The sequence below is a fragment of the Chiloscyllium punctatum genome, chromosome 33 (assembly GCF_047496795.1).
Source record: "Chiloscyllium punctatum isolate Juve2018m chromosome 33, sChiPun1.3, whole genome shotgun sequence".
Classification (NCBI taxonomy): Eukaryota; Metazoa; Chordata; class Chondrichthyes; order Orectolobiformes; family Hemiscylliidae; genus Chiloscyllium; species Chiloscyllium punctatum.
Window position 1 is genome coordinate 17218906 of NC_092771.1, and position 72089 is coordinate 17290994.

Sequence of the window (72089 nt, forward strand, 5' to 3'; positions counted from 1 at the left end):
CCCTGAGGATGTTGGAGAAAGGCACTCCCCTTGAAATCCCATAATGTTCCATCATTTGAGTTGATAGTGTTTCCATGTTTGAAGTTTTTGTGTTTAAAGGTGTGTACAGAGGGACAGTCTTGTCAAAATGTGGTACCCATTTACAAAATATGCAAAAACAAACCAAATGACAACAGTAAATTAGTCTTGCATTGATACAGGGTGAAATTATTATCTTTTAGGGTGGCATGGGGGCTCAGTAGTTAGCACTGCTGCCTCACAACACCAGGGACCCAATTCTACCCTCAGGCAGCTGTTTGCGTGGAGTTTGCACTTTCTGCCCATGCCTGTGTGGGTTTCCTCCAGGAACTCCAGTTTTCTCCCATAGTCCAAAGATATGCAGGTTAAGTGGATTGGCCAGGCTCAATTACCCATAGTGTCCAGGGATGTGTATGATAGGTGGGTTAGCCATGGGAAATGCAGGGTTATAGGGGATGAGTGGGATGCTCTTTGGAGAGTTGGTGTTGGGCTGAATGGTCTGTTTCCCTGCTGTAGGGATCCTATCATCAGATTAAATGCTAAAAGACGATTTATACAATAATCTGGTTGACAGTTGCCAACACTGATTCAACAGAAGGTCATTTACCCTGTCCTTTTTTGGGAAGATAAAGAAGACTATTTGTCCCATCTAGATGATCCTAAACTCCCTACACTGCATTCTAATTGCTTCTTAAATGATTTCAGGTGAAAACTGCCATTTCTTTGTGTAAAGAACTTCCCCTAAGCAGGTTTGAATTCATGACACGGTCCTTCTCCGCAATATTGAATTAATTTGTGGAATTATGTGCACAAAATACCACTAGATCATTGCCTCCTCTTATTGATCAAAGTAGGTTCAGGTGTGGAAACTTAAAATCCTGTGCTGAGTTTAGTTATGACACCATAGGATCGTACGAAATAGGAACACGAGTAGGCCATTTGGCCCCTCAAACATGGTCCACTATTGAATAAGATCATAGCCAATTCAACATCCCTCATGCCTACTTTCCTGTCCATTCCCCATAACCCTTGATTCCCTGACTAATCAAGAATCTATCGATCTCAGCCTTAAATATACTCCATGCACCCCTCCACCACCACCACCCCCCAACCCCCGCCCCACCACCACCCAGCTCTCTGTGGCAAGGAATTCCAAAGACCCTCAATCCTCTGACAGAAAAATTCCTCCTCATCTCAGTTTTAAATTGGCCTGCCTTTATTCTGAGATTTTGCCCTCTGGTCATGGACTCCTATGAGGGGAAACATCCTCTCAGCATCTACCCTGTCAAGCCTCTTAAAAATTGTGAGTGTTTTCAATGAGATCTCCTCTGACCCTTCTCAACTCTAGTGACATTTGTGCATAAGCACATCTCTTTGCCGTCTATTCCCCCACATCCGCAACCATGTAATCTCCACGGAGAGACAGAAACTAGGCAGAGAAAAGATGCAGGCTGAATGCGGGAAAGCCCGTTTAACCTTTGCACATAAGACAAGGTCGAGAGAGATCATGAACAGGCCGGGTGGGGTGTGGGTCTCACCTCCCCTGCAGCCTCACATTTGTACCAGTGGTAATGTAACATTGGATCCTGCCATGTCACCCTTACCTGCCCTTGAGCCTGTTTCTGTGCTGTATGAGTCCATGACTCTATGACTCTCTAAGCAAGTGAGAAGAAACTTCTTCAATAAGTGATTAGTGAGGTTTTGGATTACAAGGCCAGGACGTGTGGTTGAGGCAGACATAGTCAAGTCATTTAACAGAGCTGGGGTGGAAGTAAGAGTAATGGGGAAAAGGCACATTGTGGCATTAACAAAGGAACTCTTACAATTATGATTAATTTATAATATGTACATAAATTAGCCTTCATTATCAGTATTTGGCAACGGCATTTTTAATCAACTCATTTAGACATGTCTGGAGCCGATGTGCTTTGAACCTTGCCCATTGGTCCAGAGGTAATGACCCTACCACTGCACCACACAAGCAATTCAGTATCCCTTATAAACTGTGGACTTTTAGTGGGAATATGTGGGTTGCTATACTTTTGTTTGAAAGAAAGAGAACTCCATTTTAATTTGCTGGTTGTGTAGGCTTTCCTGATTCAATATTGTAACCAGCTATAATAACTTAATTTGAGAATCAAATTGACTTTTGTTTGATAAGGAGCTTTAATATTGTGCTTGTGAATTTTTTATTCTGTGACTTGAATGTTTTTCTAAAGATCGCACACATAATCGTGCTTTGATGTTGATTAAATGTCATCATTTTTAATCTGGTTTCAATAAACATTACTTGATGTGCTGGCTATCTGCATTTTAATCTGATATTAGCACAATCGACTTGTTGAGGGCTGGGGCCATAATTTAGATGCCGTGTTCCAGCGCTGAGCTGGAGACAAACAAACCTGCAGATGCTGGAAAACAAGGTCGACAAGCAGGAGGCTGGAAGAACACAGCAAGCCAGGCAGCATCAGGAGGTGGAGAAGTCAACGTTTCAGGTGTAACCCTTCTTCAAGACTTGGGGTGGGTGTGGGGAGAGCTGCAGATAAAGGGGGAGAGGGAAGTGGCATGGTGATGTAGCAATAGATGAGCACAGGTAGAGGTACGATCTGGTTGGTCAAGGGGAGGAATGGATCTGATTGGTAGCCAGAAGAAAAGGTTGATCAGAGGAATGGAAGGGAGGGGCTGAGAATGGAATCGGGGGATGGGGACGGAAGCTATTTGAAATTAGAGGACTCAATGTTGAATCCTCCGGGCTGTAGCCTGCCTTAAACACTTCCACCAACTCCAATTTCACCCCACCACCAAGAACATCTTCCCCTCCCCACTCCTCTCTGCCTTCCACAAGGACTGACCTTTGCGCCAATCCTTGGTTTGCACTGTCTTCCCCATTAGCTCCCCCCGCCATCAATCTCACCCTGAAACCCCCAGGTATCTTCCCCAGTCACCGGAAAAGATGCAAATTCTGCCGGCACACCAACCCCCTCACCTTCAACCAGGGGCCTAAACAGTCCTTCCAGATGAGACAGAAGTTTATCTGCCTCTCCTCCAACCTAGTTTACTGCATCAGGGCCACCAGATATGGTCTTCTCTACATCGGGGTGATCAAGTGTAAACTCAGGACATGTTTCGTCGAGCATCTCAGTCAGGCCCGTAGGGACTGACCAGACCATCCAGTTACCGCCCATTTCAATTCCCCTTCCCACTCCCTTTCTGACATGACCATCCTTGACCTCCTCAGTTCCCACAGTGGATCAGACCGCAAATTGGAGGAACAAATTCTCATCTTCCACCTGGGCAGCCTACAGCTCAGATGACTCAAGATTGAGTTCTCCAATTTCAAATAACCTCCCTCTCCATCCTTTGACTCCCTTCCCAGCCCCTCACCCTCCCTTCCACTCCTCCCATTGACCGACTGGTCGCACCCTCTACCTGTCTTCACCTATCCCCACCTTGCTACCTTGCTCCCCCATCCCCTTTATCTGCAGCTCCCTTTACACCCACCCCCAGGTCCTGAAGAAGGGTTTCATAGAGTCATAGAGTCATAGAGATGTACAGCATGGAAACAGACCCTTCAGTCCAACCTGTCCATGCCGACCAGCTATCCCAACCCAATCTAGTCTCACCTGCCAGCACCCGGCCTATATCCCTCCAAACCCTTCCTATTCATATACACACCCAAATGCCTCTTAAATGTTGCAGTTGTACCAGCCTCCACCACATCCTCTGGCAGCTCATTCCATACACGTACTACCCTCTGCGTGAAAGAGTTGCCCCTTAGGTCTCTTTTATATCTTTCCCCTCTCACCCTAAACCTATGCCCTCTAGTTCTGGACTCCTCAACCTCAGGGAAAAGACTTTGCCTATTTATGCTATCCATGCCCCTCATAAATTTATAAACCTCTATAAGGTCACCACTCAGCCTCTGACATTCCAGGGAAAACAGCCCCAGCCTGTTCAGCCTCTACCTGTAGCTCAGATCCTCCAACCATGGCAACATCCTTGTAAATCTTTCCAATAGGAAGGAGACCAGAATTGCATGCAATATTCCAACAGTGGCCTAACCAATGTCCTGTAGAGTCGCAACATGACCTCCCAACTCCTGTACTCAATACTCTGACCAATAAAAGAAATCATACCAAACATCTTCTTCACTATCCTATCTGCCTGCAATTCCACTTTCAAGGAGCTATGAACCTGCACTCCAAGGTCTCTTCGTTCATCAATACACCCTTGGACCTTACCATTAAGTGTATACATCCTACTAAGATCTGCTTTCCCAAAATGCAGTACCTCGCATTTATCTGAATTAAACTCCATCTGCCACTTCTCAGCCCATTGGCCCATCTGGTCCAGATCCTGTTGTAATCTGAGGTAACCCTCTTTACTGTCCACTACACCACCAATTTTGGTGTCATTTGCAAACTTACTAACTGTACCTCTTATGCTCGCATCCAAATCATTTATGTAAATGACAAAAAGTAGAGGACCCAGCACCGATCCTTGTGGCACTCCACTGGTCACAGGCCTCCACTCTGAAAAACAATCCTCCACCACCACCCTCTGTCTTCTGTCTTCTACCTGAAATGTTGACTTCTCCACCTCCTGAAGCTGCCTGGCTTGCTGTGTCCTTCCAGCCTCCCACTTGTTAACCTTGTGTTCCACTACTGAGGCAGAATAATCTGCAATACTTTTCACCTGTAGCCCTGATGCTCAGATAGAAATTGATAATGCACATTGCAACCTTGGACTAAGGGTGTTATTCACAAGACTGACATTTATTTGCTTGATCCTTGTTGAAGGTTGTCATTATTGTGCCAATGGTGGTTTCACAATGGATTTTCTTCAACCTGTTGAGGCATGTTATGACATACCTCTGGAGCAGGTGGGACTTGAGCCCAGATCTCCACACCCAGAGGTAGGGACATTACCACAAGCATCCTTTCACAATAGAGTTAGGAAGGGAATTCCAGGATATAAACACAGTGCTGCATCTGTGGCAAAATAATATGCTAAATAAATGGAAAGGTTAGAAGTCGTGACATTCCTGTTACTTCATTGGTTTTGGCTTTCTTTAGTAAAAGGCAGTTCGGTGATTTTGAGAATTTTTAATCAACTCACTCAGGCATGTTATTACATACCTCTGAGGCAGATGGGACTTGTACCTGGGTTGAAGGAAAGGGTCACAACCATTGCCCAACAAGAGGCCTCAAAGCTTAGTGCTTCAGATTTTTTTCTAATCAACCCATTCAGTGATGTTATTATACATTTCTGGAGCAGGTTGGACTGAATCCAGGCCTATCCCAGTCTCACTAGAATGGAAAATATTATTGTCTTACAAGCACCGAGTTGGCAGGTCATTTTGTGGCTCTACAGGACGTTGGTTAGGCCACTTTTGGAATATTGCATGCAGTTCTAGTCTCCTTCCTATCAGAAGGATGTTGTGAAACTTGAAAGGGTTCAGAAAAAATTTACAAGGATGTTGCCAAGGTTGGAGGATTTGAGCTATAGGGAGAGGCTGAATAGGCTGGGGCTGTTTTCACTGGTACATCGGAGGCTGAGGGGTGACCATGTAAAGGTTTATAAAATCATCAGGGGCATGGATAGGATAAATAGACAAGGTCTTTTCCTTGAGATAGGGGAGTCCAGAACTAGAGGGCATAGGTTCAGGATGAGAGGGGAAAGATATAAAAGGGACCTAAGGGGCAATGTTTTCACGCAGAGGATGGTGGGTGCATGGAATGAGCTGCCAGAGGAAGTGGTGGAGGCTGGTACAATTGCAACATTTAAAAGGCATCTGGATGGGTACATGAATGGGAAGAGTTTAGAGGGATATGGGCCAAGTGCTGGCAAATGGAACTAGATTAGATTAGGATATCTGTCTGGTATGGAGTAGTTGGACTGAAGGGTCTATTTCCGTGCTGTACATCTCTATGAGTCTATGACTCTCAGAGCCCCTGATAAGTGCTTTTGAAGTAATACTGGTGAGATGCTACAGTTGGATTTTACAAATTGATCCAATCCCAGCAACTTGATCTTAACCCGAATTAAGCGAACTCTCAAGCAACCTTCTCAATCAGTTGCATGTTATTTTCGCAGACAGGCCTGTAGAGAGGCAGTGGTAGTGTCCCTACCTCTGAGACAACTCCTACTGGCCCTAGATGTCTTTCAACACATGTCTCATCAGATTGATTAAAAACTATCTGTATCTTGGAAGCAGTGGTTGCATACCTGAATGGTCTAAGGTGCTGGGTTGAGCTTCCAGTCTCTAAGAAATTGTATGTTTAAATCCCACCACCACTAAATGTTCAAATCTTGAGGGCTTGCTTCATGCAACTGTGGGCCAGGTGGCTTGGATTCAAGTCTCAACTGCTCCAGGAGTGTGACGTAAACTATCTAAACAGGTTTAAATTGATCTTCTCTTCAAAGTGGATCTCAAAGCCCTCCGATGTGAGTATATGTTGTTCCCTGACACCAATCTCACAGAACACTGATAGTACGGAAGCCATTGGGACCATCAAGTCCACACCAACCAAATCACCAGACTCACCTCGTCATGAAACCCATGCCTTACCCACCTATCCTACACACAAAAGGCAATTGAGCTTGGCCAATCTATCTAACCTGCACATTTTTGAACTGTTGGGAGGAAACCAGAGCACCCAGAGAAAACTCGCACAGACATTGGGGGAAATGTGCAAACTCCACACAGGGAGTCACCCTAGGGATGGAATCAAACCCAGGTCCCTGGTGCTGTGATATAGCAGTGCTAACCACTGAACCACTGTGCTGCCTTGTTGCTGCCATAAGTGATATTCAGTGTGGATGAAGGATATATGTTTGGATCCACTTCAGCTTGTTTTCATGGTCTACATATCTGACAGTCTGACCTAAACTTATAGTCCAAGGTGAACAGACCACATTTTTGTTGGACTGAATGGACTGAGAAATGGGAAAAAGACACTGCTTTAAACCAAGGAAACTGTGTAAGAAATTCAGCACTCAGAAAGTGAGAGGAAGAGGTAAACTAAACACAGTATACATGGCTGTTAAAACACTGCAGTTCAGTGAAGAATATCCATAATGACCAAATTCTGAAGCATATACATTCCCTCAACTACCCCATAGTTTTGAAGTCACAAAGACAGTAATAAGATTTATCTAAATTCAAATCCCACTCTGGGATTAAGCATAGAAAATCCACTAGATTACTGAGGGACAATTATAAGGGTCACCTTTCAAATGTGCCAATAGACAATGGTCCCCATCTGCCTGTTCCAGCCAATGTAAGATAACTCAAGGTGTTATTCCAAGGAAGGCCATGAGAGCTAACCCTGGAGACCTGGTGAAACATATCAACTTCGCAATAATCAACTATCTGGTCATTATTACATTTCTGCTTGGGAGGGCTTGCTTGTGGACAGAACCCTCTGTTCTTCCTTGCAATTGAAATCAGGGAAAGTATCTCAAATAAAGGAGAGAGGTTAAGGCTGGAATGACATAGAACATGGAACATTACAGCATAGTACAGGTCCTTTGACCCTCAATGTCGCGTTGAAATGTGAAACCAATCTGAAGCCCATCTAACCTACACTATTCCATTATCATCCATATGTTTATCCAATGATCATTTAAATGCCCTTAAAGTTGGCGAGTCTACTACTGTTGCAAGTAGGGCATTCCATGCCCCTACTACTCTCTGAGTGAAGAATAAGGAAGATTAAGATGAAACACGAGGAAAGGATGGAAGACTGTGCTAAAACAAATAGTAAAATATTCTTCAAATATATTAGTAGTAAAAGATTAGTGAAGGATAGAGTGGGGCCTGTAAGAAAGCATAAAAGTAAACTGCTAACAAAAATAGAAGTTGCTAGAAAGGTTCAGCAGTTTTTGCAACATCTGTGAAGAGGAATCAGAGTTAACATTTCAGATCCAGTGACCTTTCTTCAGAGAAACGACCTGAAGTAAGAGAATGGCAGAAGTACTAATGAACACTTTGCTTCTGTCTTTAGCAAACTAGAAAATGGTGGCAATAGTCCAATTGAAAATGTGGGTGTTGAGCAACTGGGCAGTACAGTGACAGATAAAGAAGACGTTTGAAAAAGGTTGGAAACAGAGAAGGTGCTAGGCCAGGATTGGTTTGTATCCTCGATTGCTGAGTGAGATAAGGGAGCAAATTGCAGAACCATTGTCAGAAATTTTCCAGGCCTCCCTGAACACTGGATTAATCCCAGGGGACTGGAGTATCACAAATGTAATGACAAAAAGTGTAAAGGATACCTGAGGAACATACAGATCTGTCAGCTTGATGTCAATAGTAGGAAAACTGAGGGAGGCTATTATGAGGAAGAAGATAGATGTAAACTTAGAGAAAAATAAGCTAACACTGAACAGTCAATATGACTTTGTCAAAGATAGATCGAGTGTGACAAATTTAATCGAGTTCTTTGACGAGATGATATAGGTGGTAGATGAGGGTAGTGTTGTGGACATTGTATATTTAGAAAAGGATAGAATAGAAATTTATTGTCACGTGTACTTTTACATGAAAAATACAGTGAAAAGTTTTATAATTCATCCCACCATGACACCTACAAAAATGATGGACGTCATACCTAATAGTAAAAAGATACAGGCAGTTCTTCTATGACACATCTTTTGCTATCCTGAATTGGCTGTAACGCGATTCGGTGAATAGAGAACACTGTTTCTAAAACGTGAATGTTTAACTTATGTACTGGCTATAATGTGATTATATCGCCAACACTTTAAGTGTTACTTGTATTGCGCAATTTTTTTATAATGTGGGGTTGCATAGGAATGCAACTATAGCGTTCTGGAAGAACTGCCTGTAAGAAATTTAAGACAAAGTTCATCACAGTTCAGCCGCGGATTGGGGAAAGCTGACTAAGGAATGATGGACTACTTTGAAGATGCAGTCAAGCTGAGATCGCCACAAGGGGAGCCTACCACAAAGGGAGCCGGATGTAATACTAGACCGGAAGCCTCCGCCAAAGAAGTTCATCATGCTGAGCTATGACCATCACTCCTGAACAAGCCGGGCCACTGGGATACCTGGAAGCCGAAGATGAAGAGGTCCCTCACATGGGGATGGTACCTCTGTGCCAGACCAAGACCATCACCTTTCCTCCTTCAAGCACCCAGACCTAGCCACAGACCTGGAGCCCCGGCCTAACCTGTGTGCCCAGGCTGAGGGAGTCAGTCCGGGACCTGCTCCTCGTTCGTCAGGGGACCCTGAGCTGGGGTACAGCCATATTCGGCTCATCTTGGAGTTGCTGCCACTGCCTCCAGAACCTTCATCCTATTCTCCAGGCTAAAAAGAAAAGAAAATGAAGAAAAGGAAAGAACAAAAGTAAACTGAAGAAAAAAAAGAGAAAGGAAGCCAATGTGAATGGACAATCCCCAGGCTCACCTCCCCGCCCCCCAATCCCTGTTCTGCCGCCATCTTGGTGTTTTTGGACTTTCAGAAAATGTTTGATATATTGCCTCATGGCAGGTTGGTTACAAAATGAGAAATGATTTGGATTGGTGGGTCCATCACCGTATGGTTCAGAAGTTGACTAAAAGACAGGAAACAGAGGGAAAGGATAGATGGACACTTCTCAGACTGGACACGAGTTGAAAGTGGTGGTCCCCAGGGTCAGTGTTAGGAACCTTGCTTTTTCTGATTTATATGGAGTCATAGAGTCAGAGAGATGTACAACACGGAAAGAGACCCTTCAGTCCAACCCGTCCATGCCAACCAGATTTCTCAACCTAATCTAGTCCCACTTGCCAGCATCTGGCCCATATCCCTCCAAACCCTTCCTATTCATATATCCATCCAGATGCCTTTTAAATATTGTAATTGTACCAGCCTCCACCACATCCTCTGGCAGCTCATTCCATAAATGCATCACCCTCTGTGTGAAAAAGTTGCCTCTTAGGTACCTTTTAAATCTTTCCCCTCTCACCCTAAACCTATGCCCTCTAATTCTGGACTCCCAACCCCAGGGAAAAGACTTTGCCTATTTATCCAATCCATGCCCCTCATAATTTTGTAAACCTCTGTAAGGTCACCCCTCAGCGTCTGACGTTCCAGGGAAAACAGTCCCAGCCTGTTCAGCCTCTCCCTATAGCTCAAATCTTCCAACCCTGGCATCATCCTTGTAAATCTTTTCTGACCCTTTCAAGTTTGACAACATCCTTCCAATAGGAAAGAGGCAGGAATCGCACGCAATATTCCAAAAGTGGCCTAACCAACATCCTGTACAGCCACAACATGACCTCCCAACTCCTGTACTCAATGCTCTGACCACAAAATTAAAGCATACCAAATGCCTTTTTCACTATCCTATCAATCTACGACTCTACTTTCAAGGAGTTATGAACCTACACTCCAAGGTCTCTTTGTTCAGCAACACTCCCTAGGACCTTACCATTAAGTGTATGCATCCTGCTAAGATTTGCTTTCCCAAAACACAGCACCTCGCATCCATCTGCCACTTCTCAGCCATTGGCTCATCATATCAAATTCCCATTGTAATCTGAGGTAACCTTCTTCGCTGCCCATTACATCTCCAATTTTGGTGTCATCTGCAAACTTACCAAATATACCTCCTATGTTCACATCCAAATCATTTATATAAATATCAAAGAGTAATGAACCCAGCACCAATCCTTGTGGCACTCCACTGGTCAGAGGTCTACAGTCTGAAAAACAACCCCCTACCACCACCCTCTGTCTTCTACATTCGAGCCAGTTCTGTATCCAAATGGCTAGTTCTCCCTGTATTCCATGAGATCTAACCTTGCTAACCAGTCTCCAACAGAGAATCTTGTTGAATGCCTTACTGAAGCCCATATAGATCACGTCCACCACTCTGCCCTCATCAATCCTCTTTGTTACTTCTTCAAAAAGCTCAATCAAGTTCGTGAGACATGATTTCCCACGCACAAAGCCATGTTGACTATCCCTAATCAGTTGTTGCCTTTCCAAATACATGTACATCCTGTCCCTCAGGATTCCCTCCAACAACTTGCCCACCACCGAGGTCAGGCTCACTGGTCTATAGTTCCCTGGCTTGACCTTACCACCTTTCTTAAATAGTAGTACCACGTTAGGCAACCTCCAGTCTGCCAGCACCTCACCTGTGACTATCGATGACACAAATATGTCAGCAAGGAGTCCAGCAATCACTTCCCAAAGAGTATTAGGGTACACCTGATCAGGTATTGGGGAGTTATCTACCTTTATGCGTTTCAAGACATCGAGCACTTCCTCCTCTGTCATATGGACATTTTTCAAGATGTCACCATCTATTTCCCTACATTCTATACCTTCCATGTCGTTCTCCACAGCAAACACTGAGGCAAAATATTTGTTTCGTATCTCCCCCATCTCCTGCCGCTACACACAAAGGCTGCCTTCTGATCTTTGAGGGATCCTATTCTCTCCCTAGTTGTCATTTCAAACAAGTATGCTGTTTTGGAAAATGCAGGGGATGATGGATTGTCAGGGGAATATTGCACGAACAGCCAAGTTTCTGGTATGAGGTTCGAATGTAATGTTCTGGTTACAGGATCTAATGTAATGAGGGGTACGTTCGGGTTCCAAGCGATCGATTGCGTTAGAGGACTCTGTAGTCTGAGGCACAGCAGCGAAAAATCAGCACGGTGTGTTGCCTCCCTGGTGCCAGGATCAAGGATATCTCAGAGAGGGTACAAAATGTTCTCAAAGAGGAGATGAACCAGCATGAGGTCATTGTACACATTGGAAGGGAAAAGGATGAGATTCTGAAGCTAGAATATAGAAAGTTAAGCAGGAATTTAAAAAGGACATCCTTAAGGGTAATAATATCTGGATTACTCCCAGCACTACAAGCTAGTGAGGGCAGGAATAGGAGGATAGAGCAGATGAATGCGTGGCTGAGAAACTGGTGTATGAGAGAAGTATTCATATTTTTGGATCATTGGAATCTCTTTTGGGGTATAAGTGACCTGTACAAGAAGAATGGATTGCACCTGAATTGGAAGGGGACTAATATTCTGGCAGGGAGATTTGCTAGAGCTGCTCGGAAGGATTTAAACTAGTAAGGTGGGTGGGTGGCGGAAAGGGGAGTGGGACCCAGGGAGATAGTGAGGATAGAGATTAATCTGAGACTAGTGGAGTTGAGAAAAGAAGCGAGTCAAACAGTCATGGCAGGCAGGGAAGGGGATTAATATACTGGTAGGGAGATTTGCTTGAGCTGCTCGGGATGATTTAAATTAATAAGGTGGAGAGGTAGGAACCAGGGAGGTAGTGAGGAAAGAGATCACTCAGACACTAGTACAGTTGGGAAAAGGAGTGAATCAGTCAGGGCAGGCAGGAACAAAGCAGAGTACGAGGTAGGACTGATAAATTAAACTGCATTTATTTAAATGCAAGAGGATTAACAGGGAAGGCAGATGAACTCAGGGCACGGTTAGGAACATGGGACTGGGATACCATACCAGTTTCAGAAATGTGGCTCTGGGATGGACAAGGCTGGCAGCCTAATGTTCCAGGATACAAGTACTCCAGGAAGGATAGAAAGGGAGGCAAGAGATTTGCCAACACTTGACGTATATCCCTGTAAACCCTTCCTATTCATATACCCATCCAGCTGTCTTTTACATGCTGTCATTGTACCAGCCTGTACTACTTCCTCTGGCAGCTCTTTCTGTACACACACCACCCTCTGCATGAAAAAGTTGCCCCTTATGTCCCTTTTAAATCTTTCCTCTCTCACCTTAAACCTATGTCCTCTAGTCCTGGACTCCCTCATTCCAGGGAAAAGATCTTGTCTATTTACCCTATCCATGAGGTCATCCTCATCTATAAGGTCATCCCTCAGGCTCCGACGCTCCAGAGAAAACAGCCCCAGCCTGTTCAACCTCTCCTTATAGCTCAAACCTTCCAAACGATTTGGAGATGGGTGATGTGGTTAAAATCTTTAAACTTGCAGATGATACTAAGCTAGAGAGAACAGCGAATTGTGAGATGATGCTAATCAACCTGAGAGGGACATTGAGAAGTTGGCCGAATGGGCATACACCTGGCAGGTGAATTTCAATGTGGAGAAATGTGAGGTAATGCAGTTTGGCAGAAGAAACATACAGAGATAACAGAGGCTCGTTGGCACAACTTTGAGCCCAGGAGCAGAGGGAGCTCGGGGTTCACGTGCTTGACCTCTGACGGTGACCAGGCAAGTTGAAACAGTTGTTAAGAAGGCTTATAGAATCCTGGGAGAGAGTTGAGGTGAAACTCTTTTACTCAGAGAGTTGTTAGGGTTTGGAATGCACTGCCTGGGACAGTAGTGGAGAGAGATTCCACACAAGGGCATAAAAGAGAGCTGGTAATGTATTTGGAAATAATAAACTTAGAGAGCTATGGCAATGAAATTGGACAATGGGACTAGCTGAGTAGCTCTTTTAGAGGCTGGTTTAAATATGATGGGATGAATTGCTTTCAGTTCCTATAAAATTATATGATTCCAATCCAAGAGTGATTCCACTTAAGTACTACATTGGCTACAAAGCACCATCCAACATCTGATGACCATGGAAAGCGCTCTATAAATGCAGATCTTTCTTGTTCTTTTTTCTTTCCAGTAATTCTTAGAGGAGAAAACTGAAATTTTATGGAGTTGCTCAGGAAGCAAATGGGATGTAATTAAGCAACAGCATTGTGCTGTTTAAATTCCAATTAATTGTTCAAATTATCAAAATAATTATCCTCTGTAAAGTGCACTTCATTAAAGAGGACACAATTTCTTTTTGAAGCATTGCAAAATTGGAATGGGTAGTTTGAATTTAAATGAGGAAGTGTCTAAATTGATATGTTTTTAAAAATTGCACACACGCACTCGGACTGGTGAAAACAGCAGCTGGTTCAACAGTGAGCTCATAACACCCACAAATTACAAACCTTATTCTTGAAGCCTGGCACCTAACATTAATTCAGCAAACGAAGCAGTAAATTTAAGATGATTTAAATTAGAGATTTTCATCCGAAGGATGGCGAACAGAGTGACAGCTTCCACAGTGAGAGCATTTGACACCATGAAATGACTCCTGCACCAAGTATAAACAAACGTTTTTGTTGCTGGAGGTTCCTTTCTCAACTTGCACTCTTGAATTTTAGAAGCTGGAGACTCAAGGGCAGAAAGTCGTATACATTGCTATAGCACCATACATTAGCTCAGGATTTTAGCCCCAGTTGAAACATGTAAGATTCTGAGGGATCTTGACTGGGCCGATGTGGAAAGGATGTCCCCTCTTCTTAGAACCCTGACTTAGATAAGGGACGTGCCTCTAAGACATTTTTTTGGAGAGGGGTGTTGGGGATGGGCGTGTAGAGTGGGGAACACTTCAGTGTGTGATGATGATGTGGCTTTAAGAGGTGTTTTCTGTCCTGGTTTCATTTCGAGAGAGATTGGGGGACAGGAGTAGCACAGACTATGAGAAGATAAACAACTTGTGAGGCCTTGGGTTTTTTTTAAAGTTGGAACAATAGAAGCAGTCTGACTGGGTGTAGTCAAGCTCTCACAGATTCAGGATTTTGTGTTTCGGCTTTTGACAGAAGCTGTCAGAGCTTTGAAGAAATAGAGGCTATTTTTCTCCTTTGTTCAGTTATAGCTTAAAACTGGGGTTTCTTTCGATTGCTGGGTTACCTGTGACACAAATATATTGCCTAGCATTTTGTTGAAGGATGTGTTAATGGGATGTCACTACATTGGAACAGTTAATTAGTAATAGTTACTGTATCTATTATTCGGTTAAGTTTTCCAATAAAGTCAAGTTATTGCAAGTTTTTCTTTCTTTTGTTGTATTTTAATTTTAGTGTTTAAATAAATTGTGTTTTACTTAATATTGAGTGGTTTGACCAGTCACATTGCATCTGGATCGCAGTAATTTACATTTGCCATTAAAATAAGAAAAGTTAGGGCCCAGGCTACCTTCTTAATATATTATGAGTGGGTGTGATCTAGTGCAGAACAGATGAAAACCCCAAAGCAACAGTCTCCGTCTGGGATAGGGTGGAACAGATGTGTTCAGGAATCAGAACAAACCCCAGCACATGATTAATACAGCGGGAAGGATAATGCAACCTGGTAATTTTTTTAATGTTACACTGAATAGCAGAATGGGCTCAAAAGGGCCGAATGGCCCATTCCTGCTCCTAGTTTCAGTGTTTTCTGCATTTGAGATCAGTCACTGGGGTGGGACCCAAAGAGATATTGAGAAAAGAGATAAGTCTGAGGCTGGTACAATTGAGACAAGTCAAATAGTCAAGGTAGGCAAATGTAAGGGAGAGAAAAGGGTAAGACTGATGAATTCAATGCACTTATTTCAATGCAAGAGGCCTGACAAGTAAGGCAGGTAATGCTTGGTTGAGAATATGGGAATGGGATATCATAGCTATTAACAAAGCTCAGGAATGGACAGGATTGACAACTTAATATTTCAGGATATAGATGCCATAGGAAGGATAGAAACAGGGGCAAGAGAGGAGGGGGAGTGGCATTTTTCATTTGGCATTAAAATTATGATTGAATATATAAGTTGGGAGGTCATGTTGTAGTGTATCGGTTAGGCCCCTTTTGGAACACTGTGTTCAATTCTGGTCTCCCTGCTAAAGGAAAGATGTTGTGAAACTTGGAAGGGTTCAGGAAAAATTTGCAAGGATGTTGCCATGGTTGAAAGGTTTTAGGTACAGGGACACATCAAAAAGGCTGGAGTATTTTCCCTGGAATGTGGGAGGCTGAGCTATAACAAAGAGGTTTATAAATTCAAGAGGGGTATGGATTGGGTGAATAATCAAGGTCTTTTCCCCAGGGTAGGGGAGTCCAAAATTAGAGGGCATGGGTTTAAGGTGAGAGAGGGAAGAGTTGCCCCCAGGGACAAATTTTTCACGCAGTGCATGGTGCATGTATGGAGTGAGCTGCCAGATGAAGTGGTGGAGGCTGGTACAATTGTAACATTTAAAAGGCATCTGGATGGATACGGGAACAGGAAGGGATATGGGCTAAGTGCTGGCAAATGGGATAAGATTAATTTAGGCTATCTGGTTGGCATGGACCAAAGAGTCTGTTTATGTGCTGTACATCTTTATGACTCTAATATCATGGCTGTTGTAAAAGTACAATGTAATTTTGTTCTTTGGTGACATGCACTGATGTTCTCACATTAATTATATCACACTGAATTGACTGGGAAGCAGTAGAAATTGTCAACATGAAGGGGCCCATCGAATAGATTGTGCCCACTCTGTCTTATGGAAGGCATCGCGACTTAATTGCAATGGCAAGCAAATCAGGACCCTTGAGAATTGACTGAAGGAGAACGACGAGTGAACGATAGAGCTGTCACCGAGTGCAGTTTGCACTGTACATTCAGTTGACATGATTATTTCACATGGGAAGCAACAATGAGCTTACACATATCAGATGAACATGCAGAATTTCAACTACAACGAGCACTTGGCATCAGGTTCACAAAGGTTTCCAAACAGCAATCTCACCTCGGAAAAGCAGTGTGCTTCCTCACAACTGCCAATACAGGCAAGGAAACCCCACCGAATGATAGATTCTTAAGACAGTATAACCTTGGAAACCGTGAATGAGTTTGACAGTTTCTGCCTGTTTTGTTTTTATGTTGTTATGATCCCAGCTGATGTTATTACTGGACAAGTTGGACCCCAGATGGAAATCTGACTTGTTAGGTTATATTTTGTAATCTTTTACTCAACCTGGTGATCTTTCACTGAACTATGAGCACACAATGCTGTAGATTTGGTTTCAATATTAAAAGAGATCATAATACACAGCAGATGAAGTCAAAATAACTATTTACATTTAACACAATCTGAAATATTCCAAAATACATGGCGAAATATAAACCAATTTATTTCCAACACCACTTTACTGTACTCAAATACCAGAGAGAGAGAGTGAGAAATAGAGATAGAAAGAGAGAGAGAGAGAGAGAGAAGAGATGGAGACAGAGAGAGAGAAAAAAAGAGAAAGAGACCGAGGGAGAAATAGAGAGTCATAGAGGTGCACAGCATGGAAACAGGTCCTTTGGTCCAACTTGTCCATGCCGACCAAGTATCCTAACTTAATCTAGTCCCATTTGCCAGCATTTGGCCCATATCCCACTAAACTCTTCCTATTCATATACCCATCCAGATGCCTTTTAAATGCTGTAATTCTACCAGCCTCCACCACTTCCTCTGACAGCCCATTCCTTACACGCACCACCTGCTGCGTGAAAATGTTGCCCTTAGATCCCTTTTAAATCTTTCCCCTCTCACCCTAAACCTATTCCCTCTAGTTCTAGACTCCCCCACCATGCCTATATATCCTATCCACGCCCTGATGATTTTGTAAACCGCTATAAGGTCACCCCTCAGCCTCCGACACTCCGACAGCCCCAGGCTATTCAGCCTCTCCCTGTAGTTCAAGTCCTCCAACCTTGGCAACATCCTTGTAAATCTTTTCTGAACCTTTTCAAGTTTCACAACATCTTTCCACTAGGAAGGAGACCAGAATTGCATGCAATATTCCAACAGTGGCCTAATCAATGTCCTGTACATCCGCAACATGACCACCCAACTCCTGTACTCAATACTCTGACCAATAAAGGAAAGCATACCAAACGCCTTCTTGACTATCCTATCAACCTGTGACTCCACTTTCAAGGAGCTATGAACCTGCACTCCAAGGTCTCTTTGTTCAGCAACACTCCCTAAGACCTTACCATTCAGTGTATAAGTCCTGCTAAGATTGGCTTTTCTGAAATGCAGCACCTCACAATTATCTAAATTAAACTCCATCTGCTACTCCTCAGCCCATTAGCACATTTTATCAAGATCCTGTTGTACTCTGAGGTACCTTTCTTTGCTGTTCACTACATCTGCAAACTTAGTAATTATACCTCCTATGTTCCCACCCAAATCATTTATATAAATAACAAAAAGCAGTGGACCTAGCACCAATCTTTGTGGCACTCCATTTGTCACAGGTCTCCAGTCTGAAAAGCAACCTTCTACCACCACCCTCTGTCTTCTACCTTTGAGCCAGTTCTGTATCCAAATAGCTAGTTCTCTCTGTATTCCATGAGACTGAACTTTGTTAATCAGTCTCCCGTGAGGAACCTTGTCGAACGCCTTACTGAAGTCCATATAGATCACATCTACCACTCTGCCCTCATCAATCCTCTTTGTTACTTCTTCGAAAAGCTCAATCAAGTTCGTGAGACATGATTTCCCATGCACAAAGCCGCATTGACTATCCTTAATCAGTCGTTGCCTTTCCAAATACATATACATCCTGTCCCTCAGGATTCCCTCCAACAATTTGCCCACCACTGACATCAGGCTCACCCGTTTATGGTTCCCTGGCTTTTCCTTACTACCTTTCTTAAACTGTGGCACACGTTAGCCAACCTCCAGTCTTCCAGCAGCTCACCTGTGACTATCAATGATTCAAATATCTCAGCAAGAGGCCCAGCAATAATTTCCCTCGCTTCCTACAGAGTTCTAGGGTACACCTGATCAGGTCCTGGGGATTTATCCATCTTTATGCATTTCTAGGCATCCAGTACTTCCTCCTCTGTAATGTGGGCATTTTTCAAGATGTCACCATCTATTTCCCTACAGTGTATATCTTCCATGTCCTTCTCCACAGTAAATACTGATGCAAAATACTCATTTAGTATCTCCCTCATCTCCTGCAGCTCCACACAAAGGTTGCCTTGCTGATCTATGAGGGACCCTATTCTCTCTCGAGTTGCTCTTTTGTTCTGAATGTATTTATAAAACCTCTTTGGGTTCTCCTTAACCCTATTTGCCAAAGCTATCTCATGTCCCCTTTTTGCACTCCTGATTATCCTCTTAAGTATACTCCTACTGCCTTTATACTGTTTGAAGGATTCATTTGATCTACCCTGTCTATACTTGACATATGCTTCCTTCCCTTTCTTAACCAAACCCTCAATTTCTTTAGTCATCCAGCATTCCCTATACCTACCAGCCTTTCCTTTCACCCTTACAGGAATATATTTTCTCGGGCCCCACATTATCACATTTTTGAAGGTTTCCCATTTTACAGCCATCACTTTACCTGCAAACATCCACCCCCAGTCAGCTTTGAACTTTCTTGTCTAACACTTTCAAAATTAGCCTTCCTCCAAATCAGAACTTCAACTGTTAGATCTGGTCTATCCTTTCCCATCACTATTTTAAAACTAATAGAATTATGGCCAGCTTTCTATATTCTCCCTTCAGAATCTCATCCTTTTTCCTTTCTATGTCGTTGGTACCAATGTGTACAATGATCTCCTGTCGATCCCTCTCCCCTTTGAGAACATTCTGCACGCTCTCTGAGACATCCTTGATCCTGGCACCAGGAGGCAACACACCATTCTGATTTTTCACTGTTGGCTGCAGAAACGTCTGTCTGTGCCTCTGACGAGAGAATCCCCTATCACAATCAATCGCTTGGAACCTGACATTCCCCTCATTACATCAAGCCTGTCTCGATATCAGAAACTTGGCTGTTCCTGCTACATTCCCCTGAGAGTCCAACACTCCCTACATTTTTCCAAACAGCATACTTGTTTGAAATGGGGATAGCCACAGAAGGCTCCTGTAGAACCCACCTACTCCACCTACTTTTCCTGGAGTTAACCCACCGACCTAACTGTATCTGGGGCTTTTCTCCCTTCTTGTAACTGCCATCCATCACACCCCCTTGCTCTTGTAAATTCCTCATTGCCGCTAACTGCTGCACCAACTGATCCATGTGACATAATAGGATTCACAACCAAAGACACTTCCTGCAGACATAATCGTCAGTAACATGTAAACCCTCTATAAGCTCCCACATCCAACAGGAAGAGCAGATCACTCTACCAAAGGCCATCTTTGCTCCTTCACAATCTATAGACCCAGAAAATAGCACCGTCTTGTTACTCTAAATAACGGTGCTCCAGGCTAACTTAGTACTTATGGTTTATATTTTTTTAAATTTAATCAAGAGACAGATCTCAATAAAACATATAATCAAGAAAGAACCCACTCTACTCACTACTGGAGACGTACAGCAAGAGTACACATTAAAAACTATATCTGTTCCTATGTTGTGAGCTCTCCCACACAAGTTCTTCCAAGGTCAGCTGTGAATTTCGCTGTTTGTTAATTTTCCCTAGATGCACTCCAATGTCCAGATATATATAAACACAAACAGCAAAGGCAGTAACTGTGTAGATTCACTGCTGTATCAGTTAGCAGTGCAGGCTTCTTTCTCTCTCTCTCTCCCTCACTGATTATATGCTCGCTGCCTTTTCTCTGTCTTTCTCCTTTGAAAAGTACCGTTGTTTTGATCTTTTTGCCCCAAAGTTCCAGAAAATGCAACAGCAGATAAAACAGTAATGGCTGTTCCTGGAATTTGAGGAAATCATCTCCAACACCAAAAAGACCTCAGAAAAGCAGCAGCTCTTAACAGCCACAATTTTTTCCCTTTCTCCATCTTGTGAGTCTGCATAGTTACTGCCTTTGCTGTTTGAGTGCATCTAGGAAAAATTAACAAACAGCAAAATTCACAGCTGACTGTGGAGGAACCTGTTTGAGACAGCTCACAGCACAGGAACAGATAATTGCATAGATCTTATCATGTAACATTGCTGTAAGCCTACAGTAATGAATAGAGTGGGCTCTTTCTTGATTAAATGTTTTATTGAGATCTGTCTCTTGATTAAATTTTAAAAAATATAAAACATAAGTACTTAGTTAGCCTGGAACACTGTTTAAAAAAAAGGATTCTGGGTAATCCAAGATGGAGGACGGGAAAAATTTCTGGCTGTAAGAGCTGCTTCTGTTTTTGAGGTATTTTAGGTGTTGGAGGTGATTTCCTCAAATTCCAGGAGCAGCAATTACTGTTTTATATGCTGTTGCATTGTTTTGGAACTTTGGAAAAAAAAAGCAGCAGTTTAAACGGGAGAAGAGCAGACAAAGGAAGCACATGTTGAGGACAGTGCAGGAGAGAGAGAGAGAAAGAGAGAGAGAGAACCTGCACAGTTACCGCCTTTGCTGTTTGACTTCATGTATCGCTGGACATCGGAGTGCATCTGGGAAAATTAACAAACAGTGAAATTCACAACAAATCTTGGAGGAACTGTTGGGCGAAGTTCACAGCACAGAATCAGATAAGTTAATTGTATTTTTTAAGTCTGTCCAAGAGAAAGGCTTCAGTAGTGAGTATAGTGGATTTTTTCTTGATTATATGTTTTTGGAGATAAGTCTCTTGGTTAAACTTAAAATATAAGCCATAGCTATTAATTTAACCTGGGGCAGTGTTTGTAGAGGAATAAGATGGTGTTATTTTCTGGGTCTGTAGATTGTGAAAGAGGAAAAATGGCCTTTGCAGTGATATGTACTTCTTGTCAGGTGTGGGAGTTTAAAGAGAGTTTAAGGGTTACTGCGGATTTTATCTGCCATAAATGCTGTTGGATGCGAATCTTATCAGATCGAGTGGATCGGTTGGAGAGACATATAGAAGCGATGAGGAATTTGCAACAGCAACAGTATGTGATGGATGGCAGTTATAGGAAGGGGGGGGAAAGTCTCAGATGCAGTCACTTAGATGGGTTAACTCCAGGAAGGGTAAGAGAGGTAGGCAGCTAGTGCAGGAGTCTTTTGTGGATATACCCATTTCAAACAGGTACGCTGTTTTGGAAAATGTAGGGGGTGATGGATTCTCAGGAGAACGTAGCACGAACAGCCAAGTTTCTGGTATTGAGACTGGCTCTAATGCAACAAGGGGTACGTCGGCTTCCAAGAGATCAATTGTGTTAGGGGATACTGTAGTCAGAGGTACAGACAGACGTTTCTGTGGCCAGCAGAGAAAAAGCAGAATGGTGTGTTGTTTCCCTGGTGCCAGGATCAAGGATGTCTCAGAGAGGGTGCAGAATGTTCTCACAGGGGAGAGGGACCAGCAGGAGGTCATTGTCCACATTGGAACCAACGATTTAGGAAGGGGAAAGGTTGAGATTCTGAAGGGAGATTACAGACAGTTAGGTAGAAATTTAAAAAGGGTAGTAATATCTGGATTACTTTCAGTGCTACGAGCTAGTGAGGGAAGAAATAGGAGGATAGAGCAGATGAATGCATGGCTGAGGAGCTGGTGTATGGGAGGAAGATTCACATTTTTCGAACATTTGAATCTCTTTTGGGGTAGAAGCAACCTGTACAAGAAGGATGGATTGCGCATAAATTGGAAGGGGACGAATATACTGGCAGGGAAATTTGCTAGAACTGCTTGGGAGGATTTAAACTAGTAAGGTGGGGGGGTGGGACCCAGGGAGATAGTGAGGAAAGAGATCGATCTGAGACGGGTACAGCTGAGAACAGAAGTGAGTCAAATAGTCAGGGCAGGCAGGGACAAGGTAAGACTAATAAATTAAACTGCATTTATTTCAACGCAAGGAGCCTAACAGGGAAGGCAGATGATCTCAGGGCATGGTTAGGAACATGGGACTGGGATAACATTGCAATTACGGAAACATGGTTCAGGGATGGGCAGGACTGGCAGCTTAATGTTCCAGGATGCAAATGCTACAGGAAGGACAGAAAGGGAGGCTAGAGAGGAGGGGGGAGTGGCATTTTTGATTAGGGACAGCATTACAGCTGTGCTGAGGGAGGATATTCCTGGAAATACATCCATGGAAGTTTTTTGGGTGGAATTGAGAAATAAGAAAGGGATGATCACCTTATTGGGATTGTATTACAGACCCCCCTCCAATAGTCAGAGGGAAATTGAGAAACAAACTTGTAAGGAGATCTCAGCTATCTGTAAGAATAATGGAGTAGTTATGGTAGGGGATTTTAACTTTCCAAACATCAACTGGGACTGTCATATTGTTAAAGGTTTAGATGGAGAGGAATTTCTTAAGTGTGAACAAGACAATTTTCTGATTTAGTATGTGGATGTACCTACTAGAGAAGGTGCAAAACTTGACCTACTTTTGGGAAATAAGGCAGGGCAGGTGACTGAGGTGTCAATGGGGGAGCACTTTGGGGTCAGTGACCACAATTCTATTTGTTTTAAAATAGTGATGAAAAAGGATAGACCAGATCTAAAAGTTGAAGTTCTAAATTGGAGAAAGGCCAATTTTGAAGGTATTAGGCAAGAACTTTTGAAAGCTTATTAGAGGCAGATGTTTACAGGTAAAGGGACGGCGAGAAAATGGGAAGCCTTCAGAAATGAGATAACAAGAGTCTAGAGAAAGTATATTCCTGTCAGGGTGAAAGAGAAGGCTGGTAGGTATAGGGAATGCTAGATGACTAGAGAAATTGAGGGTTTGGTTAAGAAAAAGAAGGAAGCATATATCAGGTATAGACAGGATAGATCAAATGAGTCCTTTGAAGAGTATAAAGAAAGTAGGAGTATACTTAAGAGGGAAATCAGGAGGGCAAAACGGGGACATGAGATAGCTTTGGCAAATAGAATTAAGGAGAATCCAAAGAGTTTTTGCAAATATATTAAGGACAAAAGGGTAACTAGGGAGAGAATAGGGCCCCTCAAAGATCAGCAAGGCGGCCTTTGTGTGGAGCCACAGAAAATGGGGGAGATACTAAATGAATATTTTGCATCAGTATTTACTGTGGAAAAGGATATGGAAGATATAGACAATAGGGAAATTGATGGTGACATCTTGCAAAATGTCCAGATTACAGAGGACAAAGTGCTGGATGTCTTGAAACAGTTAAAGGTGGATAAATCCCCAGGACCTGATCAGGTGTACCCGAGAATTCTGTGGGAAGCTCGAGAAGTGATTGCTGGGCCTCTTGCTGAGATATTTGTATCATCGATAGTCAGAGATGAGGTGCTGGAAGACTGGAGGTTGGCAAACGTGGTGCCCCTGTTTAAGAAGGACGGGAAAGACAAATCAGGGAACTATAGACTGGTGAGCCTGACCTCGGTGGTGGGCAAGTTGCTAGAGGGAATCCTGAGGGACAGGATGTACATGTATTTGGAAAGGCAAGGACTGATTCGGGATAGTCAACATGGCTTTGTGCATGGGAAATCATGTCTCACAAACTTGATTGATTTTTTTGAAGAAATAACAAAGAAGATTGATGAGGGCAGAGTAGTAGATGTGATCTTTATGGACTTCAGTAAGGCGTTCAACAAGGTTCCCCATGGGAGACTGATTAGCAAGGTTAGATTTCATGGAATACAGGGAGAACTAGCCATTTGGATACAGAACTGGCTCAAAGGTAGAAGACAGAGGGTGGTGGTGGAGCGTTGTATTTCAGACTGGAGGCCTGTGACCAGTGGAGTGCCACAAGGATCGGTGCTGGGCCCTCTACTTTTTGTCATTTACATAAATGATTTGGATGCGAGCATAAGAGGTACAGTTAGTAAGTTTGCAGATGACACCAAAATTGGAGGTGTAGTGGACAGTGAAGAGGGTGACCTCAGATTACAACGGGATCTTGACCAGATGGGCCAATGGGCTGAGAAGTGGCAGATGGAGTTTAATTCAGATAACTGCGAGGTGCTGCATTTTGGGAAAGCAAATCTTAGCAGGACTTATACACTTAATGGTAAGGTCCTAGGGAGTGCTGCTGAACAAAGAGACCTTGGAGTGCAGGTTCATAGCTCCTTGAAAGTGGAGTCACAGGTAGATAGGATAGTGAAGAAGGCATTTGGTATGCTTTCCTTTATTGGTCAGAGTATTGAGTACAGGAGTTGGGTGGTCATGTTGTGGATGTACAGGACATTGGTTAGGCCATTGTTGGAATATTGCATGCAATTCTGGTCTCCTTCCTATCGGAAAGATGTTGTGAAACTTGAAAGGGTTCAGAAAAGATTTACAAGGATGTTGCCAGGGTTGGAGGATCTCAGCTACAGGAGAGGGTGAACTGGCTGGGGCTGTTTTCCCTGGAGCGTCGGAGGCTGAGGGGTGACCTTATAGAGGTTTACACAATTATGAGGGGCATGGATAGGATAAATGGACAAAGTCTTTTCCCTGGGGTTGGGGAGTCTAGAACTAGAGGGCATAGGTTTAGGGTGAGAGGGGAAAGATATAAAAGTGACCTAAGGGGCAACTTTTTCACGCAGAGGATGGTACGTGTATGGAATGAGCTGCCAGAGGATGTGGTGGACGCAGGTACAATTGCAACATTTAAGAGGCATTTGGATGGGTATATGAATAGGAAGGGTTTGGAGGGATATGGGCCGGGTGCTGGCAGATGGGACTAGATTGGGTTGGGATATCTGGTCGGCATGCACAGATTGGACCGAAGGGTCTGTTTCTATGCTGTACATCTTTATGAATCTATGACTCTTAGACAAAGAGAGAGAGAGAGAGAGAGAGAGTTTCCTTCTCTATCACATCTGCAAATTTTCTTTAGCTGTTTCTTTTCATTTCCCATCTTGATTATTCACACAACTGAACATTCTTAATTTTAAAGAATTTTTTCAGGATTATAACCAAACACTTTTGGTCTGGAACTTTCAAATCAAAGCCTTTAAAGTGAGGTGTACTCTTTCTTAAATGCTTTTATCTCAGCCGTTTCTCCAGGAAAACTTGCTCTTACTTCTGATCCTAAGATATCATCTGCAAAGCCAAAAGCTTTCCAATCTATGGACTTTCTGAAGGAAAAATCAATTTGTGGTGCTCCAAATCAAAAATCAGTCTAATGCCTTTCAAAGTTTGTACCCTTCAATTCTAAAACTCTTACAACACACCAAATTCTCATTTTCACTCCAGGAGGGTTCCAGTCACTTGTTATTTGACACATGCTGGTTTAAAATTATGACTGTAGAAATACTGAAAAGTTAAGTATTGAATGCGAGCAGCTCAAGACCACATGCCACTATATCAAAATCTAAGTGATCAAATAAGTGATATTAATGTGTATAAATCACACACCTTACATCACATTGATTATACTGAATTGATGGCTTATCATTCATGGTACAGAGTCAAAGAGGGTGTGCTAAAAATGTACAGCTGGGTCCTGATGAAGCACTTATACTCGAAACATCAACTCTCCTGCTCCTCAGATGATGCCTGACCTGCTGTGCTTTTCTAGCACCACACTTATTGACTCTGTCTCCAGCATCTGCAGTCCTCACTTTCTCCATCCATTGTACAGAGCCAGGTAATTAACAAATATTAATTGCATGTTTCTCCGTCTGTTCAGTTTTTCTCCTTGCTGTCCCTGTGATGTTGACTAATGTTAGGATATTGATTAGCTGCACTCTTACAAGATCACTTGTTCCACAGCATCTTGCTATGAATTCTGCCACATTGAAGGACAAAGGCAGTAAATGTTTGGGAGTACCACCCTCAAGTCCACTTCCAAGTCAGACATCACTCTAAAGTGATGCAGACTGATACAGACAAATACACAAATGTCATATTTTGTCGTGACTGTGCACCAAAACTCTTCAGCGACCTGTTCCACTTTGCAGCAATAATCAAGTTCAGTTCCAGGAAGTGAACAGTGGATATACTAGTCTTTCGACAATCATCCCTTGGTTAGAATAATGGAATTCCATCCCTAAAATGCTGGGAGCATACCTTCATTACATAAAGAGGTAGGCTGGCTGGGGGCAATTGTGGGGTTTGGGCTGGAGAGGGGGCGGGAGTGCAGAAATGGTTGCTGGGCCTGGGAGTGAGATGGAATTTAAGGTTGGAGTCTGAGAATGAGAGAGCTGGGTGGAAATTGGGAGGAAGCTGGGAATGAGGGGGTGGTAGACAACTGGGGGTGAGGCGGAGGTGGACGCTCAGGATGAAGGGAAGGGGGGAAGCTGTGGGGCGGGCAGAGAAGTGGGCGCTTGGGGTGAGGGGGAGGTGGAAGCTGGAAGTTGGGGAAGGGGGAAGCTATGGGAGGTGTGGGAGGGAAGAAGGGGATGAGGGTAAGTGTAAGGGGGGGAAGGAGGAGAGTGAAGCTATGGGTGAGGGGGAGCTGGAAGTTGGGGGTAGGGGGAATCTGGCGGTTGGGGATGGACAGTAAGAATGAGGGCAAAGGGAGAAGCAGGGAATGGGGGCATGGAAGCTTGGGATAAGGGTGAGGGTGAAGTAGAAGCTAAGGTGGAGGCGGAGGTGAAAATTCAGGGAGAAGGGAAAGGAGAAATCTGTCGGGGGGAGGGGTGCAGTGGATATTTGGGGTGAAGGGGAGGTAGAGGCTGATGGGGGGAGGTGGAATCTGGGAGTGAGAGGAAGTGGGGAAGCTGGGCTGGGCAGGGAAGTAGATGCTTGGGGTGAAGGGGAGGTGGGAGCTGAGTGGGGGGGGAGGTGGAAGCTGGGAATGAAAGGAAGCGGGGAAGCTGAGGGGTTGTGAGAGGGAAGATAGCGGTGTGGGTAAGGGTGAAGGGGACTCAGGAGGAGGGGGAAGCTCAGGGTGAGATGGAAGCTGGGGTGAGGGGGAGGAGGAAAGAGGTGGACAGGGTGAGGAGGAAGCTAGGGGTGATGGGGAGGAGGAAGCTGGGGGTGAGGGGAAGAGGAAGTGGGGGTGAAGGGGAGGTGGACACTGTGGTGAGAGCATAAGGCAGAAGCAGGAGGTGAGGGGAGGAAAAAGCTAGGGATAAGGGGGTGAGGGGGAGGTGGACTCTGTGGTGGGTGGGGGAAGTGGAAACTGGAGGGAAGGGTGAGGAGGAAGCTGGGAATGAAGGAGCTAATAAGGATGAGAATGAAGGGGAGATGCCAGGGTATTCTTGTAGAGGGAGCAAGCGGTGTCCATTAATAATCTTGATGGCTTTAGTGGGAGGTGGGCACTGCTGGGAGTGAATGACTTCACCTTGCCTTCCAACTCCATTTTGATTTTGCCTCCTCTTCCTCTCTCTACCTGCTCCTTAACTTTGTAAGTTTGTATTTCTCTTAATGGGCTTCACACATACCCAACTGGAGAACATGGGTGAGTTATTGGTGGTGATTAATAGTGATTTGGTAATGGGGAGAAAAAGACATTCCGTTATATGTCGGAATACTTCTCGATATAAAAGAAAACAAAATGGTGGGGCAGGCTCAAGGGGCTGACTGGCCTGCTCACTCCCTTGGTAGGTTTACATTTAAACATGGAGAGATAGTTTAATACCAGAGAAATAAAGAACATGTCATGACTGCTAGAACATATACTGTGTGTTGGTGATTCCTTTAGGATTTACTGTAACCTTTCAAGGTATCTGGAATGTAATACATGGTGGCTATACCAATAATATTTCTTTAATCCACTTTTATCTTTCTTAACACACCTCCTTATTTTTATTTCAAGCTGTAACGTGACCCTTTTTAAGACAGAGAAATTAGATATTGGGAATGTGCAGCCAGTTTAGTTTAATTGAGATTTTAGAATGAGCATTTACAGGTGTCATTGAATGCAGTGTTTAAAATACAACCACATACTCAGCCCTGACTGCACACTGTTATTTTATAAAGGTATTTTATGCGATAAAGGTGACATAAGGTTTGCTACATCAGTGATGCAATAAATTCTCAGCAAACAGTAGGGTCTGTGTGTTGTCGATCTGCTGTAGCTGTTTAATGAGTTGAAAGGGGGTGAGTTATTTGTATGATTCCCTGTTTCGCCTTTCTTGTATCCTTCTTTGCTTCCCCACACTTCACCAGCAGACACCAGCACTTGCTTAGGGAATTGTTCCTCATGTACCTCACCACTTGCGCAACTTCTACACGTGTCTGCCCTTTGAGGGCTCGCAGACAGCCTCACATACTCACATTGAGTGGCTTTCCAAAAAAAAAATCTTTGGGAACGGTTACAGGTTTATCCAGGACTGTTCAGAAACAAAACAAAAATAGACCAGGTGGCAGATTGTGCGACTGTGTGTACACAGCTGTCCAAGACAGCACTATTGGACAAGATGCGAGGATAAGACGTGAGAGGGCACGCTGTTAGAAATTATATTGACACATATTTAGTCTTTGTTGCACCCTGTTATTAATTATCTGTGTATCTTCAAAGCAGAAGGTCTTGCCTAGCTGCTTCTAACACCAATACTGTCTGAGTCAAACTAGCTCTTCCTCCCCAGATTACTGCTTGCTCATTCTTTCCGACCACACAATGATGCTAAGCTTTTTAACAGCACTCTCCATTAACACAGCACAGAGTTTGAAATAAAGACTGCTGGAAAAGTTTAATGAGTGAATAACGAGCTCTATAAATTGCAGTGGCTATTTATACCAAATGAATACTTAGTTCCTTGAAATGGACTCACAGGTAAACAGGGTGGCAAAGAAGACATATGGTATGCTTGCCTTTGTTGGCCAGTGCATTGACTATTGGAGTTGGGAGGTCATGTTGCAGCTGTACAGGATATTGGTTAGGTCTCTTTTCGAACACTGTGTTCACTTCTAGTCTCCCTGCTTGAGGAAATATGTTGTCAAACTTGAAAGGGTTCAGAAAAGATCTACAAGGATGTTTGCCAGGGTTGGAGGATTTGAGCTACAGGGGGAGGCTGAAAAGGCCGGGGCTATTTTCTCTGGAGCGTCGGAGGCTGAGGGGTGACCTCCGAGAGGTTTATAAAATCATGAGAGGCATGGATAGGGTGAACAATCAAGTTGAGTCAAAAACTAGACGGCCTATGTTTAAGGAAAGATTTAAAAGGGACCTTAGTGCAACTTTTTCATGCATGGGGTAGTGTCTATATAGAATGAGCTGCCAAAAGAAGTGGTGGAGTCTGGTACCTTTACAAAATTTAAAAGGCATTTGGTATATGAATAGAAAGGGTTCAGAGGGATATGGGCCAAATGCTGGCAAATGGGACTAGATTAATTGAGGATATCTGGTTTGCATGGACTGAAGGGTCTGTTTCTACGCTTTACAACTCAATGACTCTATATGGTACACCTCTCTCTGTTCTCTAAATGTGTGCTGTACTTTTTTTTTAAAAGGAGTTTCTACAAATTGAATGAACAAACTGGGGTATTTTTTTGCATTTATTTTTTGAGGTATCTTTCAGAAGAGATATCTAGGCCATTGAAAAGGCATACACTAAGGGATACCAAAGCTAAGAAGTCTGAGTTATGTGTGTGAAGTTCTTGGGACAAGAGTAATGACAGAAGCCAGTGATATATAGAATTAGAACTGCATGATCTGGTAAGCATATCTTAATATCTATTCCCAACAGACTCCTTTTGGTGGGACACGAATGTTTGGCAGGCTTGTGGACAAAATACCCAACTCAATTTTCAACACACGACAATAACAACAAACTAAGCACATCTCATTAGGGTAAAAAAAGAGGATGGGTGGGAAATCTGATAACTATGAAGAGTTATGGTATGGTAAGTAGAGAGGGTAAACATGTCCACAAGTTGATCATCATTAAAATGGCATAAATATAAGGCAGAGATGAATAAAATCATTTGGGAATTCAGGGAAACAAGTTATCAGGGAATTGAGAATAAATTAGTTTACCCTCTTTTGGGGGTCGGGGAGGGGGGGGGGGGGTGGTTGGTGGGGGGGTGGAATGTGGAACTCACTACCACAGGAGTGATTGAGGAGAATAGTTAAAGGGAAACTAGTCAGGAATATGAGGGAGAAAGGAATAGATGGTTAGACCACTTGATGAAGAAATGAAGGAGGTTTAGCAGAGCATCAAGGTTTTTAAGTGCAGTCAATTCTTTGTGAAAACAACGGCTGAAGTTAGAAGCTTGAAGTAATATGCTGCGGACCAGCAAAATTCATACTAACGTCTAAAAGGAAAGTGAATAGTTTTAAGGGGCGAGAACAGTTGTGTAACATTTTGAGTTGGTGCAGATCCCATGTGCCAAATGGCCTTCTTATTTGCAATAAAGTTCTGAGAACCCACTAGTGATTAAGAAAACAAGCCTGGTTCTGATCTCACCAGCCGAGAGGAGTGTTTTTCTTTAAAGAATCAGAACATTTTCAGACACATAGAGGGGATTGGTTGGTGCCAAAACACCCCATAACATTAGGACTTTTGCTACGGAATACACTAGGAATTTGGTAAATGATGATGCTCCCTAAATCTCTAAGTGAGATTTATTGCTGTACTAATTATTTTGTCCAAGCTTTCCAGCTCTCTGTTTTTTTTGAATCACAGTCAACTGATTGAATTTTCCGATCGTTTCACAGCTTAACTGTAAGTGACACACTCACTTTTGTTTGCAACAATATGTATTTATTTTAACTCTTTCGTTTTTTTTCAAGTATCAAAAGGCTAAAGGTGTCCTGTGGGAGATTGCCAAAAGATATCTCCAAACATTGAATCTTTACAGTGTGGAAATAGGCCAATTGGCCTAACAAGTCCACATTGACCTTCCAAACAGCATCCCAACCAGACCCACCCCCCCAACCACTTTCCTCAGGGTTAATGTACTGAGCTGAAAATGTGTTGCTGAAAAAGCGCAGCAGGTCAGGCAGCATCCAAGGAGCAGGAGAATCGACGTTTCGGGCATGAGCCCTTCTTCAGGAAATGTCGATTCTCCGGCTCCTTGGATGCTGCCTGACCTGCTGCGCTTTTCCAGCAAGACATTTTCAGCTCTGATCTCCAGTATCTGCAATCCCTCACTTTCTCCTCGAAGTAATTTAGCACCAATCCACCTCATTTGCACAATTTTGAACTGTGGGAGGAAAGCAGAGCACCTGGAAGAAACCCATGCAGACTGTACAGAGCTGACATGCAAACTTCACACAGACAGTCGCCAAAGGGTGGAATCAAACCTGGGTCACTGGTGCTGTGAGGCAGCAGTGCTAACCGCTGAGACAACGGTCCACCCAAACAACTCTCACATTTGTCAAAATAGGAAGTGGGAAAATCCAGGTTCATTGTTGGAGAGGCACAAATAAAATCCTCTTGTGTCCTGTGAATGCTAACGAACAAAAGTCGGGAAGGTATGATTGTCTTTCTAGATCAAAAGAGTAGGAGAAAAGAGTCAGTCTGACAACATTTGAAAGAAAAAGGCCAAGTTGACATTTTGTTTTGATGAGACTCCCTTCACCAAGGCTTGTACAGCCCAACAAAAATGGAAGCACCTTTTATAGCAGGCTGCCCAGTCTGTACATGTTTATCATTCTATCTTGTTTAAAAGTTAAAGAAAAAGTTAACCTATTTTTCCAATCAACCTGTTATTACACACTTCTGGTGGCAAATGGCACTTGCATGTTGGCCTCCTAGTCCAGAGTCTGGAACACTACCACTGCACCACAAGAGGGCCCTGTGGGTTATACGCTGTTTTACGGATCATGGTATCAGTAATGTCACAGGCGGTAACAGTATACCCACAAAATGTCACAGTTTTGAGGGAATGCTGGTTCTGAGGGGGCATATTTGCCCATTGCACAATCTGCATCTGTTCCCAACTTCTTGCAAGTGATGCTTGAAGGGTCGGGCAGGTGAGTTGTTTAGAGATTGGTGCATTTTCTCTGATGTCTCCCCTTTATTCATGTGTGTTCACGTCTCTTTATGTGTTCCCTACTTCCTCCACTCTGCAACCCCCCCCCCACCCCCCACCATCTCCTCCCCGCTCCCCAACCCGGCCACCCCGTAAACCTCTATTTTGCGTGGTCGCAGGTCAGGTACTCTTGTGACTTGATGGCTTCAGCAATGAATCATTGAATCACACAGTACAGAAAAGGCCCTTTGGTCCATCCAATCTGCACTGACAAAAATTACTCTGAATCGGCATCAGTCCCACTTTCCAGCATTTCACCCATTGCCTTGAGTGTTATGATACATGAAATGCTCATGTAAGTACTTATTAAAGCCGGTGAGACTTCCTGCTTCAACTATTCGCCCATGTCAGATTCCAACCTTCTAGTTGAAAAAGTATTTTCGTCCAATTCCCTCTAAACCTCCTGCCTTTCACCCTTGTCTCTGACCTGTCAACTGAAGGGAGCAGCTTATTCCTATAAACTCTGTCCACACCCCCTCATAATCTTACACATCTCAATCAGGTCCCCTCTCAAACTTTCTGCTCCAAAGAAAACAGCCCAAGAATATCCAGCCTCTCTTCGTAGCTAAACTGCTCCATCCCAGGCAGCATCCTGGTGAATCTCCTCTGCACCCTCTCCACTGTAATCACATCCTTCCCATAGCGCGGTGACTACAACTGCACACAGTACTCTGGCTGTGGCCAAACCATTGTTCTGTACAGCTCCAACATCATCTATCTGTGCCTGTAATCTATGCTTTGACTAGTAAAACAAGTATCCCATATGTGTTAAGGACATTCCTGAAATGTTTGCACCATCCTTGGCACAGTCTTTACTTTGCACTTGAGATCTGAGTAAAGCAGTAGCTTTAGGAATCTGGTGCCAGGCTATTTCCAGTATACATAGACTTTTGGTGCTTGCACACTGTCTGCTCGCAATTATAACACTCCATAACGAGTGCACTTCAGAATACAATCCATTGGTTGGAAAGTGCTTGGAAATATCCTGAGGCCATGAAAAGTAACGCACAAATGCAGGCCTATCCTTTGCCCACGCATTAAATTTGAACCAATGAACATGAACGTCCTAAATACTGATATGGGCGGCACGCTGGCTGTGGTTAGCCCTGCTGGGTTCGATTCCAGACTTGGGTGACTGTCTGTGTCGAGTTTGCACATTCTCCCCACATCTGCATTGGTTTCCTTTGGGTGCTCCGGTTCCCTCCCACAATCCAACGATGTGCAGGTTGGGTGAATTGGCCATGATAAATTGTCTCATAGTGTTCAGGGATGTGTAGGCTAGGCACATTACTCGGAGTAAATGTAGAGGAATGGGTTTGGGTGGGATACTCTTAGGAGGGTCGGTGTGGACTTGTTGGGCCCAAGGGCCTGTTTGCACACTGTAGGGATTCTAATAGATTTTGGTGTAACAACTTAAGTCTTTATCTGTGAAGAGGGCAGAACAACAAGAACAGCTCCTTCCGAACTTTAGACCCACAAAAATTAAACTATTGGATTAGAAATATAAGTGGAAATTTAGCTAATGCAATTCACTAGTGAACTTTCACTGCCTGAGGATTGCATTTGAACTCTACTTTAGACACAGTGGCTATTTTATATGACTGACTAATCAACACTTCCAACATGAGAGAATCTAATCAAGTCCCCTTGCTTCTCAACAGCATTACAATCGCTAAATGTTCCATTGTTTTGACTATTGATCAGAAAGAGGCTGGAAATTCTGCAGCATGTCACACATCTCAGGGCTCACTCGAGTCTACTTGTCATCAACAAAGCAGAAGTCAGGAGTGTGATGGAATGCTCTCTGATTGTCAGATGAGTGCAGCTCAGCATTTAAGAAGCTTGACACCATCCAAGACACAGAAGCCCATTTGACTAGCACTTCATCTGCCACCTTAAACAGGCATTCACTTCCACTTTAGTGCACATTGAATCTGGAGTATCAACAAGCTGTGGAACCGTCTACACGAAGCGTAGGGCAGCCCTTTCATAGTGGCAACAATCCCATCTAGAAGGGTAAATCATAGAATCACTGCAGTGTGGAAGCAGGTCATTTGGCCCATTGAGTTTACAGTGACCTCCAAAGGGCATCTCACCCAGACCCATCCCTCTACCCTATCTCTGTGTTTCCCATGGCTAAACTGCCTAGCCGAGGAGAAAGTGATAACTGCAGATGCTGGAGCGTCAGAGTTGATAAAGCGTGGTGCTGGAAAAGGCACAGCAGGTCAGGCAGTATCTGAGCAGCAAGAGAGTCGACATTTCGGGCATAACCTTCCTTCAGGACTGAAGAAGGGTTATACCTGAAATTTGACTCTCTCAGATGCTATCTGGCCTGCTGTGCTTTTCCAGCATGATGTAATTTATCTAGCCTGCACATTATGGGTAATTTAGCATGGTCAATCCACCTAAGCTGCTTTAGACTGTGACAGGAGACCAGAACATCTGGAAGAAACCCACACAGACACAGAGACAACATGCAAACTCCACATATACAGTTGCCTGAGGCTGGAATTGAGCACAGGTCTCTGGCGCTGTGTAGGCATCAGTGCTAACCACTGAATCACTGTGTCATCCAATTAAAAGGCAGTAGTTGTAATGAAAACACCATCATTTGCAAGTTCCTCTCCAAGTCTCACACATTCCTGACCTGGAAACCTATCTCTGTTGCTTTGCTGTATGTGGGACAAAAGTTTTGAACTCCTTGCCTAAGACCACTTATGGGTGTTGCTACACCACATGGACAGCAAGAGATCAAGTGGATCAACAGATCACCAACACTATTACAATGGCAATTTTCGATGGGCCACAGATGTTGACCTCGATAGGAACTAATTAAATAAAATCAAGGGAATCAGGTTGTGAAAGTAGATTAACCATGATCATAGATGAGTCATTAATGGGTTTTATGCATGTAAATATATTGCCCTGAATTTTCCAATGGCCAGACATCATTTCTATAGCCTAAATGGGAATTTTACATGGGATTCCTGTGGAATCTCCATCATAACAGACTCTGAAGGAGTTGCGCCAGAAATTTCACTGGACAATTCCCCTATGTATAAGATCTAGTTGTTTAATTTGTTGCATTCATCATTGTTTTATCGCACTTGTAGCTTGGGTCATATAAATTTGTATATGACACTTGGCTTGGCAATTTGAAACTGTATAGAGATATACAAAGAAACCTTCAAAGCAATCTGTACCCATATTGATGAAATTAATTAAACATCAGCTAGAGTTTTGTATACAGTTGTGGGTGCTGTGATGATGCTATGGCTTTAAGAGATGTGTTTTGTTCTAGTTTCTTTTACAGAGAAAGATTAGAGCACAGGTGGAGAGCAGACTCTGAGAAGATAAAGATCTTGTGAGGCCTTGGGTTTTTTTTTAAAAGCTGGAACAATAGAAGCAGCCTGAATGGGTGTGGTTAAGCTCCAACCCAGAGGAGCAGGGGTCTTAGGTTTAGCTTTCAGTAGTTGCTATTGGCATCTTGAAGAAATTGAAGCTCTTTATCCCCTCTCTTGATTACAGCCAAAAGCTGGGGATTTTCTTCCTAGGCTGCTGGATTGCATTCTATTTTCTGAATTTGCCTTTGCCAAGGGTGTGTTTATGGGAAGTTACTTTATTGGAACAGTTAATTCATAATAGTTACTGTATCTATTATTCTGTTAAGTTTTTCAAGTTATTCCAAGTTCTTCTTTCTTCTGTTGTATTTTAACTATAGCTTTAGAATAAGTTGTGATTTGCTTCACATTGGGAAGGTCGATCAATTTAATTGCACCTGGAACACAGCACCTGAGTCTAAACATCAAAATGAGAAACAGTTAGTGTCCAGGCTACCTTCTTAACATATTTTGAGGGGAAGTCTGGTCTGGTCCATAACAACGCTACGTCATAGGAAAGCCGTGAGCACACTGGAGATAGTGCAGAAGCGATTTACAAGAACGCTTCCAGGATGAAGAAGTTTGACTTTGAAGATAGATTGAAGAAGCTGAAACTGTTCACCTTGGAGAGAAAGCAGCTGAGAGGAGATCTGATAGAGGTTTTCAAAACCATGAGTGGGTTGGAGAGAGCAGATAGGGAGAAACTGTTCCTGCTTGTAAACGAAACAAAAACAAGATGGAATCGATTTAAAATGAGCTGCAAAAGAAGTAAGGGTGAAGTGAGGAAATTGTTTTTCACAAAGAGAGTAGTTAGGGTGTGGAATGCACTGTCTAGAAATGTCGTGGAGCCAGGTTCAATTGAGGTATTTAAGAGGGCATTGATTGATTACGCACATATGTTAATTCTTAAGGATATGAGGAGATTGGTACCAGGTAACCATGCTTATTTAGCCAGCTGGTACAGCCACAATGGACCCCCTCTGTGCTGTAACACTTCTGTGATTCTGTGATAGTTAACAAGCTTAGCCACAGTTAAAAGTAGCTCCCAAAAAAGAGTGAGGTCACACAGGGGTAGAGTTTGACTTTGTACTGCTGTGGGAATCTTGAGAGCTATTTGGCATCTAATTTGGCATCATAGCCTCTCCTCATTTCTGGTTTCCTTGAAGTGAAATATTGCGAAGGGATGTAAAATAGGTTACCACATCCCTTTTAGATTATTTCAAAGAATCACTGCAAAATCATCAAACAGTTAAACACATGCATGTAACCATTATTTCATATCAGTTTGAAATATTCAACATTATCAGTGGTCAGATTAAAATTAATATTTCACAAAGCTGTTTAAATGCTTCAACATTTCAGATATATGTCTTGAAGTGGAATAAATTTGATGACCTTAATGTATGCCTTCGGACGAAGACATTGTGTGTAAAAGTTAATTGTGTGCATGATAAATGTCTTCTAGCAGGGCATAAATTAGAATACAAAGGGTCAGATTCGATAGCCTCATATCAAAGATGTAATTGCAGACAGAATGTTATGAAAAATAAATCACTGTGCATTGTAGGCACTTAAATCAACAAAAGATTGGACCTGGAAGCAGATTTTTACACTAGATGTAATTCTACAGGTGAATTTTTGGAATGTGTTCACCTCTGGTTGGTTTTGAGAAATCAGTGAACAGCTTTCTTCAGCCATCTTGTGGATGTTTAACATTATGATAGTGGCGTTTGGAAATGGGTTCTATCAATTCTGACGTGATCCTAATCGTGTTGATTAGAATATCCACTCTTCTGGTATAAATTGAAGGGTCTTGTTGAGTGAATAATCTGACATTGCATTATTGCAACTATTTGCCAATTACATGAATATAACATATGTTTTCCAGGCAGTGCTATGAATGCATTAGCCCTAAGTCTACCACATGATTCTTCTTGATTCAAATCAATTCCCCAGAATATCATCAAAGTGGATGGTACTCAATCAAGTACTGGCCCTTTGAAACCCAGATACAGTTCCCCAAATTCTTCTTTCTCTTCGAATGACTATACTGTCATACATTTGCATATACATTTACACTTAGCTACTACCTCAATTCCCCCTCAGATCTTACACTTTGCAAATTCAGATAATCTGGAGATTTTTACTATTCTCTCCAAATTTATAAGAGCCATAACTCATCAGGTAGAAATCCTGACAGGTTGAGATCTGTGTCTCTCCTCTGTTCCCAGATTCATAGAACCTCTACAGTGCAGAAGCATGCCATTCAGTTCATCGAGTCCGCACTGATCCTCTGAAGAGCATCCCACACCACCTATCCTATCCCTGCCACACCATATTACCGATAGCTAACCCAAATATCCATAGACACTATAGCATAGTCAATCCATCTAACATGCACATCTGTGGACTGTGGAAGGAAGCCTACACAGACACGGGGAGAATGTGCAGAGAGTCATCAGAGGCTGCAATCGAACCTGGGTCCCTGCTGCTGTGAGGCTGCAGCGCTCACCACTGAGCCACTGTGTTGCCCGAAAATGTTCTAATTTGACTGCATTACAGAGAACCCACACAAGGACAAAGTGTTGAAATGCCTTGTCCTGAACTGTATCATTCCCAAACATTCTGTCTTTCAGCTGCTGACTCCTACCTTGGCCAAACAATAGATATGTTACAAACTCATCACATCTCCCATACACACCCCAGTAGAAGTATAACAACAATATTAGATTTACAAACTGGTTAGTGCTTCAGAATATATTGAATAGGCCCAATGTGGAGTGATCCAAATTCACCAGATTCTAGTGAGGCCATTTTATTGGGGAAAGTGTTTATATTCAACTGGTGGGAAGAATCCCAACACAACATTGTACTGACTTGACATTTGATGAACTTGAATACAAATTCTCCCATATCATATCATCATAGTCTTTCATCAGAAAAAAGAGACAACTAATGGCAATTTAACCATCATACCTCAGGTGAGGGCAAAGGTTGAAAAGGAGAGTCTTTCACTGTAACTTCAGTCATTGATGAGAATTGAGCCCAGGCTGTTGGCATCACACTGCTGCACAGCCCAATTGTCCAGCCAATTGAGCCTTAACCCTCCAAAATCATGTACAGTTTATGCTGCATATGTTATGTAGAGTTAACACAGCACCCAATCTGGTCCTAAGTCCTGCATTCTAACCAGTCTCTGGCTAAAGAAGCTTTATAATCTGAACAGCTCGATAAATAATGGGGGAGGGAGAATCTAATAATCAGAGGGTTGAAAAGTGGGCAAATTGCTCACTGAAAGTTCATAATATCCACAGATATCTGAGAGTCGAGAATTGGCGTACATTCAGAAGCATTCTGGACTGGATCAAGCTTTGCACAGGGAGACTTAATGGATTGATTACTACACTGTTAGGAAGCTTGGTAGACTTTAGACATTTTCTGCAGTCTGAGCTGCATATTATAATCATACTTTATGAACTGAGTAAAGCATTACAGACTAGAAGTTTATGAACTAAGCAGTTTTACAGAATGCAGTTGCATTTTAGAATCTGAATGATCAATTACACGGTGGCAAGATGCTAGGAAAGCATGGTTCATTTGACTGAAGAGTTCATGAACTTTGCGGAAATACTGTAATGCTGTGAGTTTTTGTAACTGCGGGAGAACCTCAGCATCAGGAAAACAAAGCTTTTTGAATCGATTCATCAGCTTATGTCACTGCCTCAGAAGAACCGAGTTAAGAAACATGTAACTTTTTGTAAAGCTTTATTATTAGATTAGAGACTTCATGAAACACAGAAATAGAGAAAATACGAACAGCAAGTGGTCATTTGGTCCTTCAAACCTGCTTCACCTGTCAATTGGGGCAGCATGGTGGCTCAGTGGTTAGCATTGCTGCCTTGTAGCTCTAGAGACTTGAGATTGATTCCTGCCTTGGGTGACTGTCTGTGTGGAATTTGCACCTTCTCCCCATATCTGCATGGGTTGCTCCAGTTTCCTCCCACAGTCCAAAGATGTGCAGGTTAGCAGGACTGGCCATTCTAAATTTCCCATAGTGTTCGGAGATATGTAGGTTAGGTACATTAGTCAGGGATAAATGTAGAATAATAGGGTCGGGGAATGGATCTGGTTGGGTTACTCTTCAGAGGGTTGGTGTGGACTTGTTGGACCAAATGGCCTGTTTCCACACTCTAAGGACTCTATGAATGTGAGCATGGGTGATCCTCTACCTCAAAACAATATTGCTGCTTTCTTTCCATATCCTTGAATCTCTAAAAATGTGTCAACCTCCTTCCTGCAAATATTCAGTGACTTGGCCTCCACAGCCTCCCTCAGGAAAGCTCACAATCTTCCTCAGGTCAACTGCCCTCTGACTGAAGAAATGCTTTCTCATCTCAGTCCCATATTCCTGTAAGTGTGACCTCTGTTTGAGACTTCTTCGACCAGGAGAAACTCCTGCATGTAGCCTGTCGGGCCCTGTCAGAATTTTTCACATTTCAATCAGATCCCCTCTCATTCCTTTGAACTGTCTGAATATAGGAATTCGTTTTGGAATCAGCTGCATTCCCCTTTCTGGCAATACATATGCGAGGTGTAGTCTCATCAAGGCTGTTTTCTACTACAGTAATACATTGCTAATCGGAACCCAAATCCTCTTGCAATGAAGGCTAACATGCTATTTGCCTTCCTAATTGCTTGCTGCATCTGCCTGTCTATTTTCATTGACTGGTATACAAGGACACCCAGATGCCTTTGTACGTCCACACCTCTCAGTATCTGACCATTTCAATCATACTCTGCCTTTCTGTTTTTCACAACAAAGTCAGTCCTGTGGCCATTTACATGGTCTTGTGTTTGAGTTGTGACGACAAGCCAACTTTGGTTTAACTGGCCAAAATCCTCGATAAACCGGGAAAATTTAAGTACCTCAAATACCGCAAAGTTTACTGCATTGTTCTGTCCAATTATTATAGATTTAAACTTTATTTACCTCAATGTAAATGTATTTGTTCAATTGAATGGCCATACAAAATATCAACAGCTGATTCAATTGCAAGCCAACTTAAGGGGAGGAAATGGCCGAGAGGTGTTATCTCTGGACTGTTAATCCAGAGCACCTGTGTAACGTTCTGGGGACCTGGGTTCAATTCCCACCATGGCAGATGGTGTAATTCAATAAAAATCTGTAATTAAGAGTCAAATAATGACCAAGAGTCCATTATTGTGGGAAACCCATTGGGTCCACTGCCCTCTTTTAGGGAAGGAAACTGTCATCCTTACCCGTTCTGGCCTACATATAACTCCAGACCCACAACAATGTGGTTGACTCTTAAATGCCCCCTGGTCAATTAGGGATGGACAATAAATGCTGCTTGCCAGTGGCATCCTCATCTTGTAAATGATGTCCAAGTCGTCAGTTAAAGGTGTGAATGAGAAGACTCTCTGTTGATAAGTTTGATTTAAGACAAAGCTGCATTATTATTTAAGTGATTTTCACTGTAAACAAAATATAACAGTGATGTGTAAACCCCCACATTACATTTCTATTATTTAGTGTGTGTTTTTACATTGATTATGTGGACCTTATGATTATCCCGAATATTTGATCAGTCAGCACACTTTTGGTGCCAAGATGCTGAATAATAAAATATTTATTGTATCTCAACCCCTTGATATGATATTTTTATTCATTTCAAAAGGCATTTAATTCAGTCTAGCTATTTGGAGAAAACAGGCATCGCAAGGAAGGAACCAATTAATTCCCTTCTGCAAGCTTTTCACTAACTGGTGGGTTCACTGGATAAGACAGACACTTGTTTCGAATAAAAGTTCCTTTGTCTTCAAGCTATTCAGTGTGGATCTCCACAAGTGATGGGTTTTATGAATTTAAAGACTCCATCTTTGGAGGACGTCAGTTCTAGTGAAGTCGATGAGTTGTACAAAAGTAACTCAAAGGAAATTTCTGGTCATTAATTGCGATGATCTAAATTTCAGGCTCACCCTGTCCTAACTAAGCTCCTCATTCGCGAGAAAATGTTTGTATTGTTGGTACAAATCTGATGGGCCGAACGGTCTCTTACTCGTTGAATATGTGGTCTGCTTTTGCTCCGATGATGCTTTTGCTCCCAGTGATTAGCACAGCAGGCTAAAAAGGATGGGCAGTCCAACCGCTGTTCATGGTTAATATGTTTCTCTTGTTAAATGATTCATAATAGATTGCGTGTCACAGTAGATCAAGTCCAAACCTCTGACCTAGAAGGTCCAGAGTCAAGTGCCACTCCAGGACTTGATGACCCAGGAAGATGAGTTTGTAGAATCCCTACAGTGTGGAAAGAAGCCATTTGGCTCATCAAGTCCACACCAACCTTCTGAAAAACCATCCCACCAAGTCCCACACCTATCCCCATAGGTCACCAAGACTAATCCACCCCCTGGACACTACAGACAATTTAGCATGGACAACCCACCCATCTAACATATCTTTGGACTGTGGAAAAATGTGCAAACTCCACATAGGCAATCATAGAGTATTAGAGTCGTAGAGATGTACAGCACAGAAATTGACCCTTCGGTCCAAGTCATCCATGCCAAACAGATATCCGAACCTAATCTAAAAATCACACAACACCAGGTTATAGTCCAACAGGTTTAATTGGAAGCACTAGCTTTCAGAGCGACGCTCCTTCATCAGGTGGTTGTGGCACCACCACAATCACCTGATGAAGGAGCAGCACTCCAAAAGCTAGTGCTTCCAATTAAATCTGTTGGATTATAACCTGGTGTTGTGTGATTTTTAACTTTGTACACCTCAGTGTAACACCGGCATCTCCAAATCAGAACCTAATATAGTCCCATTTGCCAGCACTTGGCCCATATTCCTCTACACCCTTCCTCTTCACTTACACATCCAAATGTCTTTCACATGTTATAATTGCACTAGCCTCCACCACTTCCTCTGGCAGTTTGTTCCATACACATACCACCCTCTGCGTGAAAATGTTGTCCAGAACTAGACGGCATAGGTCTAGGGTGAGAGAGGAAAGATATAAAAGAGACGTAAGGGGCAACAATTTCGCGCAGAGGGTGGTACGTGTATAGAATGAGCTGCCAGAGGAAGTGATGGAGGCTGGTACAATTGCAACAGTTAAAAGGAATCTGGATGGGTATATAAATAGGAAGGGTTTAGAGGGATATGGGCCAGGTGCTGGTAGGTGGGACTAAATTGGGTTGGGATATCAAGTCAGCATGGACAAGTTGGACCAAAGTGTCTGCTTCCGTGCTCTATGACTCTATGACTCTTAGCTGCCCTTTGAGCAATTAGGAATGAGTAATAAATGCTGGTCTAGCCAGTGACACCCATCTGGATTTTTTAAAAAGGCAGCATCTGCTGACATTGGAACTTCAGGGCAACTGTGCTTTAGGCATATCGGAAATGTACATGTGCGTCGTTCCAGACCCTTGATGTTGCTGAGTCATGTGCAAGGTCCATACTGAGCATATGCAAATGGGAAACGGACAGAGCAGGCGAGCTGGGGACAGAACAGAGATCACCTCGCCCAAGCCACTGACCCGATCTCCTCCCCATCATCCCTGACGTGATCACTCCTCCCCAACCCCTACCAAACCCAAAGCTGACCTCTCCCTCCACCTGCCCCCATCCATCCCCAATCCCCTCCCCATTCATGGGCTGCATCTGTCAATATGGATGTGTGTATTCACAGGGAATAGAGTGCATGCCTTGCAATATCAGCAACACAACCAGAAGGTACCCTCCTCTGCACTCTCTCCACATCCTTCCTACAGTGTTGCACCCAGAACTGTAGACAGTGCTCCATCAGAGGTCTAACCATTGTCCTCTAGAATTTCATCATAGCCTCCTTGCTCTTGTACTCTGGGCCCTTATTACTGAATGAAGGGCTTATGCCAGAAACGTTGACTCTCCTGCTCCTCGGATACTGCCTGACTTGCTGTGCTTTTCCAGTGCCACACTTGTGAACTCTGACTCTCCAGTATTTGCAGTCCCCGGTTGTCAGTTCCAGCTGTCCGCTGTAGTGGCCGGTATATTGGGTCCAGGTCGATGTGTTTGTTGATAGAGTCTGTGGATGAGTGCCGTGGCAGCTGGAACTGACAACCGGAAGCGGCAGAGACAGGCCACTATAAATGCCGGAGGAAACAGCACAGAAGCGCTTGACAGGAGTCTCCCAAGCACTGAGGATGTCACCTAGTCAGGGCACGAAACGTATGGACGTAAGAATTGCAAAGCTTTGAAGCATGAGTAGGTGAGCTAGTTGATTACAGAATAGGCAGCTTCTGTTCTGCTGTCTTAGCTGCTGGTTTATTATTATTGGTGTAATTAATGGTCTAGAGACCTCACATGGGTGAGAGGGGAAGATTTAAAAGGGACCAAAGGGGCAACTGTTTCATTCAGAAGGTGGTGTTTGGATGGAATGAGCTGCCAGAGGAAGTGATGGAGGCTGGCACAATGGTGACATTTAAAAGGCATCTGGATGGATACATGAATAGGAAGGGTTTAGAGGGATATGGGCCAAATGCTGGCAAATGGGACTAGATTAACTTAGGATATCTGGTTGGCATGGTTAAGTTAGGTTGAGGGGCCTGTTTCACTGCTCTGTGACTCTAGTACTGAAGGGAAAATGATCATGAGCAATAACTACCCTTCAGAACAGAATTGAGGCTCCTGAACAGCTTTCCAACTGAATCAAAGCAAAATAACGGAGTGCTGCAAATCAAAACCAAATCCAAAAAATACTAGAAAAATTCAGCAGGTGTGTCTGTGGAGCGAGAGTTAACAGTTTGAGTCCAATATGTTTTTACTTCAGAGCTGAGATGGGTTTTGAAAAAGTCATAACAGATTCAAAGTGTTAATTCTGTTTCTGTCTCCACAGATGTTGCAAGACCAGTTGAGAGGACCAGCAATTTCTTATCAACCCTATGTTATGGCTGCAGGTGCTAATAACACAATGCAGAGGTTTTGTTGATCTCTGGGCAACTGTGATATTCATCAAAACCACGGAGGATCATGGGATTGCTCTCTCATTACAGAGAGAATGAAGCAACTGGTGGTGAGTTTATCCACAGGGTCACCAAACCTCAGGCAAGGGATGAGGTTCAGAGATCAGCGCTTGCATGGAGGGGATTGAACCCATGCTATTGGTGTCACTGTGTATCACGTACCAGCTGATCCAGCTAGTTGAGCTAGCAAACTCCTCCTTGGCAGTGCCCCTGCCTCTGAACTAAAAGCTCTAGGTGATGGCCGAAGAAGGTACAATCATGGTAGAACCAGACAGGATGACTATTCAGTGGCAAATCCTTCCAGAATATGTCAATAGCCAATTACAGGGATTCCGAGTTGACCAAGAAGACTGGACCTTCTACTATCACTATGAATAACTCTGGACTACACCTACATCAATGTTGTCATGGCAACACGGGCTCACCACCATAAATAATATCACTGCTCATTTCTCAGTTAATCCTTTCATGCTGACTTGTTAGGTGCATGGAATTCTTTCAGATGGCACAGGCATATTTTTAAGCTAACAATTTCTGACATCTTATAAGTAAAAATGCTGATACAAATGATTGAATGTCTAGATCAAAGCATAAGAGCTTCACTGTGATGAGTATATCATGCTTTACTGGACAAGAAAAGTTACATTTTCAAAGCGACTTAATATTCCCCCCCAAAAGAAAAGGTTTTGGAAGTAAATTAATGGTGTTATCTATCTCAGAACTCATGCATTAAAGTATTCTCCCTACATAAACCTGCAGGGGATCTCTTCAATAAAGAAAAGTACATTTATGATCATAGTCAGCATATCTGGATGGAAATAATTCAGTCTTTGAAACAGTACAAGGGAAGGAATATGGATTTTGATATCTTTGAAGGTGATTTGATCTGTAACACACCAAATTGTCCATTTTTTTTACCTTTGCTAAGAGCTAAAGTTGCAACAGGACATTTAAAAATGCTTTGGACCCCATTAACTAGAATAATTTTGTGTGCTAGTTGGGACATGTGCTTTGGAATTGGTACTTCACTGGATAGACAACATTTCAAATTATAGAGATATACAGCAAGGAAACAGAGCCTTTGGTCCAACTCATGCTGGAGTATGGTCTCCACAGGCAATGAGTACTTTCACATTTGGAGTCTTCACAACATTAAGATTAATCCACAACAGTCCACTGAGAACACGTCTTTATTGATCTGACAGATATGCTACTATTGACAAATCCTTTGTACAACTGCTTGAAAAATGTAGCCAGGGGCTTATAATTTAACTGGCACATCAGAATACTGAGGGTAAGTGCCTCCAATTATAGTTATCCAACATAATGTTCGAGTGATTACCCCTGATTTACAGAGCTTCTAAACTGAGTAAGGACGATATTCCTTTTTTCTCTTTTGATAATGTTAAAGAAATAGTGGCAACAATTTTATACTGAATAAGTGAGTGAATGAATGAATTAGTGAATGGATGAATGATTTATTGTCACATTTATGCAGGGAGATACAGTGAAAAGTGCCCTGTCACCACAGTCTGTCACTATTTTGAGGTCCAAAAGAATTGAAAAAACAAGTGCTGCCTCACAGCGCCAGGGACCCAGGTTCAATTCGGGTGGGTGACTGTGTGGGGTTTGCACATTCTCCTTGTGTCTGCGTGGGTTTCCTCTGGGTGTTCCGGTTTCCTCCCACAATCCAAAAATGTGCAGGTCTGGTGAATTGGCCATGCTAAATTGCCCATAGCGTTAGGTGCATTAGACAGAAGGAAATGAGTCTGGGTGGGTTACTCTTTGGAGGGCCAGTGTGGACTTGTTGGGCCAAATGGCCTGTTTCTACACTGTAGGGAATCTAATCTAATTTTTAAAAAGTGCACACCTAGAGTTCATCTTCATCGGTTGGGTCACAAACATGACTCCAGGACTTCTGCAAGGTCCCCAGTCAGGGTTCTGACTATCGTGGAAGATGATTCTTGTTGCTGGAGGTCAATTGAATCCATCCTAGGACATTCCTGCAGGTCTCCCTCAAATTAGGGCCCCAATCTTCAGCTGACTTGTTAGTGCCTTCCATCCACCATGAGGTGAGGAATCGGAATGTTTGGCTCAGTGGTTAGCACTGCTGCCTCACAGCACCAGGAACCTGGGTTTCATTCCACCTGCTGGTGACTGTTTGTGTGGAATTTGCACATTCTCCCAGTGTTGTGTGGGTTTCTTCTCACAGTCCAAAGGTCAGGTAGACTGGCCACGCTAAATTGCCCCAGATGTGCAGGTTAGGTAGATTATCCATGGGAAATGCAGGGTTCCAGGGATAGGGTGGATCGCACTTTGAAGGGTCAGTGTAGATTCGATAGGTAGAACAGCCTTTTCCCACAGTACAGGGACTCTTTGATGGTGGCCCTCTTATCTAAGATTCACTAAGTTGATCTGGGTATGGAGAGATCATTTTATGAAGAGATAGGTGGATTTGCACACTTTGAAATTTAGAAGGATATGGGGAGATCGAATTGAAACATCTGAAATTCTTAAGGACCTTGACAAGGTAGTTGTGGAGAGGCTTGTGGGAGAATCTAGGATCAGCGTGCACAATCCCTGAGTAAGGAGTCACACTGTTAACAGAGATGAAGAGGACCATTTTTTTCCCCTCAGAGGGTCGTGAATCTGTGGAATATTTTACTGCAGAAAGCTGTCTGCACAGTCTCTTCAAGTGTGTCTGGTCTCTCTTCATATATTAGTCAGAAACTTAGAATCTTAAAATCCCTACAGCATGGAAACGGATTCTTCAGCCCAACAACTTCACATCAACTTTCTGAAGAGTAACCCACCCAGACCCATTCCCTGACTCTATATTTGCACCTGACTAGTGCACAAACCCACACACCCCTGAACACGGTGGGCAATTTAGCACGGCCAATTCACCTAACCTGCTCATCTTTGGGCAATGGGAGGAAGCTGGAGCACCTGGAAGAAAGCCACACAGACAAGGGAGAATGTGCGAACTCCACACGGACAGTCGCCCGAGATTGGAATCAAATCTGGGCCCCTGTTGCTGTGAGGCAGCAGTGCTAACCATTAAGCCACCGTGCCACCCTACATTCTGCATGCTGTGCAGAGCAGAGGAATCAGGAGCAGAAAACGATAGCTGATGTTTTGCCACCACTCCAAAACTTTCCCCTGACTCAAAAGTATTCATTCAGTTGTGGCCTCAGAGATCAAGAGAAAGGCACTCAAATATAGGATCTCTTCAAAATGTAATATTCTGTGCCTTCACTTTGATATCCTGAGTTACAAGATTTTCAATGAGGCATGAACTGTTTGTATTATCCTGTGTCTTTTCTTTGCATTGTTCCAGCTTCTCCAAGGACTGACGCCAAGTTACATAACCTCTGAAACCACAGCCACTTAAGAATAGTCAAAAAATACTCCCCTGGTTTGATCTCCTCTCAAAGTACCAACAGCATTAATTAGGATCATAGTGTTCTTTAATTAACTTTCAGTCTTTGTTATTTCCCAAAATACAATGGAAGCAATTTTTCATAAAAATTACAAACTGTTATCCCATTATGTACTGTATCTTGGTAAATACTTTCATTATTCTATACTAATGATCCAGAAAACACTCTCTGCACTTTGAGACATGCAGCTTGATTTAATTACTGTGTTTCAAATTCAGGTCTGGCTTGATCTTTGAAAACTTGCAGAGTGTTGGTAATTTTACATTATTATGCTTGATAATTACTTTCATTATCAAATTGTAATTGCCTAATTTTTCATCAGAACATCTGAAGTCTTCAGGGGAGACCATCACAGAACCCACAGCATTTCTGCTCTTTGTAATGGATCACCTGTGCTTTGGTATGAGCAGCGATGTGTCTTCAAGTCTGGAGGATGCACATTCATTTTCTCTGCTCGAACCATTGCAAAGTGGACAGGACAAATTTGCTGTTGATCACTAGACTGGATTCTGTGAGATATCTTAATTACAGAGGATTTAACACGCATGTAGAGAGTCAGAATCGGGTAAATGTTTCATTTTTGTGAATGAGCCCAAAGTTCAACTGTACAAGACATTGGTAAGGCCATTGCATGCTATTCTGGTCACCTTACTATAGAAAGAATATTATTAAAGAGTGCAGCGAAGATTTACAAGGAAGCTACCTGGATTGGAAGGTTTGAGTTGTAAGAAGAGGTTGAGTAGGCTGGGGTTTTTTCCCTGGTGCGTAGGAGACTGAGGGATGACCTTATAGAGGTCTAGAAAGTCATGAATGGTATAGAAAAGGGAGATAGCCAACAGCTTTTCCCGACGGTAGGGGAGTCTAACACTAGAGGGCATAGGGTTTGGTGAGGGGGGGGAAACTAAAGGGTTGAGAGGGGCATTTTTTTCACACAGAAGGTGGCGAGTGTCTGGAACGCTCTGCCAGAGGTAGTGGGTGGAGTCAAGCACAAGAAGCATTGGTACAGGTACATGGATGGGACAGGTATGGAGTGATATGGACCAAAAGCAGGTAAATGGGGCTTGATTAATTGTGAAAACTGGATGGCATGGACAGCAGAGCTTCACGAAGCTTGGCAACAGAAGGTACCAATGGCCTAACTCCTTAAGCAATAAACTTTAGGGACAAAGAAAGAAATGGAGGCATGATGGATAAGGCAATATGAGGAATATGAATTGACTCAGGTAGAGAAACAGAAAAGAAGAGGCACATAAATTAGATTAAAGCACATTAGAAAGACAAAGGTGACACATAATGTTTAAAAAAATGTAAAATTTGACACTTGCAGCATGTTTAAGGATGAAACAGAAATGACAGGCAACAGTTGTAATTGTTCCCTTGTTGAACGAGAGAAATTGATTGATTGGCATTGCATTAATAATTACCACTTCATTAAAGGTTTTCACATTGTTAATTATGAGCCTTAACATACTGCAGCAAGTTTAATAGACAACTCAGGGCAAATGCAGTAAGTTCTGAACTATAACAGAGAGGCTGAGAGCAAAAGTAGTGTAAGTCAATAAGTAAATTCAATAGATTGGCGATTTGTGACATCTCTCTTAATTCTCTGAGCTTGCTAACTGACTTGCACATTACCAACAGCCTGTATAATTAATTTACTGCTACTTCTCCAGCAAGTTTTGACTCTGTACATTTTAAAATACTGACGGCCATATTTTTCTTTAACATACTTTATCGAAGAATAGGCAGTACTAGAACTAGAGGTAAGGCAACAATGTACCTCAGGTCTTCAAGGCTGGTACTGACTCCTGCTTAAAACTAGAACATTCCATCAACCTTCCACTGTGAGTGATTGAATTGACGCCTTGCTTTGTCAAAGTGTTTGACATGTTGAGTGGGACAGGCTCCAGAGATGACTCAATCCTTTCTAGATCCTGCCAAGTGTCTTTTGTTGTTGCTGTTTTTGGAATGAAAGCTAATCCAACGTCACCGCAGAGTTAAAACTTGATCATCTATGAATTGTGGCAGAAGATAACTCCCATCATGCTTGACATCGCATGTGACAGCATCTCTTTTACTGTTAGCTGTTGTGACAGCACCAGTCTCAAGGTACTTGTTACCACAGCATAACAACCAACTTACTTCCATAACTTTCTTGTAAGTGTTTAACTCAGTTTCTCAACAAGAGAAGGCTTTGAGATTCTGAGAGGAATCTCATGTCAATCACTTTTGAAATGTGGTCATTACAAATTGCCTTGTAGGAATGCACTTTCCTTACATCACATTTTCATTAACAAGATTTACTGAGATAAGTGACCAATGCATTCCAATCATAGAATCCCTACAGTGTGGAAGCAGGCCATTCGGCCCATTGAGTCTCACCATCCCTATGAAGGCCATCCTATCCCTGTAACCCTGCATTTCCCATGACTCATCCACCTATCCTACACATCCATGGAACACCACAGGGGCAATTTAGCATGGTTAACCCACCTAACCTCCTTATGTCTAGATTGTGGGAGGAAACCGGATCACCTGGAAGAAACCCACTAGGATACATTGGTTTGTGGCGTTGTGACCTGTTGTGGCTGCCAAAGGTTATTAGCCTAACAACAAAAGGGTGATTTGCTCTTGGGCAGCCAAACCACTTGTGGATGTGAACAAGGTTGCTACAATGCCAAATGACATATCAGTGTTTCTCAAGTAATATTCTCAGGGGAGGTGACGGCTTAGGGATATTGTCACTGGACTGTGAGTCCAGAGACACAAATGTGGATCTGTGTTCACATTCCACCATGGCAGATGATGGAATTTGAATTAAACTTTAAAACAAAATCCAGAATTAAGAGTTTAACAATGAAATGACTATCAATCTATTGTTGATTGTTGGAAACACTCAACTGGTTCACCAAGTTCCTTTAGGGAAGGAAACTGCCATCCTTACCTTGTCTGGCCTACAGGTGACTCCAGACCCATAGCAGTATGCTTGACCTTTAACTGCCTCCGGGCAATTAGGGACGGGTATTAAATACTAGTCTAGCCACCGATGCCCTCATCCCACGAGATTAGATTAGATTAGATTCCCTATAGTGTGGAAACAGGCCCTTTGGCCCAACTAGTCCACACCGACCCTCCGAAGAGTAACCCACCCATTCCTCCTAACGAATGCACCTAACTCTATGGCAAATTAGCATGACCAATTCATCTAACCTGCACATCTTCGGACTATTGAATAAAAAAGCCCTTAAATGCTGAAGGTGGTAATTTATTATTTCCCATCAGATGTTTCAAGCTATTATTTTTTACAAATAAATCAGAGACTTTGAAATTTGTGTGTCAGTCATTCTGTGCCTCCTGTGAAGAAGTGAAAAAAACAAATCAGGGAACTGAAGGACTTGGGAAACAAAAGGAATATGGCACCAAATCCTGAGGACTGGAGCTATTGAACTGCCTTCATTTTTTTCCCACTACCCATAACACCAATGTTTTTTAGGGACAGAAAAAGAAATTGCTGGAATAGCTCAGCAGGTTTGGCAGCATTTGTGGAGAGAGACCAGAGTTAATGCTTTGGGTGGTGTCCTGAGGAAAGGTCACTTGACCCAAAACGTTAATTTTAATTTCAGTCCACAGATGTTGTCAGACCTGTTGAGCTTTTCCAACAATTTCTACGTTTTTCTCTGATTTGCAGAATCCACCGTTCTATTGGTTTTTACAACATTTTTGTGTCTGTGTGTGAGTGTGTGTGTGTGTGTGTGTGTAGGTAAGTGAGTGAATGAGTGTGTATGTGTGTAGGTAAGTGAGTGTGTGTGTGCTTGTGAGATTGTGCATGTGTGTGTGAGATTGTGTGAGTGTGTGTGTGCTTCTGAGATTGTATGTGTGTGTGTGCGTGTGTGTGTAAGAGAGTTTTAGAAGGGGGCTAGAATTTAACAAGTAGAGTTACATATTTAGAGTAGAGTCCATAGTTACTTGTATCTGGTAATAATCTACTTCATTAAGTATTCTTGTTGAATATAGGAATTTGGTCTTTGTTTTCTGCTAACATGAGCCCATCTGACAGGTCAGTTGGGTACTTTGTGCAATTTGATAAAGGTTTTAAGTTTTATGATGACTCCGGCAATAGCCAGTCTCGATTTCCAGTGCACCGTCCCAGTGAGATGTGACAATACAACAAATACAGATTCTCTGAGAAAAGAATGTGAAGTTGCAAAAGTAGAACCACATTCTCTATTTTATTATGCCAACAGCTTATTTGATAAATCCCTAACTGGGTAAGTGGGAAATAGTAGTTCTTTATTTAAATTAAAACCTTAATTTTAAGAATAAGGTTTCTCTACCTCTGTGGCAACCACCTTAGACCTGAACCACTGATTCCATTCTATTCAATTTCATCCTTTAATACTTTATGCAAACATCAGCCACTTATCTCATTAAAGATTCACTAAGGACAACTTATGTGGAGTAATGATGCACTTTCCCGAATTTATGACTGTAATTAATATTTTTAATGGCTCACAAGCAAGTCTCCAGATAGCTTACCGTGACCTCAGTATACACTGAAGAGGGTCAAATAGACACGAGAAATGGCCTGAGAAGTTACATTAGCAGGAATTTTAATCACACGTTGCCTGAAATAAATAGATTTGCAGTTCAGTTTTCTTATTAGGCACAATGCATTTCTGAAACTCAGGTTAGTGCTTTTCATGAATAATTGGAAGCAAGATATGTGTTTTCCATCTAAAATTTCTTTATTTAAAACTTAATATGTTTTCACTATTTGTTCAGGGAATATGTCATGGTTTTATATAAAAATAAACATTAGTGCCCTGGTTTTCTTGACTTCAGGACTGCCCAAAGCACGCACAGAGTCAAAGGAATACCTTTGGATTGTTGTCACTTCAGGTTCCTTCCTATTAACCCCTCACTCTCATATTCCCCTTCTCTCCTTCCCTCTTCACCATTCCCCTTTATTCCTATCCCCCTCCAATTCTCTCCACTTTTCTATCCCCTCCCTCTCACCCCATCCCTTTTTTCCTCCCATCTTCCTTTCTCCTCACACCCTCATCCTATCATAATCATAGGCTCGTAACCTCTCTGGCATTGAGAAGAAACTTGGATTTTTGTAGGTGTAAAATTTCTCAAACTTGTTCAATGATAAAAACAATCCACAAATAAGAACAATATTGATTGTTTATCTTTGTTTTAGATGGTGTCTTAATTCAATGACAAGCACTTATTTTCCCACAAGACACAGGAGCAGAAATTAAGCCATTCAGCCCATCAAGTCTGCTCCACAATTCAATCATGAACATATCTATCTCTGTTTTATATATAAGACCATAGGAAATAGGAGTAGAAGTAAGGCCATTCGGCCTATCAAGTCCACTCCGCCATTCAATTGATTGCCATTTCAACTCCACTTACCTTCACTCTCCCCATATCCCTTAATTCCTTGCAAGATTAAGAGTTATCAATCTCCGCCTTGAAGACATTTAACATTCCGGCCTCCACTGTGCTCCGTGGCAATGAATTTCACAGGCCCACCACTCTCTCTGGCTGAAGAAATGTCTCCTCATTTCCATTCTAAATTCATCCCCTCTAATTCTAAGGTTGTGCCCATGAGTCCTAGTATCCCCACCTGACAGAAACAATTTCTCAGCTTCCACCCTTTCTAAGCCACGCATTATCTTGTAAATTTCTATTAGATCTCCCTCAATCTTCTGAACTCTAACGAATGCAATCCCAGGATCCTCAGCCATTCATCGTATGTTCAGCCTACCATTCCAGGGATCATCCATGTGAATCTCTGCTGGACATGCTCCAGTGCCAGAAAGTTCATCCTGAAGTGTGGGGTCCAAAACTGGACACAATTTCCTAAATGGGGCCTAAAAGTATACTCAATGACCAGGCCTCCACAGCCTTCTGTGGCAATGAATTCCATAGATTCACCACTCTCTGGCTGAAGAAGTTTCCCCTCATGTCTGTTCTATCCTATTGGAATGTTGACATGGAAAATAAAGGCATTCAGTTTCAAATTCTTAGTTTGCTGTCGATACGAAACCTTCAATCTGGTTGGTTGCCATGGCTACTTGCTGACATTATTACTGCTGAATGCCTGAAGATCCCTTTGGCTTGTTGTCAGATTGAAACTGCTGTCAGAAACATCACAGTAAGAAACAAAAAAAAACCTGCAGATGCTGGAATCCAAAGTAGACAGGCAGGAGGCTGGAAGAGCACAGCAAGCCAGGCAGCATCAGGAGCTGGAGAAGTTGACATTTTGGATGTAACCTTTGTTCAGGACTGGGGTTGGGTGTGGGGGGAGCTGCAGATAAAGGGAGGGTGGGGTTCCACTGGGGTGGGGGAGGGGGGGGATGGGTGAAGTCAGTTAAAGGGTACGACCTGGTTGGTCAATGGGAGGAATGAATCTGGTTGGTGGCAGGGAGGAGTCGAAGGGAGGGGGAGGGACTGGGAAGGGAGTCAGGGGATGGGGAGGGGTTGGAGAATTCAATGTTAAGTTCTCCGGGCTGTACAGACAGAGATTGCTGGATCCCTGTGGATGCAAACTTTCAATGTTTGCAGCAAGTGCATTTCATTGAATTATAGAATCCCTACAGTGTGGAAGCAGGCCATTTGGCTCATCGAGTCCACAATGACCCTCCATAGAACATTTCAACCAGAACCCCCCCCCCCGCCACCACCACCACCACCCTGTAATCCTGCATTTATCCCACCCGTTGACTACAAATTCTGGATAAATGGCTTCTGAAAGTGTAAGAAACATGAGCAGAATACCTAATGGCTCCTCAAGACTTCTCTGCTGTTCAATATGATCATGGTTGATCTTCTAACTCAACAGCAATTGCCTATCTGCTTCCTTGTGCTATCCATTGTTGGAACACTTGTAAAGCTAACTGTTATGTGCAAGTGTTCCAGGTGATCACATTCATACCTAGAGAGTCAGCCATCATGTAGTAAAACCAGCTTTTCTTTCAATTTATTTGTGCAAGGCAGCATGGCAATTATTAGCCAAAGAAAAAAAACCTCTCATCTGCCCAGGCTAGAAATGTGATGATTTCAAACACATGGAAACTAAAAGAAGCAGACCCCAGAAAGTTTGGTTTGAGCTGTACAAAGTTAAAAATCACACAACACCAGGTTATAGTCCAACAGGTTTAATTGGAAACACAATAGCTTTCGGAGCAAGTTCCTTCAATAGGTGGTTGTGGTGATGAAGGAGCATCGCTCCGAAAGCTAGTGTGCTTCCAATTAAACCTGTTGGACTATAATCTGGTGTTGTGTGATTTTTAACTTTGTACACCCTAGACCATCACCAGCACCTCTACATCATGGTTTGAGGTATGAATGATTGCAAGCCCATAATCAGCACATAGAAAGCAACAACTGCACTTAGTAACAAACACAGAAACCGCTGGAGAAACTCAGCATCTGTGGAGATCAGGATCGAGAATGTGGTGCTGGAAAAGCACAACAGGTCAGACAGCATCCGAGGAGCAGGAGAATCAACGTTTCGGGCATAAGCTCTTCATCAGGAGTGAGTCCTCATTGCTGATGAAGGCCTTAATATGCAAAACAACAACTCTCCTGCTCCTCAGATGCTGCCTGACCTGCTGTGCTTTTTCAGCACCACACTCTCGACTCTGTGGAGAGAAAGCAGAGTTAACGTTTCAGAGTCAGTGACCCTTCTTCAGAAATGATAGTAGCTAGTTAAAGGTTGGATATATGCAAAAGACAAGGGGGTAGGGGTGTTGTTGGTGGAGAACATGTACAAGATAGGTGGAGATGGAGTCAACAGAGAGAGAGCATCAGTTAGGCAAACAAAGGGAGAAAGAAAATCTGATAATAGAGACCATTAGTCAGGGAAAATAACTTGTGTGTGATGTTAGCAGGTGACGTTACAAGATGTGGGGTGTGTGGGGGAGGGTAAAGGACATGGATGAAGGTATGCAGATCCTAAAATTATGAACTCGATATTGACTCCTGAAGGCTGCAGAGTCCCCAAGTGGAAAATGCTCTTCCAGCTTGCACTGAGGTTCACTGGAGCACTCCAGCAGAGCCGAGCCAAGGCTGAAATGTTGGCCAAGGGACACAGTGGTGAGGTCAAGTGGTAGACGATCAGACTCTCTGGGTCATTCTTGCAGATGGGTGAATGTAAATTCTCTGCAAAGTGGAATCAGCATGGCGTAGAGGTAACTGTGGAATGCAATACCTCATGTGAAACGAATCGCAAATACAGTTGGTTCTGCTATAACGCATGTCTCTTCAATGCAAATTGGCTTTAATGTGATTGAAGAATTTGGACTGTTTTTGTAGAACGCGAGCTTTCCTTACCTGGATTGGCTACAACGTGATTCCAGCTGAATTAGTTAAAATGGCGCGGGTATTGCGCGATTTTCTTATAATGTGAGATCGCACGAGAATGGAACAATCGCGTTATATCAGAGCTGACTGTACACCTACAGTGTGTGTTTTGCTGATGCATGCACAAGGGTCATTGGAACATCCGCAGTCTGGATACTCCTGAACCTGAACCTCGATTCTATGCATTTGTTTTAGTTACCTCCCCTACTCTGAGGTACTTGCTCAACACCGAGATACTGATGCCAGTATATCAGCGTTTCACTTCAACTTCAGCAGCTTCTCAGGAGGGAGAGAGTCGCAAACTTTGTTTACACTTTGCAAGACGATGTGCTTCCTGACAAAACCAGCCAATCCGCCAACTGATCAGCAATGCAGGGAAATCCAACAACATGAGTTCAATTCCCACATCGGCTCAAGTCACCAATGAAAGGCTTCCCTCTCAACCTCTGTCCTTGCCCCAGGCATGGTGACCCTCAGGTTAAACCACCAGCAGTCTCTCTAATAAGACTCGGACTGTGGTAAAGTAACTTTGACCTTTGCTTCCTGACAAGTCTCAGTTCTGGGCTACGCATTTTAAAAAGGATGTGAGGACTTTGCAGCAAAGAATTTTGAATTATTGTTCCAGGGATGAGGAATGTCAGTGACGAGCAGACGGATTGGAATTGTTTTCCTTGGAACGAAGAAGGTCAGGAGGCGATTTGATTGAGGTGTTCAAAACCAGGATTCTAGTCAGACTAGATAGTGAGAACCTGCTCCTAAAGATAATGGGATTGAGAACCAGGGGGCTCATCTTCAAAATTATTAGTAAATTGTGGGCAGCACGGTGGCACAGTGGTTAGCACTGCTGCCTCACAGCACCAGAGACCCGGGTTCAATTCCCGCCTCAGGCGACTGACTGTGTGGAGTTTGCACGTTCTCCCCGTGTCTGCGTGAGTTTCCTCCGGGTGCTCCGGTTTCCTCCCACAGTCCAAAGATGTGCCGGTCAGGTGAATTGGCCATGCTAAATTGCCCGTAGTGTTAGGTAAGGGGTAGACGTAGGGGTATGGGTGGGTTGCGCTTCGGCGGGGCGGTGTGGACTTGTTGGGCCGAAGGGCCTGTTTCCACACTGTAAGTAATCTAATCTAAACTAAATTGACATAAGGGAAAAGATCCTCTTCACCTAGTGAGTAGTTAAGATTAGGAAGGCACTGTCTCAGTGTGTTGGAGACTGTCAGGATTGCAGATGCTGGAAACGAGAGTCAATAGATGTAAAGCTGGAAAAGCACAGCAGGTCAGACACCATTGGAGGAACAGGATAGACAACATTTCGGGCTGAAATCCTTCGTCAGGGTGAAGGGTTTCAGCTTGAAACTTTGACTTCCTTGCTTCTTGGATGCTGTTTAACCTCCTGTGCTTTTCCAGTTTTCCATTGACCACTGCCTGAGTGCTTAGGTCTGAGAAAGATTCAGCTGGGAAGCTGACCATGGTTTGCAAAGGAAGGACATGCAGAGAGAAGGCGGGGAAGTGAGTGAATCACTTTATCGAAGTGTCATGATGGGCTGAACGGCCGCTTTCTGTGCTGTAACAATCTTCTGATTCTGTACCATTAACCATAACTGATTATCCTCTGAAGATAAGATCACATCCCCTTAGCCTGGATTTGTTTTTTTTCAAGATAGTGGCAGAGCAGTAGCACAATGTGCAGGCTCCTTAGCTCACAGCTCATCTACTCTGTCCACTTTAATTTTTATTTCTTTTTCTATTTTTCTTTAACGTTTTCATTTATTGTGGTACTTTCCCTTTGAACGACTGCGCTGGAAGGTACCTTCTCATAGCCCAGCCTCAGTGACCAGGTGGCTTCCAACAGACCAAAATGGTGGTATAGGTCTAGTGGCTGGTGGGATGGTCTCCCGTTGTTTTGGCCTCCTGGTATGTCGGCTTCTCAGTGTATCAGTCTCCTGGTGCGCCGGTCTCCCTGTGCATTGGTCTCCCCATGCGTTGGTCTCCCGGTGTGTCAGTCTCCCGGTGTGTTGATCTCCCGGTGTGTTGGTCTCCCGGTGTGTCAGTCTCCCGGTGTGTTAGTCTCCTGGTGTGTCGGTCTCCCGGTGTGTCGATCTCCCGGTGTGTCGATCTCCCGTTGTGTCGATCTCCCGGTGTGTCAGTCTCCCGGTGTGTCAGTCTCCTGGTGTGTCGGTCTCCCGGTGTGTCGATCTCCCGGTGTGTCGATCTCCCGGTGTGTCGGTCTCCCGGTGTGTCGGTCTCCCGGTGTGTCGATCTCCCGGTGTTTCGGTCTCCCGGTGTGTTAGTCTCCCGGTGTGTCGGTCTCCCGGTGTGTCGATCTCCCGGTGTGTCGGTCTCCCGGTGTGTCGATCTCCCGGTGTGTCGGTCTCCCGGTGTGTCGGTCTCCCGGTGTGTCGGTCTCCCGGTGTGTCGGTCTCCCGGTGTGTCGATCATGTTCAGTAGAGACTATGTCAGCCTGGATTTGTATTCTTGTCCTGACACTGGAGCCTTGTCCCATTGTTTAGGTCTTCTTCTGGAGCACCCAGTTTTCCCAGCAGCTTGGTGGGAATTTTGTCACTGACCAGGCTAGCTCCCATCCAAACATTTTAAGAAGGCAGCCTAGACCTAACATTTCTGATTTTAAACGTAGATTTAAAACCCAGCTTTAAGCCAAGCAGAATTGATTTAAACACAACATTTGAAATACAAGCAAAATGTGGTGTTTAGAATAACGTAAAAATTCAAAAACTTAACCGACACAATACAGTAACTATTACTCATTAACTGTTCCAATGCAGTAAAATCCCATAAACACACCCTTTGGCAAAAAGATAAATTCAAATACAGGCAGGAGGGAGCAGCATCCAGGAGAGAGATTTCAGAGTAAGTTAGGGGAATCCTTTACTGAAGCTTGCAACACTTCAGGACTCACACATCTTGTGACTGCAACACCTAAAACAAACTAAAATAAACCTGAACTGCGAGAATCGGCCATACCCATTCCATTGTTAGACTAGACTCCTCAGAACCTCACTAGACTCCTCAGTATCTCACTAGACTCCTCAGCACCTCACTAGACTCCTCAGTATCTCACTAGACTCCTCAGTATCTCACTAGACTCCTCAGTATCTCACTAGACTCCTCAGTACCTCACTAGACTCCTCAGCACCTCACTAGACTCCTCAGTATCTCACTAGACTCCTCAGTATCTCACTAGACTCCTCAGTACCTCACTAGACTCCTCAGTACCTCACTAGACTCCTCAGCACCTCACTAGACTCCTCAGTATCTCACTAGACTCCTCAGTATCTCACTAGACTCCTCAGTATCTCACTAGTATCTTCAGTAACTCTCTAGACTCCTCAGTATCTCACTAGACTCCTCAGTATCTCACTAGACTCCTCAGTATCTCACTAGTATCTTCAGTACCTCACTAGACTCCTCAGTATCTCACTAGACTCCTCAGTATCTCACTAGACTCCTCAGTATCTCACTAGTATCTTCAGTAACTCTCTAGACTCCTCAGTATCTCACTAGACTCCTCAGTATCTCACTAGACTCCTCAGTATCTCACTAGTATCTTCAGTAACTCACTAGACTCCTCAGTATCTCACTAGACTCCTCAGTATCTCACTAGTATCTTCAGTAACTCACTAGAACCTTAAGCACCTTACTGGACTCTTTCGCACCTCACTAGACTCCTCAGCACCTCACTAGACTCTTCAGCACACCACTAGACTCATAAGCCCCTCCCCCCACTGGGGTCTTCAGCCCTCTCTAGAATCTTCAGCACCTCACTAGTCTGCTCAGCCCCCCCACTAGATTCTTCAGACCCTACTTGAGTCTTCAGCACCTCACTAGACTCTTCAGAACCTCTCTAGAATTGTCTGCACCCCACTAGAATCTTCAGCACTTTACGAGACTCTTCACACCTCACTAAAATCTTCAGCACCCCACCAGATTCTTCAGCACCTGACTAGACTCTTCAGACCCCCACCAGATTCTTCAGTACCCCACTAGACTTTTTCAGCACCTCACTAGACTCTTCAGCACCCCAGTAGACTCTTCAGCACCTCACTAGACTCGTCAAAACCTTGATGGACTCTTCAGAACCCCATTAGACTCTTCAGAACCTCTCTAGAATCTTCAGCATTCCTCTAGAATCTTCAGCAACTCACTAGAATCTTCAGAACCCCACTAGACTCCTCAACACCTCAATGGACTCTTCAACACCTCACTAGACTCTTCAGAAACTCACTAGACCCCTCAGCACCCCCACTAGAGTCTTTTGTACCTCATTAGACTCTTCAGCACCCCACTAGACTCTTCAGCACTTCATTAGAATCCTCAGAATCTCACTAGAATCTTCAGCCCACAACTACACTCTACAGCACATCATTAGACTCTTCAAAACCTCACTAGACTCTTCATCACCTCACTAGACTCCTCAGCACCTCACTAGAATCTTCAGCACCCCACTAGAATCTTCAGCACCTCACTAGAAACTTCAGCACTCCACTAGACACTTCAGCACCCACTGGAATCCTCAGAGCCTCACTGTAATCTTCAGCACCCTACTAGACTCTCCTGCACCTCACTAGACTCTTCAGCACCCCATTAAAATCTTTAGCACCCCACTCAAATCTTCAGTACCTCACTAGACCCTTCAGCACTCACTAGACTGCTCAGCACCTCATTAGACTCTTCAGCACCCACTACAATCTTCAGCATCCCTCTAGACTCTTTAGCACCCCTCTAGAATCTTCAGCACCTCACTAGACTCTTCAGCACCTCACTAGACTCTTCAGCACCCCTCTAGACTCCTCAGCACCCCTCTAGACTCTTCAGTACCCCACTAGACTCTTCAGCACCCCTCTAGACTCCTCAGTACCCCTCTAGACTCTTCAGCACCCCTCTAGACTCCTTAGCACCCCAATAGACTCTTCAGTACCCCACTAGACTCTTCAGCACTCCACTAGACTCTTCAGCACCCCACTAGACTCCTCAGCACCCCTCTAGATTCTTCAGCACCCCTCTAGACTCCTCAGCACCCCTCTAGACTCTTCAGTACCCCACTAGACTCTTCAGCACCCCTCTAGACTCCTCAGTACCCCTCTAGACTCTTCAGCACCCCACTAGACTCTTCAGCACCCCTCTAGACTCCTCAGTACCCCTCTAGACTCTTCAGCACCCCACTAGACTCTTCAGCACCCCTCTAGACTCTTCAGTACCCCACTAGACTCTTCAGCACCCCTCTAGACTCTTCAGCACCCCTCTAGACTCCTCAGCACCCACTAGACTCTTCAGCACCCCACTAGACTCTTCAGCACCCCTCTAGACTCCTCAGCACCCCTCTAGACTCCGCAGCACCCCACTAGACTCTTCAGCACCCCTCTAGACTCCTCAGCACCCCACTAGACTCTTCAGTACCCCACTAGACTCTTCAGCACCCCACTAGACTCTTCAGTACCCCACTAGACTCTTCAGCACCCCACTAGACTCCTCAGCACCCCTCTAGACTCTTCAGCACCAGACTAGACTCTTCAGCACCCCTCTAGACTCCTCAGCACCCCTCTAGACTCTTCAGCACCCCTCTAGACTCTTCAGTACCCCTCTAGACTCCTCAGCACCCACTAGACTCTTCAGCACCCCACTAGACTCCTCAGCACCCCTCTAGACTCCTCAGCACCCCACTAGACTCTTCAGCACCCCTCTAGACTCCTCAGCACCCCACTAGACTCTTCAGCACCCCACTAGACTCTTCAGTACCCCTCTAGACTCTTCAGCACCCCACTAGACTCTTCAGTACCCCACTAGACTCTTCAGCACCCCGCTAGACTCCTCAGCACCCCTCTAGACTCTTCAGCACCCCTCTAGACTCTTTAGTACCCCACTAGACTCTTCAGCACCCCACTAGACTCTTCAGTACCCCACTAGACTCTTCAGCACCCCTCTAGACTCTTCAGCACCCCTCTAGACTCTTCAGTACCCCTCTAGACTCCTCAGCACCCACTAGACTCTTCAGCACCCCACTAGACTCCTCAGCACCCCTCTAGACTCCTCAGCACCCCTCTAGACTCTTCAGCACCCCTCTAGACTCCTCAGCACCCCACTAGACTCTTCAGTACCCCACTAGACTCTTCAGCACCCCACTAGACTCTTCCGTACCCCACTAGACTCTTCAGCACCCCACTAGACTCCTCAGCACCCCTCTAGACTCTTCAGCACCCCACTAGACTCTTCAGTACCCCTCTAGACTCCTCAGCACCCCACTAGACTCTTCAGTACCCCACTAGACTCTTCAGCACCCCACTAGACTCTTCAGTACCCCACTAGACTCTTCAGCACCCCTCTAGACTCCTCAGCACCCACTAGACTCTTCAGCACCCCACTAGACTCCTCAGCACCCCTCTAGACTCCTCAGTACCCCACTAGACTCTTCAGCACCCCACTAGACTTCTCAGCACCCCACTAGACTCTTCAGCACCCCACTAGACTCTTCAGTACCCCACTAGACTCTTCAGCACCCCACTAGACTCTTCAGCACCCCACTAGACTCCTCAGCACCCCTCTAGACTCTTCAGCACCCCTCTAGACTCTTCAGTACCCCTCTAGACTCCTCAGCACCCCACTAGACTCTTCAGTACCCCACTAGACTCTTCAGCACCCCACTAGACTCTTCAGTACCCCACTAGACTCTTCAGCACCCCTCTAGACTCCTCAGCACCCACTAGACTCTTCAGCACCCCACTAGACTCCTCAGCACCCCTCTAGACTCCTCAGTACCCCACTAGACTATTCAGCACCCCACTAGACTCTTCAGTACCCCACTAGACTCTTCAGCACCCCACTAGACTCTTCAGTACCCCACTAGACTCTTCAGCACCCCTCTAGACTCCTCAGCACCCCTCTAGACTCTTCAGTACCCCTCTAGACTCCTCAGCACCCACTAGACTCTTTAGCACCCCTCTAGACTCTTCAGCACCCCAATAGACTCTTCCGCACCCCACTAGACTCTTCAGCACCCCTCTAGACTCCTCAGTACCCCACTAGACTCTTCAGCACCCCTCTAGACTCCTCAGCACCCCACTAGACTCTTCAGCACCCCTCTAGACTCCTCAGTACCCCTCTAGACTCTTCAGCACCCCACTAGACTCTTCAGCACCCCTCTAGACTCTTCAGTACCCCACTAGACTCTTCAGCACCCCTCTAGACTCTTCAGCACCCCTCTAGACTCCTCAGCACCCACTAGACTCTTCAGCACCCCACTAGACTCTTCAGCACCCCTCTAGACTCCTCAGCACCCCTCTAGACTCCTCAGCACCCCACTAGACTCTTCAGCACCCCTCTAGACTCCTCAGCACCCCACTAGACTCTTCAGTACCCCACTAGACTCTTCAGCACCCCACTAGACTCTTCAGTACCCCACTAGACTCTTCAGCACCCGACTAGACTCCTCAGCACCCCTCTAGACTCTTCAGCACCCGACTAGACTCTTCAGCACCCCTCTAGACTCCTCAGCACCCCTCTAGACTCTTCAGCACCCCTCTAGACTCTTCAGTACCCCTCTAGACTCCTCAGCACCCACTAGACTCTTCAGCACCCCACTAGACTCCTCAGCACCCCTCTAGACTCCTCAGCACCCCACTAGACTCTTCAGCACCCCTCTAGACTCCTCAGCACCCCACTAGACTCTTCAGCACCCCACTAGACTCTTCAGTACCCCACTAGACTCTTCAGCACCCCACTAGACTCTTCAGTACCCCACTAGACTCTTCAGCACCCCGCTAGACTCCTCAGCACCCCTCTAGACTCTTCAGCACCCCTCTAGACTCTTTAGTACCCCACTAGACTCTTCAGCACCCCACTAGACTCTTCAGTACCCCACTAGACTCTTCAGCACCCCTCTAGACTCCTCAGCACCCCTCTAGACTCTTCAGCACCCCTCTAGACTCTTCAGTACCCCTCTAGACTCCTCAGCACCCACTAGACTCTTCAGCACCCCACTAGACTCCTCAGCACCCCTCTAGACTCCTCAGCACCCCTCTAGACTCTTCAGCACCCCTCTAGACTCCTCAGCACCCCACTAGACTCTTCAGCACCCCACTAGACTCTTCAGTACCCCTCTAGACTCTTCAGCACCCCACTAGACTCTTCCGTACCCCACTAGACTCTTCAGCACCCCACTAGACTCTTCAGCACCCCACTAGACTCCTCAGCACCCCTCTAGACTCTTCAGCACCCCTCTAGACTCTTCAGCACCCCACTAGACTCTTCAGTACCCCTCTAGACTCCTCAGCACCCCACTAGACTCTTCAGTACCCCACTAGACTCTTCAGCACCCCACTAGACTCTTCAGTACCCCACTAGACTCTTCAGCACCCCTCTAGACTCCTCAGCACCCACTAGACTCTTCAGCACCCCACTAGACTCCTCAGCACCCCTCTAGACTCCTCAGTACCCCACTAGACTCTTCAGCACCCCACTAGACTCCTCAGCACCCCACTAGACTCTTCAGCACCCCACTAGACTCTTCAGTACCCCACTAGACTCTTCAGCACCCCACTAGACTCTTCAGCACCCCTCTAGACTCTTCAGCACCCCACTAGACTCTTCAGTACCCCTCTAGACTCCTCAGCACCCCACTAGACTCTTCAGTACCCCACTAGACTCTTCAGCACCCCACTAGACTCTTCAGTACCCCACTAGACTCTTCAGCACCCCTCTAGACTCCTCAGCACCCACTAGACTCTTCAGCACCCCACTAGACTCCTCAGCACCCCTCTAGACTCCTCAGTACCCCACTAGACTCTTCAGCACCCCACTAGACTCTTCAGTACCCCTCTAGACTCTTTAGTACCCCACTAGACTCTTCAGCACCCCACTAGACTCTTCAGTACCCCACTAGACTCTTCAGCACCCCTCTAGACTCCTCAGCACCCCTCTAGACTCTTCAGCACCCCTCTAGACTCTTCAGTACCCCTCTAGACTCCTCAGCACCCACTAGACTCTTCAGCACCCCACTAGACTCCTCAGCACCCCTCTAGACTCCTCAGCACCCCTCTAGACTCTTCAGCACCCCTCTAGACTCCTCAGCACCCCACTAGACTCTTCAGCACCCCACTAGACTCTTCAGTACCCCTCTAGACTCTTCAGCACCCCACGAGACTCTTCCGTACCCCACTAGACTCTTCAGCACCCCACTAGACTCTTCAGCACCCCACTAGACTCCTCAGCACCCCTCTAGACTCTTCAGCACCCCTCTAGACTCTTTAGCACCCCACTAGACTCTTCAGTACCCCTCTAGACTCCTCAGCACCCCACTAGACTCTTCAGTACCCCACTAGACTCTTCAGCACCCCACTAGACTCTTCAGTACCCCACTAGACTCTTCAGCACCCCTCTAGACTCCTCAGCACCCACTAGACTCTTCAGCACCCCACTAGACTCCTCAGCACCCCTCTAGACTCCTCAGTACCCCACTAGACTCTTCAGCACCCCACTAGACTCCTCAGCACCCCACTAGACTCTTCAGCACCCCACTAGACTCTTCAGTACCCCACTAGACTCTTCAGCACCCCACTAGACTCTTCAGCACCCCTCTAGACTCTTCAGCACCCCTCTAGACTCTTCAGCACCCCACTAGACTCTTCAGTACCCCTCTAGACTCCTCAGCACCCCACTAGACTCTTCAGTACCCCACTAGACTCTTCAGCACCCCACTAGACTCTTCAGTACCCCACTAGACTCTTCAGCACCCCTCTAGACTCCTCAGCACCCACTAGACTCTTCAGCACCCCACTAGACTCCTCAGCACCCCTCTAGACTCCTCAGTACCCCACTAGACTCTTCAGCACCCCACTAGACTCTTCAGTACCCCACTAGACTCTTCAGTACCCCACTAGACTCTTCAGCACCCCACTAGACTCTTCAGCACCCCTCTAGACTCCTCAGCACCCCTCTAGACTCTTCAGTACCCCTCTAGACTCCTCAGCACCCACTAGACTCTTTAGCACCCCCCTAGACTCTTCAGCACCCCAATAGACTCTTCCGCACCCCACTAGACTCTTCAGCACCCCTCTAGACTCCTCAGCACCCCACTAGACTCTTCAGCACCCCTCTAGACTCCTCAGCACCCCACTAGACTCTTTAGCACCCCTCTAGAATCTTCAGAACCTCTGCCTTCACAATTTTTCCAAAAACCAAGGACAAAATAACCTCTTTAATGTGATAACAATGTCGTCACAAGGTTTCGTCCCAGTTGGAGGTCTGAGCCTTGCTTCGGGTTGGTTTGCGGGTCTTCCAACATCCCAACGTGCAGGTCTTATTGCTATGTGATGGTTTCAGCTCAGTTTTCCAGCATACTCTGAACCCAGGAGCCAATTATTAAACTCTTCCCTTTTATCTATGACTTCTCGCATTCATTTCGATGCTATGGTAAGACAACGTTTGAACACCTTTTTTTGTAGAAATACACGTGATAATAAATTGCTGTTCTATTTTCCCCGACCCAAATTGTCCTCAAGTTTAAAGGAATTAAAAACCTATTGCCAGGACGGGGAATACTTTTCCTTCATCAAATTCTTTATCTGTTGATTTTCCATTTGCCTTTTAACCAATTTGATTCAAAGTAGAATCATTCTACGATGAGGCTTTAATTCCTCTCTGTGTTATCCCTACTGTTATTTTATATGCGTTATTTAAACACAACCTGGTTTTGTTGGCAATTAGATTTAAAGAGAGCAGATGGGAAGTGAAGCGTGTTAACCAGTGTGCTACCAGTAACATGCAGAACATTGAAAAGACCACTTGCACCAGGAAGTAGTAAAATTAGATATAACGATTGCACCTGCTAAGTCACTATGTTAGCCAACACGTCACCCCTGACCCAGTGTCAACACTGCATAGGTAACAGCCAACACTAACCTTTCATTTAAAGCATCCCTACAGTGTGGGAGCAGGCCATTTGGCCCATAGACTATACACTGATCATTTGAAGATCATCCCACCCAGACCCCATCTCTGTAACCCTACATTTCCCGTGGCCAAATCCTGGGATTTAGTTGAAGAGGTCTACAAACATGATTCATAGTCTACATCATCTTCAATGATGGGAAATCATAGGATGTACTAGTGTTCTCACTGTGCTTTTTGTTCCAAGGTTGAACTGTTTTGTTGACAACAATAGCGTATGTAGAAACATGAACAATTAGAGTCATAATGTCATAGAGAGGTTCAGCACAGGAACAAACCCTCCAGTCCAACTCATCCATGCCAACCAGATACCCCAACCTAATCAAGTCCCACTTGCCAGCTACTGGCCCATAACCGTCCAACCTTTTCTATTCATATACCCATCCAGATGCCTTTTAAATGGTGTAATTGTACCAGCCTCCACCACTTCCTCTGGCAGTTCATTCCAGACACACACCACCCTCTGTGTGAAGAAGTTGCCCCTTAGGTCCCTTTTATATCTTTCCCCTCTCACCCTAAACCCATACCCTCTAGTTCTGTACTCCCCCACCCCAGGGAAAAGACCTTGTCTATTTACCCTATCCATGCCCATCATGATTTTATAAACCTCTATAAGGTCACCCCTCAGCCTCTGACACTCCAGGGAAAACAGCTCCAGCCTCAAACCCTCCAACCCTGACAACATCCTTTTGTCAATTCAGAATTGAAGTCTTAGAACCAGAATGTAGCAAGATGATTATTCAGATCCAGACTTGTGTACCGTGCAATCCCAAAATATCTCAATATCCCTGCCAATCCCACCCAACACACCTCCACTTTATTGAAGTCAGAAGTCATACAACACCAGATTATAGTCCAACAGGTTTACTTGAAATCATAAGCTTTCAGAGTGCTACAGCTTTGTCAGGTAGAGGGACAGTGGCCCCCGAAAGTTTATGATTTCGAATAAACCTGTCGGACTATAACCTGATGTCGCATGACTTCTGACTTTATCCACCCCAGTCCAACACAAGCACCCCCACTTTATTGAACTCAGGGCAAAGGAAGGGAAACACAGTTTGGTAATTATACAAGAATCCACATCCAGCTTAGCCTCTTGGTGAAAGGGTGTACACATTTTCGACTCGGCCCCTGCAAGTTGTTGCTGTGTTATTCTTCCTTTCCTGTGAAACCTCACATAAGGAGGAGGGCCTTGGAAAAATAACCTCACACACAACCTTCAAAGCTAAAGGGTAAACCGCAGAAATGAGCCAGATAGAAACGCGAATGAATATTTATGACATTAATATTTCATCCTTTCATATTTAAAATAAGATAACGCCTGATTCAAATCTGCAAGCTACAGTCTAAAAAAAACTCCAAAGAACTGCAACCAAAAGAGAAAATGCTGGAAAATCTCAGTAGGTCTGGCATGGTCTGTAAGGAGAGAAAAGAGCTGACGTTTCGAGTCTAACTTACCCTTTGTCAAAGCTGATGACAAAGGGTCAGTTAGACTCGAAACGTCAGCTCTTTTCTCTCCTTACAGATGCTGCCAGACCTGCTGAGATTTTCCAGCATTTTCTCTTTTGGTTTCAGATTCCAGCATCCGCAATAATTTGCTTTTATCCAAAGAACTGCAGAAGCCGGAAGTCAGAAACTAAATCAGAACTTGCTGTAAAAAAAAACTCAGCAGCTCTGTGGAGAGAGAAACAGAGTTAACGTTTCAGATCCAGTGACATTTCTTCAGAAATGTTGACGCTGTTTCCTCTTCACTTACCTGCTGAGCTTTTCCGAACATTTCTGTCTTTGTTACAAGCTATAGCTGTTTGATGTACTGAGCTAAAGATGTGATTCTCCAACCAATACAGGTAATTAAATGTATGATTTGTGAGGCTCTTATTCCAAATAACATGCTGCATATCAATGAAGTGTGTTCTATTTGACAGGGATTAGAGCTGCATTAATTCGGATACCTTTTCTTATTCAGTCAATGCATGGATTGACATGTATGGCGTTCATTTCGCTCAGTTGGACGGACAGCTGGTTTGTGATGAAGGACTGAAACTTATGAGGGTTTATATCATGTGCAGGTACTGTGAAGTCCCCACCTTTCCAACCCTGCCTCTCTCTCTCTCTTTCTCTCTATCTCTTTTTAGATTAGATTAGATTAGATTACTTACAGTGTGGAAACAGGCCCTTCGGCCCATCAAGTCTACACCGCCCCGCCGAAGCACAACCCATCCATACCCCTACATCTACCCCTTACCTAACACTACGGGCAATTTAGCATGGCCAATTCACCTGACCTGCATATCTTTGGACTGTGGGAGGAAACCGGAGCACCCGGAGGAAACCCACGCAGACACGGGGAGAACGTGCAAACTCCACACAGTCAGTCGCCTGAGGCGGGAATTGAACCCAGGTCTCTGGCGCTGTGAGGCAGCAGTGCTGACCACTGTGCCACTAACCACTAACCAATCTGCCCGTCCTTACCTGCTCTGACTTACATGTGACTCCAGTCCAGTTCTTTGAAATGGCCTGGCAAGGACTCAGTTCGGGGGCAATTATTATTGGACAAAACCAGCTGGTCATTCCTATGAGAGAAAGGAAATACTCCTGAGTGAAGACTCAATATAGAATCCCTATAGTGTGGAAGGCCATTCAACCCATCAAGTCCGTACCGATCCTCCAAAGAGCATCTCACCCAGACCTACCTCCCAATCCTATCCCTGTATTTCCCGTGGCAATTATACCTAGCCTGCACATCCCTAGATACTATGAGCAGTTTAGCATGGCCAGTCCACCTAACCCCCACATCATCAGACTGTAGGAGGAAATCGGAGCACCTGAAGGAAACCCATGCTGACACAGGGAGAATACATAGACAGTCGCCCAAAGGTGGAATCGAACCCGGATCACTGGCGCTGTGAGGCAGTAGTGCTAACCACTGAGCCACCGTGCCACCCCTTTTCAGCCGTGCCAATGAAATTTTTAACTTCGCTTTTTGAAGTTTCATACAACCTTCTCACAAGGTCCTTGCCCTGTGCATGGTGTGGGATCCTGACCACAAGGTAATGATGGTCTTCCCAGCCCACAACTCGCTATCAGGTAACCTATGTTTTGATTCGTTTCCTGGACCAAGTCTCTTAAATGATTGCCCCTGGGCTTAGCACCTGATTTGGGGATTGTGTGGAAGAGTGGAGGCGGTCACCTGGCAGTGGCTGGCATCTTTGAAACCTCAACATGCCCCACTTGGAGAGGTGGGTAGTTGCTGAGGCGAGTAGGAGATTCAGAAGGTGCCTCAAAATGGAGGTATCCTCAAGAGTGGAGTAGCGGAGGTGATGTCTGGTAGTGGGGTAGGGAAGAAATCTTGGATGGCAGCCATTGGAAGTGGATGAAACTGGAACTGATGGATAATGGAACATTTGGGACAGTATTTCTTACCTGAGGCCCATTATGTCTCTGGTTCCAATGGCTTTTCGAAGCTTCTGTAGGTAGGCTTTCTCCTTGATACTGGAGGCCGCTGCATGGGCAACTTTGACAGTGACAAAATGCTGGCTATTGTACCTACCATATACCTCAAAGCAATGCAGAGATGACACTCTATTCCAAGTGTATAACAAACCTATTTACAAGCGCCTTACAATATCTTTGCAGTTAAAATATTATCTGTCCTGCCAACAGTTCAGTTTCTACTTAATTCTGTGTTGTCAGTTCACTTTGCTCTGAGTCCACTCCCAGGTTTAGTCAATCAAACACAGCAAGCTAAGATTAGTTAGCAGACCCACACAATCAAACAGGGAACGACAAATTGGATGTAAACGAATGTGAGTTAAGAATAACATCAGAATTCCACCCTGGAATGTTTGGCTGGGAAAGTTCCACAGCAATAGGACAATGGCAGGAAACCATTCTCCTTGTGTCTGCGTGGGTTTCCTCCGGGGTCTCTGGTTTCGTCCAACAGTCCAAAGATGTGCAGGTCAGGTGAATTGCCCATGCTAAATTGCCCCTAGTATTCAAGGATGTGTAGGTTAGATGCATTAGTCAGGGGTAAATTTTGGATAATAGGGTACGGTAATGGATCTGAGGTGGTTACTCTTTAGAGGGTGGGTGTGGACCTGTTGGGCTGAAGGGCCTGTTTCCACACTGCCGTGATTCTATATGTTTTATGCCCACCCCCACTTCCAGTCCCAGTGGCCAATCCTAACAAATCCATCTTTAATATTTTGCAAGACATTCATATCATAAGTTCATCCCCATCAATTAAACTATTCTTGACTGGAATAAAGCTTGATGAAGTGTCACAGAAATAAAACAGAGCTTCTACCTTGGGATAGGCCCATGGATACATAGAAAATAGGAGCAGGAATAAGCCATTTGGCCCGTTGAGCCTCTTCTGGCATTCAATAGGTTGATGGCTGACCATTTAACTCAGTAACCC